Source organism: Botryllus schlosseri, chromosome 15 (genome assembly GCF_051294905.1).
Source record: "Botryllus schlosseri isolate E-star chromosome 15, Bs_hap1, whole genome shotgun sequence".
In the NCBI taxonomy this organism is placed as follows: domain Eukaryota; kingdom Metazoa; phylum Chordata; class Ascidiacea; order Stolidobranchia; family Styelidae; genus Botryllus; species Botryllus schlosseri.
In genome coordinates, this window is record NC_137250.1 from 19,337,595 (window position 1) to 19,408,263 (window position 70,669).

At 40.2% G+C, this 70,669-nt stretch overlaps 2 protein-coding genes across 4 annotated transcripts; one reads left to right on the forward strand and one right to left on the reverse strand.

The window, feature by feature from the left end:
• Positions 1-7,838: 7,838 nt before the first annotated feature.
• Positions 7,839-33,934, reverse strand: LOC145457180 (uncharacterized). The gene is made up of 7 exons (XM_080335353.1): positions 33,697-33,934; positions 32,116-32,156; positions 31,790-31,967; positions 31,335-31,394; positions 30,156-30,269; positions 8,793-8,961; positions 7,839-8,140 (listed from the first exon to the last, which is right to left on the reverse strand). Exons 1-7 carry the CDS (start codon positions 33,761-33,763, stop codon positions 7,885-7,887), a joined length of 885 nt encoding a protein of 294 aa, XP_080191479.1. The 5' UTR covers positions 33,764-33,934; the 3' UTR covers positions 7,839-7,884.
• LOC145457179 (uncharacterized) lies at positions 23,600-60,500 on the forward strand. 3 transcript variants are annotated; one of them, XR_013920800.1, is made up of 9 exons: positions 23,600-23,609; positions 40,764-40,860; positions 43,506-43,534; positions 44,574-44,790; positions 50,800-50,859; positions 53,860-53,976; positions 55,778-55,928; positions 55,987-56,307; positions 60,089-60,227. XR_013920800.1 is itself a non-coding variant. In XM_080335351.1 (8 exons), the coding sequence occupies exons 2-8, from the start codon at positions 40,794-40,796 to the stop codon at positions 60,345-60,347; spliced, it is 900 nt and encodes a 299-aa protein (XP_080191477.1). In that variant the 5' UTR covers positions 23,600-23,609; positions 40,764-40,793; the 3' UTR covers positions 60,348-60,500. The 3 variants fall into 3 exon arrangements, 2 of the variants coding, with proteins under 2 accessions (XP_080191477.1, XP_080191478.1); XM_080335351.1 differs by lacking the exon at positions 55,987-56,307 and having other exon boundaries at positions 60,089-60,500; XM_080335352.1 differs by lacking the exons at positions 53,860-53,976; positions 55,987-56,307 and having other exon boundaries at positions 60,089-60,500.
• Positions 60,501-70,669: the final 10,169 nt, after the last annotated feature.

Genomic DNA, 70,669 nt, shown 5'->3' on the forward strand with positions numbered 1-70,669 from the left:
ATAGGGCCATAACTATCTTGTAATGTTACAACACGATAACACCATCGAGTAAATCAGTGATCGGTGCCGAAATATCGATGTAATAGCGCGGACTCAGAGTCATTGCAATGCGGCTTATTGGTATGACATTGTTATCGGGTGTGCTTGATGACATTAGATCTACATCAAAACTACCGGCTATAATAATGTCTGTGGATCGAAGGCTTACTCCCCGATGTTTGTATACCAACACATTGCATGCAATGTCACACACCTCCATTTACGCGTATACTGTTGTGGGTAAACAAGCGCGACGTATGTCTGGATGGTATTTTTTCGTGGAAACACAGGATGTAACATGTTTACTTTGAATATTGTTCATTGGTTTATCGATTCAGAATTGATATCCGGATCCGGTTACATACTTTATCAGGGTTTCCGATTTCAAACTGAATGTCGAGACATACATTGACCAATAAAGACACAATATAGTAAACATGCGGAGGAAAACTCGACCTGGAGTTGTTATCGCGATGGGAGACATAAATCCAACCGTTTTCCGAATACCGTTATCCACATACCAACCATCGTCGAGGAGGTGTTTTATTCAGACATTTTGACTCTGGAAAATCCAAAGCGTGAACCTGGACATCACAGAACTATCGAAGTCTATTGTCCAATTTTCCGAAACATGCATTTCTGTGTACAAGAGGATATTGTATGTGGTTAACCGATGATATTGATGTGATACGACTGATGGAGGTATACTCTGAAACCGGTAGTCCGTGTATATTTCCGTCACTGCTCGTTGTAATCTATTTCAAACTATCGTCAATACAACAAATACCAAATTGTCAGGTGTGTTTGTCAGATTTCAAAATGAAAATGGTTGTTGTTACTCTAGGAAAAGTTAGATGACCAAGAGAAAATGTATTGTTACACTGGTAAACGCCGGATCTCCAAAGGAAAATGATATTTTTACTAAGGTCAACGACGACCCACCAAGTGAAAATGGTTTGTTGCTCAGGGAAAAAATATATTCCCAAGTGAAAAAGGTTTGTTACCCAGAGAAAAAATATATTCCCAAGTGAAAAAGGTTTGTTACTCAGAGAAAAAATATATTTCCAAGTGAAAAAGGTTTATTACCAAGAGAAAAAATATATTTCCAAGTGAAAAAGGTTTGTTACTCAGAGAAAAAATATATTTCCAAGTGAAAAAGGTTTGTTACTCAGAGAAAAAATATATTTCCAAGTGAAAAAGGTTTGTTACCCAAAGAAAAAATATATTTCCAAGTGAAAAAGGTTTGTTACTCAGAGAAAAAATATATTTCCAAGTGAAAAAGGTTTATTACCAAGAGAAAAAATATATTTCCAAGTGAAAAAGGTTTGTTACCCAAAGAAAAAATATATTTCCAAGTGAAAAAGGTTTATTACCAAGAGAAAAAATATATTTCCAAGTGAAAAAGGTTTGTTACCCAGAGAAAAAATATATTTCCAAGTGAAAAAGGTTTGTTACCAAGAGAAAAAATATATTTCCAAGTGAAAAAGGTTTGTTATCCAGGGCAAAAATAGATTTCCAAGTGAAAAAGGTTTGTTATCCAGGGCAAAAATAGATTTCCAAGTGAAAAGGGGTTTGTTATTCAGGCCAAAAATATATTTCCAAGTGAAAAGGGGATTGTTACACTGGGTAAACGATAAATCCCCAAAGGACAATGGTATTTTAGTTAGGTAACGGTGGACCTCAAAGTCAAAATGATAATTTCACACAGGTAAACGTCAGTTGTCCAAACCAGAATGATATTTTTACTTGGGTAGGTGTCTTGTGTTCAACGCTGGTAGTGTGATTGGTCTTGTTAAACGTAGTTACCTAGTTGTACAATTATGAAGGGGTGGAAAATGAAATTGCTATTATGATCGTCAGAAGATTGTTGTATGTAGATTTGACAGTAACCCTATCATTCGCATATGACAAACACAATCATGGCCATTAACTAACTTGCTCGGTCTAGATCAATGCAAAAGAGATGATTCGTTTTTTGAAACCGCAGCGAAGACCACATGTAAATCTATGCGATAGACTTCTATCTCCTTACAGTCAGTCGTGTCGTGTCCATTTTAATACGGGCCCACATGTATGACATGCACACCCTAACACCGTAAACAGAAGTCGATGATTTTGATTATTAAAAATATTTCTTGACTACACCAGAATGTCTATGTTGTAGAAAGTAAATACTATTATGGTGTTGTATGTTTAATGAAAGCGATTGGTTACAAGTATGTTTTGGGAAATTAAATTTATTTTTCTGTATGTGACAGTTTGCGAGGAAATGAAAATAGATTCGTGGTTTTAATTTGATTGTGACTGTTTAATGTACGTTTCAACAGGTAGACTTGACACTGAACAGCAATTCAACCCACAAAACATATTCGTTGTATGATTTGTTACTGGTGTGTAAAGGGTTAGGAATATTTTGAATGATAATATCTACTAGCTGTTTTGTTGTGAGAGCGATCATGTGATGACTCAGCACTTTTCATTAGCAAAGTAGATTGATCTATGTGAAAGATGTAAGGACAGTGACTAGAAAACATATGTACTTTACTGTTGGGGAACTGCTATGGTCTTGACATAACCCTCTAGGAGTGAGTATGCTTTTCTTTCACGAAAGTTTACGTGACTCCGTTGTAATAAATTTGTGTTAACTAAACTCGGATGGATACCGCAATTGTGCTGGACTTACACATGGTATTCGCATACTGTGCACATATACAAACTTTTGTGTAAACAACTCTCTGATGTTTCTGTTATTACTAGTTCTGTGTTGACTATTTGATTATTAAGATACATGAACAGCCATTCAGACAATAAAGGTCTTGTGATATCGAAACAGTTTGTAGAGTCTAACCAACCATTCTTTAGTTTTGTAATGCGAGAATATCGAGTAAAGTTAATTACTTAGTGCGATGTTAATATCCTTCGTACTTTTGTAAGAGTTGTGGGGTAACATACAAAGTAACTAATTGACACAAACAAAATGGTGATATTGTGAAGATGATACCGCAACAACACAACAAGTAATATTTTGTATCGGGTGTTTGTACTTTAGGAATAGCGGAGTGTGCGATATTTTGGATATGTGTGCACGGTTGTTAACTACGGTTGTTCTTGGGTCTTACGTTGAGTAAATCATAAATATGTCTAGAATTCAAACACATCCAAGTAAGTTCTTTAGCGACTATGATTACATCTACTTTGACGAGAGGAAATGGAAAAATTCAAATGGATACTACTAACGAACAAAAAGTGCAAAATGGTTTTATCAGATTTAGGTGTAGGATATCTTTTCGATTTCTTTACCAGAGTGTGTTTTACAAATATTTCTAGTACACCAAAGTATAGGGTACATTCATCAAACGTCGTACAAATTGTTTATGCGACGGCAACGACTTTGGGTTACTTGGTTTCGATCCTTTTGTAAAAGATTGTCGGACAATGGCGTTATAATCTTCTGTAATGATCGAGGTACGTGATCAAGTTTCCAATCAATTAATAATCGGACATACGACTTTGGTTTAACGAATCATAATATTTCTAAAATGCTTGCTGGTATCATAAGACACAAATCGAAATTCATATCAATCAAGACCTTTGCATGCTCTGAGTTTTGTGATGGCGTTTATTTCACCTGATAGAAATGAACTTGTATCAATAGTAGCACGAAACGCATTTATCATTTTCGGTGTTATTGTTCACCCACTTCGACTGGTACTCGATGCCAAAAGTGATATTTTCTAATAACCTTTACCACAACATCGGGTCTAATTATCGTGAATAATTTAATAATCAAGTCGTGGTCGAGCATTACAAAATCTCATATATCAAATCAATGTGTCAATCCTTATGTTTACAGTATGATACCTTTCAATGTAAAACCGGCGTTTGATTGTAAGAAATGAATTCTCAACTACGTTGGTCAGGCATTCAAATCTGGTATACTCAAATGTAATATGTTAATCTCAAACCACACACACCGAGTAGTATTTACTTTGGTTTATAAAATATATCAAGTAGTAATTACTTTGTCTTGCAAAATAGTAACGACTTTTACAGTTGAAAAACAAAAGACGCGTCGTAGGGATATGAATACAACCGAGCTTGTTACGGATTTTGGATTGTAGTGATTACTGGCGTAGTCTTGTCTACTTTTCATGCGGATACTTTTTGTTTTGGTTGGGTGAGTTAGAAACGGATTGACTTGACAAGGTTTTTTGTATTTTACTCTTTTGTGTATGGGGAGATGGTAAAATGTTGAGACGTAATACTATTTCCGTTCACTCGATTACAACAAAAAATAACCTGATAGTTTGTTCAAGGTTTCGACAAATAGATTGAAATATTCCGATTTACGATTTAACTCATCGCGTCACAAGTCGATCGCGGTATGCACAAGTGGTTGTCAAGTTAGAAATATTTACAACAAGTGCTATTTCATTGATTGATTCTATTGTGTGTAGTAACACATTAAAATATCGCGATAGTATTTACTGAAACTCTATTTGATAAACGGAAAACTCAGTCGTGAATAGAGTTGTAAGTTTCAAGGATTGTTTCAAAGTATGATCTTGAAATGTGACTGGATCAAAGTTGGGTAGTCATGTTTGTCAAAGTCCAAATATTTCATTTTGGATTATCTGGATTTACCTTTAGTACATCCCGCGAATGGATTCCGATGCGGTACTATAACATTTTTGATAATAATGACTTAAGGATTTTCAATCAACAATACTGGAATTTTTTGGTAATGCCAGAGTTGCCAAATGATTAGTTGCGTGTTTTTGTTAAGTGTTTGATTTCAAGTTAATAAAGACAATAACTGTGTAATGCACATACTTGTGATTCTTGATTCTTGTAGAGTTATAGTTGGTATTGATTCTATAAGTGCGAAAACAGTGGCGCGGAATGTACGAATAATTCGATGCGGCTGAAAGTCGGCGTCAGTAATATTCGGGTTACGTTCGATTCAACAAAAACGCGTTAAGGGATTTGTCAAAGGATTAGAGTTGTACCGATTTAAAACATTCAGATACGAATCGACTTGATTTGTGTAGTGAGTTTCATTTCAAGTTGATAAACTAACACATTGATTGAATATTTTCATGGATCTTATCACGCAACTAAAGTCAGCCACTATTCTGGAGGTGTGAAACATATAGCGATCGCAGGCGAGTGACAAATTGTCGGTTTTCCAATCACCGCCTGCGACGGTTCTGTGACAAACTAATTACCGAAATATTACCTTGTGGGCGGGTATGAGGAATTGCTATGTCTGAAGTATTATCCGGTGAGTGGTCGTTGGATTTTAAAATTATATCACACCCTTTTGAATAAGCGTTCACTTCACAAAGGATTAGGGTTAGAGCGGAAATAAGTGACAATTTGTCGCTATTCAAGTTACCGCGGTCTGTTATTCGTTACTTGTTAAATCTTACCAGCGATATCAAGTTCTGTGACAAACTGATTACTAAAATTTCACCGCGTGAGCGATCGGTATGGTTATGACACCAAGTCGTGAAAGATGGTTATGACCGAGACATTATCTTGTCAGCGATCGCGGGGTTTTGCAAACTATTTCGCAGCTATTTGAAGTGTTAATTCGTGAGCGTTGTTATTGTTGATATTCGAATCGCCGTCCACCGCGGTTGGCCGTGAAACAATTCAGCGCGCAGGTCATTCGAAATATAGGTCGCACTGCTTAATCCTCACAACAAGCCACGTTTCCGTTTGCGCGGTTATTGTTGGTGACTCGTACATATTCAACACCGCGCGAGAGATGCCTATACTCGAAAGTACGAATCACGACCGCATCCATAATAAACAACGACACATCACCAGAGATCCCATAAGAACCAATGGCGAGTCACCACAGATCCCGTAAGAAACAATGCCGCATCACGAGCGATAGGGGGTCTGAAAGGGTGTGGTCACCAACACGAGTTTCGCGGCAAGTCACGAGCGAGCCCTATATCGAAAAGGGTTACCGGTCGAGAGGGACCATAAGACACAATAGCCGCTCGCCACCCCCGCCATAAGAAATAAGAGCCGCATGCCACCCCCGGTTTCCCAGCCGCATGCCACCCCCGGTTTTCCAGCCGCTCACGACCCCCGCCATAATACATAAGAGCCGCTTGTCACCCCCGCCATAAGACACAATAGCCGCATTCCACCCCGGGTTTCTCAGCCGCTTGCGACCCCACCCATAATACATAAGAGCCGCATGCCACCCCCGCCATAAGACGAAAACGTTAGTATGCCACCCCCGCCATAAGACGAAAACGTTAGCTCGCCACCCCCGCCATAAGACGAAAACGTTAGTTCGCCACCGCAGCCATAAGACGAAAACGTTAGTTCGCCACCCCCGCCATAAGACGAAAACGTTAGTTCGCCACCCCCGCCATAAGACGAAAACGTTAGTTCGCCACCCCCGCCATAAGACGAAAACGTTAGTTCGCCACCCCCGCCATAAGACGAAAACGTTAGTTCGCCACCCCCGGTTTCTCGTTAGCTCGCCACCCCGCCCATAAGAACCCCAGGCACACCCAGAGCGATCGTATATACTACTAACCACTTTTATTGAAATTGAGTTCGAATATAGTTTATATAGTCCTCAACCATTGGCGCAGGCTCGAATTGTATCATATCAATTTGTAAATGGGTAATGTATTGCATTTTATCAATTCGTTTCTCTATTGTCTATTTGGCCGGTAACTGTAAACTGATGCCATGCAACAACTTACGTAGCTTAGTAGTTCTACGTATATGTGAGCGATACAACGGCTTCTCGCGTGGATATTTAACTCCATTTGATTTTCAGTTCGGAAGCATAACCACTCAAGCAATCACGCGGCATACTTCGCGAAGGTCACTTGAATTGAATTGAATTGTGACCTCTACACCATTGTACCAGTCATTGAATATGCGTTTTTAACCGAGAGACAGCTTTAATCTAGTAGTCTAATAGAGAATATACACTAACAATATTTAGGTTTGGTGTAAAAGGCCATAGTTGCTAAGCACCATAATCAGCGTCACCTCCAAAAATCGAGTTACTTGACTCGAGTCACCTACGAAAATCGAATGACTTGACTTGACCCGAGTCAAAATGTGCCATGACTCGAAATGACTTGTGACCCGAAGGTAGTGACTTCATCCCAATACTGGGACGCACATAGAAACATTTTGAGAAAATGGCATACTGGCAACGTAGAAAAACAAATCCAATTTCTGAAAATTCTGGACATTTAAGAATATTTTAGCATTCCACCTCGTCCTCGGACGCAGTTTTACCACCAAAATTCCGTACATATCCGGGAAAATCCGAATGTAGGCCAATCCTGCACTGGGGACTGACAAAAGTGCTGTTTCGTACCTGTATATGGGTATAGTCATGTGACTTACAAGTCAATTTTGGTGCAGACAACAAGGTCGCGATAATTTGTGCGAGTTACCAGATGTCGATCTGTAATGTGGAAAATATGAATTTACCTTGCATTTAGGCAAGGGTCGCCTACCCTAAGCATATCCAGGCATCTCAGCCTTGTCAAAAATCGAATTTGTTGGGTCCTAAGTCGTATGACTCGGGACTGATAAAATAGACTCAAATACTTGACTTCTACTTGAGTATTACCGATGACTGCATTTATCCCCCAGTTGAGAAGCTTTAAAGTAACACCTCACCCACACACTCACCTTACTGATATGTGGAAACAGACCAAACCTATATTTGAATAAACCTTGGCTGTATTACTAAGTAGAGAAGAACGGCCTGGATGACGATTTGGAACGCTACGACAAAACACGAAGATGCCGCACTATTTATTTATATCATCAGGCGTGTGACACCGATTAAGCTGCCGGTCTTTCGCAGAGGACGTTTTTTGTCGTTGTGCAACTGACGTCTACAAGGCTGAATGGCTGGTTGGTTTCTTCCATTGCGTGACATGAATCAGTGGCACTGTCTGGTTCAGAGCTACTAAAGAATGTCGGGGTCGCAGTAACACCATCCTCCCACACGTAGGTGCCAGTTGTTGCATCTGTGACACCAACCCACGGTCCCGTCGTCTGCGGCCCAACATAATTGTAGAAGGTTTGAAGAACGTCACTGTAAGACAATTCACATGATTTAAGTGCTTAGGCCTTGGCCAAGGTGGGTGTCTGATTCCATAGACTACTCCTAGTCGCTTCGACATCTTCCTGTCTTTTCATTGTATCGCATTTTTGTGGTGTATTGAACTGATAAAATTGCTAATAAACCAATGATGATGATGATGAGGATGATTTCAACCAGAGTTCACAATGGCTGATACTTGTAAAGCAATGCTGCAATGCAATAGCAATACTTGGATTAGCAATGCAGGGTTTCAGTTCAGATTTCTAAATCCCTCGCAACAGTGGTACAAAATACTCCTAAAAGTAAAACTGTTTTCCAGAACTTTACTTTCTACTTCCACTTGAAGTAGGTTTGATATGTCTTGGGAATTGCTAAATTTACTTGTAATTGATTAGAAATTTTAGCGCTACTTAGAGCGTGTAGGCTACGTCAGTATCAACGGCGACTAGAGTGTTGGCATAAATATCGAATGCATAGCGATCACTGAGCAGTCACCATAGATGTCGAAGCGCCATGAATACTAAACAAGAACTAGTAACTCTTAATTTGGGACACCGTCGACCTTTGAAAGAGCAATGGAAGGTGGTGAATAAAAGACACCTTTGATACATCATATAGAGAGCAACTAAATGTGACAACTTACTTTCTCACTGCATCATCGCGGAGACCTTTGGATGCAATCTCGGCATTTGAATTGAGGTTGGTGCAAGCAGTTTTGGCATCGTCGTAAGTCAGGTCGCCATCAAGTATGTAATGGTAGTCGTAGCAATTGCTAGCGCGATACCAGAGGCCGTCGGGCAGGAAAAAGCCAGCTGAGATAAAACATATAGCATAGGGGTGGTGCCAACCCGAACAAGGTTCATTTGAACGCGAATTTCTATAAAAGGTTCGCTGTGCTTCGCCCTTTGTGCATGCGTCCCTCTGCGTGGGTTAGATGTTACCGGAGTGTTAGTCAATAATCAGAGCACCATTGGTGTCATTCAAAAGATGGCACTCATGCCAATGTGAGCAGAGTGAAATGCTCAAATTCTTGTATAAATTCTTATAGATTGAAGGACTCTGTTACAGCGCGGACATATCAGCTCATGATTTTATCCAGTCCGTTAACGAGCTTCTGGCGGTGACGAGGTGAAAGATTAAATTATTCGTAACCCGCATGGCGTGAGGTTTTCAAGTAAAAAAGCAAATCTAGGTTTATCTCAGTTTTGAGTTTATCTTCCTCTCTTGTTGTCCGCAAGGAAAATAGTAGGAAGTTGCAATTCATGAAATTTGATTGATGATGTTAAGAGCATAAGACTATTGTGAACTTCAGCTGTTTCCCAAGAAATGGTCACGGTTTATAGCAGGGGCAGTCAGCTTCTGCCGTCGGCTGGCCGGATATGAGAAGATGACCAGATTCCTGAATCGATACATTATTCACGGATTTATCCACATATAAAAGGAGTAAATCGTATTCAACGTAAACTTTGAGTTTAAAGCATAGAGACCAAAATCGGTATTCAATGAATTTATGAACGCAATGCAGTTTAATACCAGTTGAAGTCAAAGACATCTGTGGTCTGTGTTTTCAACAATTTCTTTGAACTCCGGCTGCATATCGCGCGTAGAAACCCTTAGTAAGACTGCACGTGAGTAGTAGTTATGATCGCTCGTGAGGTGGGTGGGGTTCTTATGGGTGCGGCGGCGATTCGCCTGGAAACTCGTGGTGGCGATTCGCCTTTTTAGACCCCCCTCTCGGCCGCGATTCGCCATGTGTTCTTATGGGTGCGGTCGTGATTCGCCTTTTCAGGTATAGGCCGCGGTCGTGATTCGCCGTGAAAACTCGTGGTCGTGACTCGCCTTTTTTGCTATAGGCGGTGGTGGTGATTCGCCTGTCATGTATCCTTACGGGATCTGTGGTGATTCGCCATGTGTTCTTATGGGTGCGGTCGTGATTCGCCCTTTCGGGTACAGGTATCTCTCGCGCGGTGTTGAATAGGTATCAGGAATAGTAAATAGTCACGTGATTGATTCTTAGTTAATATGTATGTCGCAAATTATTATATACGACCGATTCGAAGTAATCCCAACGTTTACGGCGAGTGCGACAATGATATATCGTTATTCTTATGGACGCCGCGGCGATTCGTACTTTCGGGTATAGACCCCGGGCGGAATGTCGTACTTTCAACAAAAAAAGGCGTGAAAATAGTTTGCAAAATCTAGGAATTACTCGCATGGTAATGTTTGGGTAATTAGTTTACCACAGAGCCGGCGTAGACGGCGGTTCGAATATCAACAATAACAACGGTCACAAATTAACACTTCAAATAGGTGTGAAATAGTTTGCAAAACCCCGCGATCGCTGACAAGATAATATCCCGGACATAGCCATCTTTCGCGACATGGGGTTACAGGCATATCGATCGCTCACGCGGTGAAATTTTCGTAAGCAGTTTGGTACAGAACTTGATTTCACTCGTAAGATTTAATAAGTAACGAATGACAGAACCACCAGTGTCGGTAACTTGAATGGCGACAAATTGTCACTTATTTCTGCTATAACCCTAATCCTTTGTGAAGTGAACGCTTATTCAAAAAGGTGTGAAATAATTCTAAAATCCTACGACCGCTCACAGGGTAATGCTTCAGACATAGCGATCGCTCATGATTTGGTGTTACAGGCATACCGATCGCTCACTAGGTAATATTTCCGCAATAAGTTTGTCACAGAGACGGTGATTCGTAAACCAACAATTTGACACTTTCTTGTGGTCGCTATATGTTTTGACACTTCAGAACAGGGGTTGACTTTAGTTGCATGATAAGAATCATGAGAATATTCAAGCAATGTGTCAATTTGTCAACTTGAAATGAAACTCACTACACAAACCAAGTTGATTCGTATTTGAATGTGTTGATCCGGTACAACTCTAATCCTTTGAGAAATCCATTTACCGCGATCTGTTGATTCGAACGTAACCCAAATATTACTGACACCGACTTTCAGCCACATTGAATTATTCGCACATACCGCGCCGCTGTTTTCACACCTATAGAATCAATACCAACTATAACTCTACAAGAATCAAGAACCACAAGTATGTGCATTATACAGTTATTGTCTTTGTCAACTTGAAATCAAACTCTTAACACAAACACGCATCTTATCACTTGTCAACTCTATCATGAAAATCCTCGAACCTGTATTATTAAGAATGTTATAGTACGGCGTCGGAATCCACTCGCGAGATGTACTAAAGGTAAATCCAGATAATCCAAAATGAAATATTTGGACTTTGACATAGTCTGAATTGAAATAGATTGACAAATATAACTACCAACTTTCCACGTACCATTTCGATATTATACGCACATTGATTTGAAACAAGTAATGAAACATTACAACTCTATTCACGATTCGGCTTTCCGTTTGTCAATGACACATTATAACATCTTACCACACTCACAAGAATTATTCATAACATTAACCGGTGTTAAAAATATAGTTTTCACTTACTTGATTATATCACTACAAATCGCAAACTTGAATTAATTCGTCCTGGTTGTATTCATACGACCGATAATTTTTATCCAAATATAAAGGTCGGCCAGATCTACTAAAGGTAAATTGAGATCAACCAAAATGAAATAGTTTGACTTTGGTGTAGTGCGAATTGAAATAGATTGACAAACATGACTAGCAACTTTCAATCCATACATATTTTGAGATTATGCACACATTGATTTGAAAACAAGTAATGAAACATTACAACTCTATTCGCGACCTGTCTTTACGTTTGTCAAAGAGAGTTTCAGAAATATTATCACCATGACATCTCAACATTTTAACATCTTACCATACGCAAAAGAGTAAAATAGAAAAACCTTGTCAAGTCAATCCGTTTGTAACTTACCCAACCAACTCAACAGTATCCTTACGAAAAGTAGACAAGACTACGCGAGTAATCACTACAATCCAAAATCCATAGCAAGTTCGGTTGTATTCATAGTCCGCCAACTCGTATTTTTTATTAAACTGTAAAAGTCGTCACTATTCTGTAACCTAAAGTAATTACTACTCGGTGCGCGCAACTTGAGATTAACATATGTTTTGAGTATATGATATTTGAATGCCTGACCAACGTAGATGAGAATTCATTTCTTACAATCGAACACAGGTGTTGTATTGAAAATTATCATGATGTAAACATAAGGATTGACACATTGATTTGACATATGGGATTTTGTAATAGTTGATCACGACTTGATTATTAAATTATTCGCATTAATTAGCCCCGCGTTGTGTTGAAAGTTATGACAGCAACAAACTTTTCGGAAACATTGTTATTAACATATTGATTTGTAAAACTATACTTGTCTGAAATGTTCTTGATTTGGAAGATATTCCGTGTTGGTACAAATCACTCTGCGTATTGCGGATATCAGAAAATATTTTACAAATGTAATTGTTTCCAGTACCCAAGACTAAAGATGAAACAACAATTTAGTTTGCTGATAAACAACCGGTACAATACTTTATCATCATAATCCGCGGTGAGAATTGAAACACTTTCGCGCATTACCCGGTGTCAAGATATCACACTAGGTGAATTGGCATACCGCCACTTGAATAATACCTAATCCGTTCGCACCATTTCACATACTTTGATCATTACAAAAGTAAATTGTGATATGTTTGTTAGATGCATCCAATTCAGTTAGAAATGTCTGGTGCACAACAATCGTAATATCAAAAAAGTACTTGCTACACTGTTATTTGCTAAACGTGTTTTGCATTGTTGTTCATTTGTAGTATTGATTGAAATTGTTCTTGAACCCTCAAATAATAATTCCTGACATGAAACCAAGCCGCTGAAAGTCGTTACCATCGCGAAGATACAATGTGTACGATGTTTGTCAAATGAGTCCTACCTGGCCAACAGAAAACAATTTTCACTCACCCGAAATGAAACCAATGTGATGGTCTCCATTCGATATTTTGTTTGTGTCAAATACTTTGCAATGAACACATTTGCATGGTTGAGCTTTACATCATCAAGCTGTTATTTGTAAATCAAGATTTCGGTAAACTTGTAAATGTATCGTTTAACTAACCGACATTTAGTGATTGGGGAACATACCAGACGATACACATCCATCTCCGAAATACTGCATTGATCTTAATTTCCATCATCGTGATAATCGAAGTATATTTCTTTCGAATTCGTAACAACCGACTATGACATGATAAATTTTTGACAAGTTATGCTTAGAAGACTGGTTGCATATCGCGAAAAAAATAATATACCACTCATATTGATACTGTTACTCCATTGATCGATATTTTCAAACGAGTAAAATTTATTACTTGAGTGTCCCCGCTTAATGCAAATGAAAACTCAGCCGTCTTTTAACATCACAAAGACATTGATAAAAAGTAGGCAATCAAACACAACAATTTGTACGACACTAATTATTGTTCCACACATCTCATTTCATACTAAATGTATACGAAAGATATTCATGACACATGAAAATATTCCCATGCTACAAACCTGTACAATGATTGGTGGTGCTTTCAAACTGTTTCGATATCACAAGAACTTTATTGTCTGAATGGGTGTTCATGTATCTTAATAATCAAATAGTTCAACACAGAACTAGTACGAACAGAAACATCAGAGTTGTTTACACAAAAGTTTGTATGTGCACAGTATGCGAATACCATGTGTAAGTCCAGCACAATTGCGGTATCCATCCGAGTTTAGTTAACACAAATTTATTACAACGAGCCACGTAAACTTTCGTGAAAGAAAAGCATACTCACTTCCAGAGGGTTATGTCAACGCCATAGCAGTAAATCAGCTACTCCAACAAGAAAGTACATATGTTTTCTAGTCACGGTCCTTACATCTTTCACATGGATCAATCTACTTTGCTAACGAAAAGTGCTGAGTCATCACATGATTGCCCTCACAACAAAACAGCTAGAAGATATTATCATACAAAAATATTCCTAACCCTTTGCGCACCAGTGACAAATCATACAACAAACATTTTTCGTGAGTCGAATTGTTGTTCAGTGTCAAGTCTACCTGTTGAAACGTACATTAAAACAACACAGTCACAATTCAATTAAAACCACGAATCTATTTTCATTTCGTCACATATAGAAAAATAAATTTTCTTTCCCCAACACATACTTGTAACCAATCGCTTTCATTAAACACACAACTCCATAAAAGTATTTACTTTCTACAACATAGACATTCCGATGTAGTCAAGAAATATTTTTATTAATCAAAATCATCGATTTCTGTTCACGGCGTTAGTGTGTGCATGTCATACCTGTGGGTCCCGTATTAAAATGGACACGACACGACTGAATGTAAGGGGGTAGAAGTCTATCGCATCGATTTACATGTGGTCTTCGGTACGGTTTCAAAAAACGAATCATCTATTTTGCATTGGTCGAGACCGAGCGAACCAGTTACATGTATTCGCGGTAATGATTTTGCTTGTCATATGCGGATGATAGGGTTGCTGCCAAATCAACATACAACAATCTTCTGACGATCATAATAGCAATTTCATTTTCCGCCCCCTTCGTAACTGTATACGCACGAAAAGTATATTGTACAACTCGGCAACTACGTTTAACAAGACCAATCACACTAAACATACGATACCTACCCGAGTAAAATTACCATTTTCACCTAGAGGTCAGCCGTTACCTGAGTAAAAAATACCATTGTCCTTTGGAGATTTATCGTTTACCCAGTGTATCAATACATTTTCTCTTGGGGGTCTATCGTTTCCTAGAGTAACAAACCCCTTTTCCTTTGGAAATCTATTTTTTTCCCTGGGTAACAAACCTTTTTCACTTGGAAATATATTTTTTCTCTGGGTAACAAACAATTTTCACTTGGAAATATATTTTTTCTCCGGGTAACAAACCTTTTTCGCTTGGAAAGATATTTCTCCCTGAGCAACAAACCATTTTCACTCGGTGGTCCGTCGTTTACCTGAGTAAAAATATCATTTTCCTTTGGAGATCCGGCGTTTACCCAGTGTAACAATACATTTTCACTTGGAAAAATACTTTTACCTAGAGTAACTAATCATTTTCTCCTGGGTAACAAACCCTTTTCGTCTGCAAACTATCATTTACCTGAGTACCAATACCGTTTTTCACTTGGAAATCTATCTTTCCCTGAGTAACAATATCATTTTCGTTTTGAAAACTGACAACCACACCAGACAATTTGATATTTTTGTATATTGTTACAACGGACAGTGACAAAATATACACCAACAACGACTCCGATACATTTGTCTAATCAAATATTCACTTGCTCTGATGCATCCCATCAAAATCATTGGTTACTCACATACAATAACAATGAGCTGTTGTACATCGACAAGTATGTTTTCGGAATTGGCGAATAAAGGGGTTTCCGATATGTCCGTGATGTCCGGGTTCGTGCTTTGGATTTTCCAGAGTCAAAATGTCTGAATAAAACACCTCCTCGACTTTGGTAACTGGTTGATCGGAAAACGGATGAATTTATGTTCCCCATCGCGCTAACAACGCCGGGTTACTTGCGAGTTTCCTCAGGTCTGTTTACTATATTGTGTCTTTACTGATCAATACATGTCGCTCCAGTCAGCTGAAACCGGATCACTAATATGAGAAAGTGTGTGGGGGCCTGATCCGGATATTCACTCATGAACCAACGACCAATATTCAAGTAAACATGTTACAGACCGTGTTTTGTCTCCATGAAAAATACCAATGCATACACCATCACATACAAGTAACGTCACGATTGTTCACAAGTATTCGCGTAAACGAGGTGTACATACAATGTGTCGGTGTACAAACATCATGGAAAACAAATTCATGTTCTCAAGTCTTATCATGCGATGACTCTGTACATTCAATGTGGGTATAGATGACTTGGAGACAGGTAAGCAGCCATATTTGGACGTAACATGGTCTTAGTATGAACCGACCTCCACCCAACTTGTGAAAAATCAATCTCACACGAGTACAACCCTTTCACGGGTTCACACCTTGATTTTGTAAGATTGTTCGGATTCTCAGGTAGACTTGTATCATGATCCAGACTTCGATATAATCGGGTTGTGTAACTCGCTCAATCCCTCCGTGTATTGTTCGTCCTAATCTGCGAACTTTTTTGCTGAGACCGCAGTGTTTCACCTGGCATAATGTATTTGGCGATCACCCTCGTTATCAGTCTTTCACGCGATGAATATGTCAGATGTCGCTACTCCCACAAAACGACTACAGATAAACATCGTGAGCAGTGACTCCGGATTGAAATCGTAAACAGGGACTCTCTGTGTGTGTGTGTGTGAATCTCGAGTTCGATTACGTTAGATAATGTAATCCAAGGTGTGTCTCTGCGAGTTGAAGGCTTATTTCGTGTTAATCACACCGCAAGAGGGTGCTATCTCGTAATTCTACAGGTCGTTATAAAACGAAGTTGGAAACTTTTGGTCTAGTTGATCCAGCTACCTATTGAAACGGTGCACCCGCGCAGACCATTGAGAAAACGTTGTCGTAACCTGGCCATATCCACGAGTAAATATGAGACTACGCGTAACTGTCCATAGATTCCTTTGGCCCCACACCGTGGTTTTACGACACAGACAAGATGCGACAGTGGAAATATTGAAAATGAAAAACGATACCTTGGTTACATTTGATTTGGATTTTACACCTGATGAGCCATACACTCGATTGATACATTGGGACGACAACTCTATCATCGAGGTCGAGGGAAAAGAAATGTACAGATTTGTTGGTGTTGTGGATATTCAGCGAAAATCAGGGTATATGGTTGTGTATGGTTCACATATTTGACTGAGAATATATTGGTATGCATAGTGCGCTGTCCATTGTATCATGCCGTGTGTCATCTATACCCACATTGAATGTACAGAGTCATCGCATGATAAGACTTGAGAACATGAATTTGTTTTCCATGATGTTTGTACACCGACACATTGTATGTACACCTCGTTTACGCGAATACTTGTGAACAATCGTGACGTTACTTGTATGTGATGGTGTATGCATTGGTATTTTTCATGGAGACAAAACACGGTCTGTAACATGTTTACTTGAATATTGGTCGTTGGTTCATGAGTGAATATCCGGATCAGGCCCCCACACACTTTCTCATATTAGTGATCCGGTTTCAGCTGACTGGAGCGACATGTATTGATCAGTAAAGACACAATATAGTAAACAGACCTGAGGAAACTCGCAAGTAACCCGGCGTTGTTAGCGCGATGGGGAACATAAATTCATCCGTTTTCCGATCAACCAGTTACCAAAGTCGAGGAGGTGTTTTATTCAGACATTTTGACTCTGGAAAATCCAAAGCACGAACCCGGACATCACGGACATATCGGAAACCCCTTTATTCGCCAATTCCGAAAACATACTTGTCGATGTACAACAGCTCATTGTTATTGTATGTGAGTAACCAATGATTTTGATGGGATGCATCAGAGCAAGTGAATATTTGATTAGACAAATGTATCGGAGTCGTTGTTGGTGTATATTTTGTCACTGTCCGTTGTAACAATATACAAAAATATCAAATTGTCTGGTGTGGTTGTCAGTTTTCAAAACGAAAATGATATTGTTACTCAGGGAAAGATAGATTTCCAAGTGAAAAACGGTATTGGTACTCAGGTAAATGATAGTTTGCAGACGAAAAGGGTTTGTTACCCAGGAGAAAATGATTAGTTACTCTAGGTAAAAGTATTTTTCCAAGTGAAAATGTATTGTTACACTAGGTAAACGCCGGATCTCCAAAGGAAAATGATATTTTTACTCAGGTAAACGACGGACCACCGAGTGAAAATGGTTTGTTGCTCAGGGAGAAATATCTTTCCAAGCGAAAAAGGTTTGTTACCCGGAGAAAAAATATATTTCCAAGTGAAAATTGTTTGTTACCCAGAGAAAAAATATATTTCCAAGTGAAAAAGGTTTGTTACCCAGGGAAAAAATAGATTTCCAAAGGAAAAGGGGTTTGTTACTCTAGGAAACGATAGACCCCCAAGAGAAAATGTATTGATACACTGGGTAAACGATAAATCTCCAAAGGACAATGGTATTTTTTACTCAGGTAACGGCTGACCTCTAGGTGAAAATGGTAATTTTACTCGGGTAGGTATCGTATGTTTAGTGTGATTGGTCTTGTTAAACGTAGTTGCCGAGTTGTACAATATACTTTTCGTGCGTATACAGTTACGAAGGGGGCGGAAAATGAAATTGCTATTATGATCGTCAGAAGATTGTTGTATGTTGATTTGGCAGCAACCCTATCATCCGCATATGACAAGCAAAATCATTACCGCGAATACATGTAACTGGTTCGCTCGGTCTCGACCAATGCAAAATAGATGATTCGTTTTTTGAAACCGTACCGAAGACCACATGTAAATCGATGCGATAGACTTCTACCCCCTTACATTCAGTCGTGTCGTGTCCATTTTAATACGGGACCCACAGGTATGACATGCACACACTAACGCCGTGAACAGAAATCGATGATTTTGATTAATAAAAATATTTCTTGACTACATCGGAATGTCTATGTTGTAGAAAGTAAATACTTTTATGGAGTTGTGTGTTTAATGAAAGCGATTGGTTACAAGTATGTGTTGGGGAAAGAAAATTTATTTTTCTATATGTGACGAAATGAAAATAGATTCGTGGTTTTAATTGAATTGTGACTGTGTTGTTTTAATGTACGTTTCAACAGGTAGACTTGACACTGAACAACAATTCGACTCACGAAAAATGTTTGTTGTATGATTTGTCACTGGTGCGCAAAGGGTTAGGAATATTTTTGTATGATAATATCTTCTAGCTGTTTTGTTGTGAGGGCAATCATGTGATGACTCAGCACTTTTCGTTAGCAAAGTAGATTGATCCATGTGAAAGATGTAAGGACCGTGACTAGAAAACATATGTACTTTCTTGTTGGAGTAGCTGATTTACTGCTATGGCGTTGACATAACCCTCTGGAAGTGAGTATGCTTTTCTTTCACGAAAGTTTACGTGGCTCGTTGTAATAAATTTGTGTTAACTAAACTCGGATGGATACCGCAATTGTGCTGGACTTACACATGGTATTCGCATACTGTGCACATACAAACTTTTGTGTAAACAACTCTGATGTTTCTGTTCGTACTAGTTCTGTGTTGAACTATTTGATTATTAAGATACATGAACACCCATTCAGACAATAAAGTTCTTGTGATATCGAAACAGTTTGAAAGCACCACCAATCATTGTACAGGTTTGTAGAATGGGAATATTTTCATGTGTCATGAATATCTTTCGTATACATTTAGTATGAAATGAGATGTGTGGAACAATAATTAGTGTCGTACAAATTGTTGTGTTTGATTGCCTACTTTTTATCAATGTCTTTGTGATGTTAAAAGACGGCTGAGTTTTCATTTGCATTAAGCGGGGACACTCAAGTAATAAATTTTACTCGTTTGAAAATATCGATCAATGGAGTAACAGTATCAATATGAGTGGTATATTATTTTTTTCGCGATATGCAACCAGTCTTCTAAGCATAACTTGTCAAAAATTTATCATGTCATAGTCGGTTGTTACGAATTCGAAAGAAATGTACTTCGATTATCACGATGATGGAAATTAAGATCAATGCAGTATTTCGGAGATGGATGTGTATCGTCTGGTATGTTCCCCAATCACTAAATGTCGGTTAGTTAAACGATACATTTACAAGTTTACCGAAATCTTGATTTACAAATAACAGCTTGATGATGTAAAGCTCAACCACGCAAATGTGTTCATTGCAAAGTATTTGACACAAACAAAATATCGAATGGAGACCATCACATTGGTTTCATTTCGGGTGAGTGAAAATTGTTTTCTGTTGGCCAGGTAGGACTCATTTGACAAACATCGTACACATTGTATCTTCGCGATGGTAACGACTTTCAGCGGCTTGGTTTCATGTCAGGAATTATTATTTGAGGGTTCAAGAACAATTTCAATCAATACTACAAATGAACAACAATGCAAAACACGTTTAGCAAATAACAGTGTAGCAAGTACTTTTTTGATATTACGATTGTTGTGCACCAGACATTTCTAACTGAATTGGATGCATCTAACAAACATATCACAATTTACTTTTGTAATGATCAAAGTATGTGAAATGGTGCGAACGGATTAGGTATTATTCAAGTGGCGGTATGCCAATTCACCTAGTGTGATATCTTGACACCGGGTAATGCGCGAAAGTGTTTCAATTCTCACCGCGGATTATGATGATAAAGTATTGTACCGGTTGTTTATCAGCAAACTAAATTGTTGTTTCATCTTTAGTCTTGGGTACTGGAAACAATTACATTTGTAAAATATTTTCTGATATCCGCAATACGCAGAGTGATTTGTACCAACACGGAATATCTTCCAAATCAAGAACATTTCAGACAAGTATAGTTTTACAAATCAATATGTTAATAACAATGTTTCCGAAAAGTTTGTTGCTGTCATAACTTTCAACACAACGCGGGGCTAATTAATGCGAATAATTTAATAATCAAGTCGTGATCAACTATTACAAAATCCCATATGTCAAATCAATGTGTCAATCCTTATGTTTACATCATGATAATTTTCAATACAACACCTGTGTTCGATTGTAAGAAATGAATTCTCATCTACGTTGGTCAGGCATTCAAATATCATATACTCAAAACATATGTTAATCTCAAGTTGCGCGCACCGAGTAGTAATTACTTTAGGTTACAGAATAGTAACGACTTTTACAGTTTAATAAAAAATACGAGTTGGCGGACTATGAATACAACCGAACTTGCTATGGATTTTGGATTGTAGTGATTACTCGCGTAGTCTTGTCTACTTTTCGTAAGGATACTGTTGAGTTGGTTGGGTAAGTTACAAACGGATTGACTTGACAAGGTTTTTCTATTTTACTCTTTTGCGTATGGTAAGATGTTAAAATGTTGAGATGTCATGGTGATAATATTTCTGAAACTCTCTTTGACAAACGTAAAGACAGGTCGCGAATAGAGTTGTAATGTTTCATTACTTGTTTTCAAATCAATGTGTGCATAATCTCAAAATATGTATGGATTGAAAGTTGCTAGTCATGTTTGTCAATCTATTTCAATTCGCACTACACCAAAGTCAAACTATTTCATTTTGGTTGATCTCAATTTACCTTTAGTAGATCTGGCCGACCTTTATATTTGGATAAAAATTATCGGTCGTATGAATACAACCAGGACGAATTAATTCAAGTTTGCGATTTGTAGTGATATAATCAAGTAAGTGAAAACTATATTTTTAACACCGGTTAATGTTATGAATAATTCTTGTGAGTGTGGTAAGATGTTATAATGTGTCATTGACAAACGGAAAGCCGAATCGTGAATAGAGTTGTAATGTTTCATTACTTGTTTCAAATCAATGTGCGTATAATATCGAAATGGTACGTGGAAAGTTGGTAGTTATATTTGTCAATCTATTTCAATTCAGACTATGTCAAAGTCCAAATATTTCATTTTGGATTATCTGGATTTACCTTTAGTACATCTCGCGAGTGGATTCCGACGCCGTACTATAACATTCTTAATAATACAGGTTCGAGGATTTTCATGATAGAGTTGACAAGTGATAAGATGCGTGTTTGTGTTAAGAGTTTGATTTCAAGTTGACAAAGACAATAACTGTATAATGCACATACTTGTGGTTCTTGATTCTTGTAGAGTTATAGTTGGTATTGATTCTATAGGTGTGAAAACAGCGGCGCGGTATGTGCGAATAATTCAATGTGGCTGAAAGTCGGTGTCAGTAATATTTGGGTTACGTTCGAATCAACAGATCGCGGTAAATGGATTTCTCAAAGGATTAGAGTTGTACCGGATCAACACATTCAAATACGAATCAACTTGGTTTGTGTAGTGAGTTTCATTTCAAGTTGACAAATTGACACATTGCTTGAATATTCTCATGATTCTTATCATGCAACTAAAGTCAACCCCTGTTCTGAAGTGTCAAAACATATAGCGACCACAAGAAAGTGTCAAATTGTTGGTTTACGAATCACCGTCTCTGTGACAAACTTATTGCGGAAATATTACCTAGTGAGCGATCGGTATGCCTGTAACACCAAATCATGAGCGATCGCTATGTCTGAAGCATTACCCTGTGAGCGGTCGTAGGATTTTAGAATTATTTCACACCTTTTTGAATAAGCGTTCACTTCACAAAGGATTAGGGTTATAGCAGAAATAAGTGACAATTTGTCGCCATTCAAGTTACCGACACTGGTGGTTCTGTCATTCGTTACTTATTAAATCTTACGAGTGAAATCAAGTTCTGTACCAAACTGCTTACGAAAATTTCACCGCGTGAGCGATCGATATGCCTGTAACCCCATGTCGCGAAAGATGGCTATGTCCGGGATATTATCTTGTCAGCGATCGCGGGGTTTTGCAAACTATTTCACACCTATTTGAAGTGTTAATTTGTGACCGTTGTTATTGTTGATATTCGAACCGCCGTCTACGCCGGCTCTGTGGTAAACTAATTACCCAAACATTACCATGCGAGTAATTCCTAGATTTTGCAAACTATTTTCACGCCTTTTTTTGTTGAAAGTACGACATTCCGCCCGGGGTCTATACCCGAAAGTACGAATCGCCGCGGCGTCCATAAGAATAACGATATATAATTGTCGCACTCGCCGTAAACGTTGGGATTACTTCGAATCGGTCGTATATAATAATTTGCGACATACATATTAACTAAGAATCAATCACGTGACTATTTACTATTCCTGATACCTATTCAACACCGCGCGAGAGATACCTGTACCCGAAAGGGCGAATCACGACCGCACCCATAAGAACACATGGCGAATCACCACAGATCCCGTAAGGATACATGACAGGCGAATCACCACCACCGCCTATAGCAAAAAAGGCGAGTCACGACCACGAGTTTTCACGGCGAATCACGACCGCGGCCTATACCTGAAAAGGCGAATCACGACCGCACCCATAAGAACACATGGCGAATCGCGGCCGAGAGGGGGGTCTAAAAAGGCGAATCGCCACCACGAGTTTCCAGGCGAATCGCCGCCGCACCCATAAGAACCCCACCCACCTCACGAGCGATCATAACTACTACTCACGTGAACATCAGTTAGATTGTAACACAGCTTTGTTTTGTTAATGTGCATGACCGAAAATGTTTGCTCGCAAATGTATGTAGACCCGTGGTCCATCTTATCGCAAAGTGTGACCGAATAATGTCTGCGGGCCGCTCGAAATCCGATCGCGGGCCATATGTGCCTGATTTGCCATATTTGCCTGATCATGTATTTAAAAAACGTTATCGGAAATATATATAAGAGGAGTATTGATTATATGCCGATGTTGCAATTAATGTCTTGTATTGTGAAGTACCGTGAAATCTGCACCGTGGATTCAGTCCTGCACTGCAGTCCCAAAAATCTTTGATATAGCTCGATGTACCCTTGTTGAATTTTTTCACTGCATTTTAGTAGTTTTGTATATTTATTTTTATTGTTATGCGCCATTGATTGGAATGTGTAGCCTTTACTCCTCCATGTGGCGACTGTGTACTAAGGCCTTGCGGCCCCTCGTCGTCAGCCTGGTCCGAACAGGATTTTCGCTGGTGCGACATATACATGATTGATTCTGATTCTGTTCCCCAGCCCTGGTTTATAGCCGTCGAAAGTTCGTAAGCAAACACGAATCTCTGTATAATATCGCAATACAATACAATACAATACAATACCGCAATAACATGGACAAAACATTCGCACCAACATCTTTGTCGCACCTTAGGCCTACCAATGATGCTCTGCTCCGTATTTGTTCGTCATCCAGCCACCGTGTTATTATTATTATTAAATTCTTTATTCACAGTAAGAAACTGGTCAATACACACATAATCCGGGGAGCAACCTGCACCCAAAGGAAAATGGCGAGATTGGAGTAAATATTTTAAAATTTCAGTAATGCAGTCAAATTGTTATTCCTATGCAATACATGGAGTCTAAGTCAGATTACAGAATTGCAGTAGATGAAGAATTGGCAAGGGTTACAGAGCAGAGGTAAAGATGATTGAAAATGAAGAATCGAAATTACAGAAATGATGCTGTGATTCACTAGTATAATTTTAGTTCAGTGGTGCATTCAACGCCTTCCGAAAAATATGCACAGTGCCCAATAACGTGATCTTTTGGATCATGTCGAATCGAACGTTACCCGGAATCTGTCGGATATGTCTCATGAGTTTTTTGCTTACGACCCCTGTAGCGCCAATGACTATCGGCACAATGTTTATTTTGCATCGCCACATTTTCTCACATTCCATTTTGAGCTCTGCGTATTTGGACTGCTTTTCTGATTCTTTTTGTTGTATATTGTGATCAGCTGGGACAGCCAGTTCAATGAACAAGCATTCTCTTTTCTTTTTTAGTTTGATGATCATATCCGGGCGGTTGCTTCTGATTTCGCGGTCAGTTATAACTGGTATATCCCACAGAATTTTTACCTGGTCGTTTTCTGTCACTGGTGCTGGGCTGTAATCGTACCAATTTTTTGTCGAATTGGTGATGTTAAAATGTTTGCATAATTCAAGATGAATGTAGTGACCAATCCTATTGTGTCTCCATGAGTATTCGGTAGCTGCAAGTATTATTATTATATTCTTTATTCACAGTAAGAAACTGGTCAATACACACATAATCCGGGGAGCAACCTGCACCCAAAGGAAAATGGCGAGATTGGAGTAAATTTTTTAAAATTTCAGTAATGCAGTCAAATTGTTATTCCTATGCAGTGGCGGCTCGTCCTATAGGGCAACTGGGGCATTGCCCCACCTAAAATTGTTATTGAACAGAATTGCCCCACCTAAAATTCTGTTCAATAACAATTTAACCATTTATAGACGCACAGCAATCAGTATATACCGAGATCACGGCGAAACCCGCATTATTCTTGTGCTTTCGCTAACAAATGCCCATACATAGCGAAGTATCTGCGAAAATCGAATTCTCTTCTGTGTTTTCGCTTTGTGAATGCCTAGCCGGGGCTTGCCCCGGTAGCGCTCATAACAAGCTTTCACTATCTATTCTCTCAAAGCCGCGCACAAAAAAGAAACGGTGATTTACTCTCTCCTATTCGTAAAATGGCCGAGCAAGTGGGGCAACTATGCCTGTCGCCCTTAAGGTGTGATGTAACAATCGTATCTATATCTGAACTCGGTTACCGTGATATGCGTTGACTCGACCTTTGCTGGTATATGTCGATTTTGACGGTGTTTCGCACCATGATAATTCTTGAAACTTGGTACGATATGTCGTGAAGGTAGTATTTAGCACTGCTCCAAGTTTCAGGCTTGCTACTCAAAGATAAGGGTGGTAATTTCGTTTCCGAAGTTCAGTGTGTGCTGATCTATCATGTACATTGTACAGCAAACAGATTTTACTCAAAAGCCGGTATTGGTCTCCATTGATTTTGACGATGTTCCATACCGAGATCGGTCATGATATTTGGCACAGTAAGTCTTAATGTTAGTATCGACCGCTGTAATAAGTTTTAAGTTTGTCACTGAACTATGTGGGTGGTAATTTCGTTTCCAAAGTCGAGTGAGAGCTGACTCTTCATTTATCGCTAACAGATTTACGCAAAAGCCGTTATTGGTCTCTATTGATTTTAACGATGTTCCATACCTAGATCTGTCATGAGCTTTTGCACGGTATGTCTTGATTTTAGTATCGAACGCGGTGCCAAGTCTTAAAGTTGACGCTCAATGATTGAGGCAGTTATTTCGTTTTCGAGGTCGAGTATGGTAGAGATGCGCGCTGATCTGATACTTAGCCTACCTACATCATTGCGGATCTCACGGAAAAGCCGGTGTCTGTCTGTGCTAATCTAGTCGGCGTTCCATAACGAGATCGGTGATGATATTTCCAATGGTATATCTCGATGATCGCATGAAACAGCTAACTAAGATTCTCGGTTTGCATTCAAATATTCACATAATTTTATGTTCGCCAATGTGCATTTCACTGTGAAATTGTGGCCTTCAAACCATTTGCTTACAATCCCCTGTCAAATGCGATAGCTATTTCATTTTCGATGTCGGCTAACAGCTGATCATTCGATCAGCCTATTCCTCGATCTATTTTACTCAAAGTTCGGTGTTCGTCTGTTTGTATTGATTTTGACAGTGTACCATGCCGGAATGGGTTATGAGATTGCGAATGCTACTTCTCGATGATTTCATGTAACAGTATGCTAAGTTTACGGCTTTCATTCATGTATTTATTGATTAATATATTTTCCAACGGCGATTTGGCAGCAGACAGTAAGCCGTATGTGTTGCGTCACAATCTCCAGTTTCAAGGCCAAAATGTACTATGTTGTTCCGAGACCGAAGTTCCGAGGCTGCTGTCCTTAGTTCTTCAAAGACCATTCAAATTGATGTTCTGGATTCAATATGACAGGCCCAATCTATGAGATAACAATTGCGTATGTGTCCGAAGTTGTTGACCTTTGCAGTTAGGCTTACGCAATCTCTCGAGTTCTAGTCATTGGAATTAGTCTGGTCAAGTCAAGTGCGAACATGAATCGTATTGAATCTTTGCTCCGTACGTAGGGTAGTTTACGCAGTTGCCTTTAGAGCGAAAATTAAAGGTCTAGAAGACTACTCCTTGTCGCTTCGACATATTCCTGTCTTTTCATTGTATCGCATTTTTGTGGTGTATTGAACTGATAAAATTGCTAATAAACCAATGATGATGATGATAGCAATTGTCCAGTCCATTGATCCAATCGTACGCCGGGTACCTCCGCTTTGGTTGCCTATCACCTGGTCGTAACTCGTAACCACCAGCTCAGTGGTCGTAACACACCAGGATCGTGTACGAAACACTTTCGGACGGCCTATCGATTTGCGTAATCTCTAACTCTACCATGAAATCATAACGCATGCTACTAAGGATGACCTGATAATTGATTCGTGGCATAGGGACGATTCTTAGTTCACGTACATTATGTAAAATAATCCTTTGATTAAAAAAAATGAATAAAACATTTGTTACCACACTTCAAGTCACGGCTCACCGGCAAACCTCTCGCGGCACCTACGTTAAAATCACTGTTGTCGGGAAATTCATGTGACCATCATATTAAAGTTACTTTTTTACGTCGGAAAACGCCATTGTGACGTCATCTTGATAAAAGTCGCTCGCAGCCCTTGCCCCACCACCCGATATTGTCACGAGCCGCCACTGTTCCTATGCAATACATGGAGAAGTCAGATTACAGAATTGCAGTAGATGAAGAATTGGCAAGGGTTACAGAGCAGAGGTAGAGATGATTGAAAATGAAGAATCGAAATTACAGAAATGATGCTGTGATTCACTAGTATAATTTTAGTCCAGTGGTGCATGCAACGCCGTCCGAAGAATATGCACAGTGCCCAATAACGTGATCTTTTGGATCATGTCGAATCGAACGTTACCCAGAATCTGTCGGATATGTCTCATGAGTTTTTTGCTTACGACCCCTGTAGCGACAATGACTATCGGTACAATGTTTATTTTGCATCGCCACATTTTCTCACATTCCATTCTGAGGTCTGCGTATTTGGACTGCTTTTCTGATTCTTTTTGTTGTATATTGTGATCAGCTGGGACAGCCAGTTCAATGAACAAGCATTCTCTTTTCTTTTTTAGTTTGATGATCATATCCGGGCGGTTGCTTCTGATTTCGCGGTCAGTTATAACTGGTATATCCCACAGAATTTTTACCTGGTCGTTTTCTGTCACTGGTGCTGGGCTGTAATCGTACCAATTTTTTGTCGAAGTGGTGATGTTAAAATGTTTGCATAATTCAAGATGAATGTAGTGACCAATCCTATTGTGTCTCCATGTGTATTCGGTAGCTGCAAGTGCACCACAGCCGGACATGAGATGTGCCACAGTTTCATTTTGGTTGTGGCACATTCTGCATTTGCCGTCCGTGTTTTGCTTCAGAATTCTTTTGCGATAGTATTTTGTAGGAAGCGATTGGTCTTGTGCTGCGAAAATGAATCCTTCGCTTGCCGGTTTCAGACCAGAGCTGGATAGCCAGGTCCATGAAAGCTCGTCTACATGGGGCTGTGAAGTTAACTTCTTGTGCTGTCCATGAAGAGGCATTGACTCCCATATCGTTTCTCTCATTTTGAGCGTTGCATTTTTGTATCGAACTCGTGCTGCTTTTGCTATTGTTGTTGGTTTGGCAACAGTGTTTTCAGCAGTGTACAGGTTAGCTGTTTCTATGTTGACTTCTCTGACGTACTTGTCGTGACGATAGCTCAGAGATTTTGTTTTGCGCTGTTTGTCTTCCTGTGCAATGAGTTTGCAGTAAATGTTATCGCTGTTGTTGATGTACTGTGACAAGCCAATGATTTCTGTTTTGAAAGTTTGTTCAATTTCTTGTAGTCCTCGACCACCTTTTTTCTGGGGATATACAGTCTTTGTGTATCAGATTTTGGGTGATGCATGTGGTGCATTGTCATCAGTTCTCTCGTCTTTGTGTCCAATTTTTTAATTTCATCTTTGCGCCAGTTCACCACACCAAAGCTATATCTCAAGACAGGCACTGCAAGACTGTTTATGGCATTGATTTTGTTTTTGGAATTGAGTTCAGTTTTGAGAATTGATTTGAGCCTGCTAATGTATTCTTTTTTTAGACTTGATTTCATTGCAGCATGTTTATTAATGTTGTCGCTTTCACAGATCCCTAGATATTTATAGTGATCTTCAGCATTCAATTCTGTTATGGTTTCGTCCATTTTGAAGTTCATGTCGCCAGTGCTGGTGGCTCTTCCACGTCGTATGGTTTTGAGCATTTATCCAAGCCAAATTTCATTTTTATATCTTCCGAAAACTCATGAACAATTTTCATTTGGTTATTCAGGTCCGTATCGGATTTCGCATACAGTTTCAGATCATCCATCATCATTATTATTATTAATATGGTTAAAAGTTGTAGTGGCGCTTATCTCCCTCAAGGGTCTGGTGCACCACGGTCTGAGGTTACCTCCTGGTATAAGTACCCTGCAATGTATTTCAACCTCGTCTATATACGAATCAAATCTTAAAGGATTCTACGACATGATAGCACGAATTCAGCCACAGGGGTTAATAGCTCGGCCTGGACCGTGTAACATGTGTTCAAGCTAAAGCTAGGAGAATTCCAGTCACAGAAGTCAATTCGGAAGGAAAAACAATAAACAAAACCAAATCGATTCGAATCACTCTAGCTACAGAGTAAAATACCAATATTAGCCCACTTATAATGGAAGCGTGATAGAATAGTTCATATAAAACCAATTTACGATACGTCATATGTGAGTTTCGGATCAGGTTCAAATCATAGTTTTGACCAGATGAGAATGTTGGAGAACTAGAAACAATTGGAGGCAAACGGCAGCTGGCAACCTTGAAAAACCCGGGCTAAATTATAATTTCCTAAAATTTCCGATAGCATTTTGAACAAAAAATTCCGGACATGCCCGAGGAAACCCGGACGTATAGCAACCCTAACTTACATCTCATCGACAGTAGTACAGCAATTGAAACATGGCAGAATTTGACCATGGAAATTTCTAAGAATAAGTCAAGAACCATTTGCCGCTGAGAAACAATGTAATCCTAAAATGATTGGAATTGCGACTGGTATAGGGTTTTGTGGAAGGGCCAAGTCAAGGAGGCCATATAGTAGCGAGTAGCGATAGATCGTCTGGCGGGCCTTGGTCGCCTTTGAAATAGATTATTGCAATTCATTGTGTTTCGCTGAAATCCTACAGTAACCGTAGGCTACCACGTGCGTATGGAGGAATGGCGTTCAGTTCCACATATTCTACTCTATCTCAACTCACTTTCCGTGTTACATAAAACTTCTTCACTTTCCAATAGACCTCCACAGGTTCTGGTTCTGGTCCTCATTCCCCGACATGGTAAAGAGCATAACGTCGTGTAGGTCCACGTGCAGCCTAAACCACATCAATTAATCAATTAATGCATTGTCGTTTCTGTTCGATTCAGACGACTCTTTTACTGCCTTGCAAAATAACGATGGGGTGTAATTAGCGCATTCCATCCTTTAGCTAGTTCCGATTTCGCCACAAGTAATGATATTCTGAACTAACGACATAAAAAATAAAATTCATATCCTATGTGAACCTTATTCGAAAGCCCCACTGCTCAAGTTCAAGTATAGAAGTAACGCTGACTATATCTACTCAATTACAAGTCGAAGTATCTAATTCCATGACATGTCGAAACTACATCAAGTGGAAGTTTAAAATGAAAGGTGTGAAGTGCTCCCAAATAAGCAGTATGAAACGGTAGATTTCGTTGAGAGATCTGTGATAGTAGTAAATATGAGGTATACCTTCGCGAATGAAACAAAATTGATAATAACACTCCAACTAGGCAGAATATTCGCGAATATTTTCAGTTGCAGGGGTGTAGCGGATAGTTCAATATATTTATACTCAACGAACTCGGTGCCGTCCGGCAACTAGCAATACTCATTGCCTGGTCGCGTGATGTCATTAGGGTGCTTCTATAAAAGGTATGGCGTCACTATATACTAATCGGTGAAGGGAGCGGCTTAATTTGTTTATTTGCTCAATTTAAACATAATACCATTATTGGAAGTAGGCAGGGGTAATCGGTACCGAAGTTCTTCTACTCTTTCAGCGTATGGGCTATATAGGCCTACTCAATTAGGTGTTGAGTACTACTACTAGTACTTGAAAGTAACTGTAGCACTGAATAAACGCCTGCCAAAAATTCCGTGATGCATTAACAAGTGGTAACACGAAATGTCAAGTTCACAGCGATCGATAGTGTGAGATGGACTTAAATGGTATTTTCCTGTTTCAGTTCAAATACGGTGGAATTGTGATTGAATGGTTGCTGTCAAAATGTTTTTCACATTGTCAAACTTAATTTGTGGCCTCTTCATATTTAGAGAGCAGTATACCTCTTTAAACTGGCGAATTACTATCTCTAGAAGATTGTACGCAATGGGACGTCGTATGTCGACTTACTTCCAGGGTTTGCAGTGGTTATGGGTGGCGTTGTTGTTGCAGTGTTCCTGTTCATCAGAGCTGGTCAAAGAATAAAATCAGCGCCGTCATGGCGTATCGCCCCAGGATTCATATCGACGATTATTACGGTTTCTAGCAAATATTTAGTTCAGTCGGCTACTGTCTGCCTTTATATACCACCTATCAGCCAAAGTTAAGACGTCGATATGTTTGAAATCTCTTCACTCGAAATAAGATACTACCTATATCGCAGTAATAGGTACAAGACTTGTATGCGGGCATTGGTGGTGACAAAGTAGAGTTTATTTCTTAACCGAGGCAGGATTTCGATTTCAAACTCATGAATGAGGTGATATCGTAATCAATGACGGGGGTGATGTCGACAAACTTGGTGTCAGTGACGAAATTAACCATCAATATACATAATTATTGCATCATCTAGAATTTGCATATACCCATCAAGGCATAAGCCAGTAGAAGCCAGCTATCGTCATTTTCCGATGTGCTGGGCGGCGATAGAAACTGCGGTCCATACAAGACAATTGGCGACTGCACAACAATCGGTTGTGGCTGAGGCTCAAAGTATTGACTTTGGATTGGCGCATAGACTGATTGTTGGTAATATCCGACTTGCTGAAATGAGATAACGCTTGATAGGAAAAGGTGCGTGGCATGGACAGAGCCATTTCTAAACAGTCCAGTTTCATAGAGATTACTTAACTTAGCGAATTGATTTGAAATATCGTGGAAATGTTGTCAGACTTTCATGAGCACGCCTTACCTTTATTGCCGGGCTTCCGTCGTTTACGTCAGCTGTCGACGCTGCAAACAAGTGAAGAATTTTAGAAGCAAATACGCAGAGGTGGTCAAAGTAGTCAAGAAAGCTACTCAAGTAGAAGTAGAAGTAGCAACGAAAAAATCTACTCAAGTACGAGTAGAAGTACTTCTTCCACGAGCCACCTAAAACTACTTGAAGTAGAAATAGAATTTATTGACTTTTAATCTACCCGAGTAAGTAAGTAGTTTCGGAAACAGTCCTAATTCGTTCGCATGGACTGTCAAAAGCTGCAAATTGAGCTATGCGGAAAGTTCAGAGAGCTTAAATTTGTATTGATGCATCCCTGTAGGTATCAATTTTCGACATAATAAGCATTCTTTCGCATCGTGGGATGCAAATTATAATATTGGTATTAAAATACGATACTAACACTTTGTTTACTAGAAGACCCCTTTTCAAAGAATATAATGGCATGACCCAAGTTTTGGCAAAGAGCAATACGGATAGAAGTTGTATCGGATACGGTTTCAACACTTTGCGCGATTAGTATACGTTAATAACAAATGTTGTGGATCGCAAAAGTTATATTTAGTGTAGCTTTATTTTCGGAAAATAGAGGCATTACTATACGCTCGTTTTTATGCTTCAACATGTATGTTCTGCAGACAAAAGAAATGAAAGTAATTAGAACTCAAAGTATGATACTCGGATTTGAAAGTGCTATACCAATACCACTTCTACAAAGCGGAAAATATACTTCATGTCTTTTGTCGATAAAGCTTTAAAAGTGATCTGCTAAAACAGGTGTAACGTTAGAAAAGAACAGAACACGTCATGGGCTGCTAGATTACGAAATGATAGGTAGACTAATTGCTAGATGGCGAAACGGTAGTTTCAAACGTTATGGTAGGCCTTATTTACTGTGATGTAATATTTGATATGGCCGTCAATGCGGTGTGAGCGGAACCAAGCAATACGGAACCTAAATTATGTTCACTGATACTTTCGCGAAAAACATATTTGTCATTCCACAACTACTGTGCGCGAAGTGCAACAAAATTGCTGGGCTTTACTCGAATTTTATGAATATCAAATCTCGGTACTACGTGAAAACAGGCTTTCTTTCTTATGGGGGGATTAAACTACTTCGACTTGACAAACTGAAAATAGCGAAAAGTAAGTAAGTAGATCACAAAATATTACGATGTAGAAGTAGAAGTAGAGATGATCAGATCTTCTTGAGTAAGTAGCAGAAGTAGAGGAAAACTACTTGAGTAATTCAAAAAAGTAGAAGTATTTCGTTATTGAACACCTCTGCAAATCCGTTCGACTCGGCCTCTTCTTTAGTTTATACCTATATATTTCTTGAATCGGCTTTCTGAATAAATCGGTATTTGAGGAAGAGACAGTTACAGTTCAGCATGGCTTGGTTTTCTGCCATGTGTTCACGCAAATCAAAATTCATTCAGGCTGCAGAAAGCGGCAACCCACAAGTGTCAATTCCATTGGATAAATATTCACAGTTCCTTCCCGAGCCTTAATCGTTCATTACAATCTGAATTCGCGCTAAGCGATGCTACTCACCTGGGCTATATTGCATCCAGAGCATGAAGATCCCACCCATCATAAAGCAAAGACGTCTATTAGGCATTTCGAATTGAATTAATTCCTATGAACTAGGCGACACCGCAGATAAAACACATGCGAATGTGTGTAAGCATCCGAAGACACGCATTTATCGTGAATCTGCCTGAGAACATATTCTAGAGTAGGGCTCGCCAACTCAAAACGGCTCGCGGGCCACTTTTTCTAATGTCGCATAGCGACCGCGGGCCGCATGGATTCAATATCGAGATAAAAATAGGCCACACAGTTTAACACCACGCTTTTAAAACTTTACGTCGGTAAAACCCTGTGCTTTCTGTCATGATCGACGGCCATAGTCACCACAAAAGAAACAATATTTTATTACATGAAATGCAAATACAAAAATATGATCTTCATGTTAATCACTTTCATTCTATTTCGAACTATGGACTGCGCGCGACACCTGACAACACTTTTCAGCGACTTGAGAATCGACATTGGGGTTAGGTAGACAACTAGACATGGTATATTTGCTGGCAAACTATCTCCCCGTAAGGGTTGGTTTTGTGAGGTAGTCCCAAGTCGCTTTCTAAGCGCCCCCGTCTTAACAGAGTCTTCTTGGCCTTTGCACGTCAAGGTAATAGGCCCATTTATATCACCTAATTCGTCCATCGCGGAATTCTATTACCATCGCTGAGACGTATCATCTGCGTATCACATGCGGCCACTGCGCGGACATCATAATATAGAATCTGAACATGCAAACTCTCCAATATGCTAATTTTATCGTATCAAATCCTGTGATTTCAAGACGTGGTAGTGCTGCGCTGCGAAACCCACACTGGCAGAGATTTATGAACGCCGCACGCATATTAAACCCTGTTATATTATACTGGATTCGTCGCTAATGTCCCGAGGCAGAGATAGCAAATTACCAGTATCCATATCGCTGCACTTAATGGCTAAAAAGGCGATAAGTTGCACCGTTGTGTCAACTAGACCTATATTATTAATAATTCTTTATTTCATATGCTAGGCAACACAAAATTTCTTATCCATGATTTATAGGCTGGAAAAGATAGTGCATGGAAGCGACAGGGCGCGTTAAAATGGGTCACTCCGCTTAAATATGTTGTGGTCTCAAATTATAGTCGAAAGTGTATGTTTTTGGCAGCAGTCACTTCTCCCAGAACACCACCATATACGAACCGCAGTTGAAAGGCTTCCATGAGTATAGTCCTATTGTATTTCATCAATTTCTGTGGCACGAGTAATCGCTGCTTATTTTTCACAGTTGTGCATGATGGGCGCGACCAAGTAGTCACCCATATAACGTTTTTATCCAATCCGATATTATCCAGAAATTTCGAGTACGGTGACTTTATGAGGAAAATGGTTGCTACAAAATATCCTTTCATACTTTCATCTTCAATTTTAGACTACGCGGAGGCCCACTCCGACGACAGTAAAAAATGTAGTTGAGAGCCGTAATTTTCCCAGCAACACGAATAACTAATTAGAGCAAAATCCAATGTCTGGCTCGTAAGGCGGTACTCGATAGGGCGTTTCTGGTGCCCCAGATAGTAATCATTCACGGTATATGATAAACCTATATGATGCCCCTTAAAGGTATTTCTTTCGGCCACATTTGATACGAGACATTAGTACCGTTTACGGGGTCAATTATGTTAGGAAATTATCTTGCTGAAATATTATTTCATAACATAATTTATGTGCCCAGCCTTTTCAAAAGCATCGCTCACAGATCTACGAAATCACACAATCGTCCTCGACGCATCCCGATGCGACCCCAGGCGGTGTGTACGTAAGTCACTTGATCAGTACGCGGTGTGGAGTGGTAGTCACGAATGGTAGTTGTAAAAGTTTTTTGACGCTTGACACATCCCTCCGGAATCATATGATCCTATTGATCGCGCACTGCTTCGTCCTCAGGCTATGGAGTAAATGGAGGCGACATGATAAGTACCCGATGTTAAGCGATGTACACAAGAATCCTAATTCCAAAATCCAGAATCATCTTCCGTGGTGATAAAGCATGAGGACGTTAGTGGCACTGGCAGTGTTCTACGATCCAGTCATATAGTAAGGTGTAAGTCTAAAAGTCAGCTTCATGTTTTTTTTCGACTCGCAGCATGAATACGCGGTTGACACAGATATCAATTCGCATCTGGGTGTCTATTAATTGCATTGGGTCGCGGATTAATCACCTCAATAAATGAATTGACACTATACGTAAGTTTCAAATTTCGATAATCCAAATCACGTATAGTTTCATGCAGTGATGCAGCAAGACAGAGCCTGGATCACCCGAATTTCAAAATTGTCAGACTTTGAGATGCAGTGTCGTAGAGGACTCAACGTTATATATATATTATAATATTGTCTCCGAAATATTAGATATCCCACCAACAGAGCAACGGCGTGAAGCGATACTAGTAATTTATAGAGATTTTTTCTAAATCAGTTTGAATACAGCGAGACAGCATTCTGTACGTAATGAGAATTTTTTTCTTTTCTTTTTTGAAAGAGGGTACCCAAATCAAAGAAAGAAATCTAATAGCACTATATCACGCTAAGAATAAATTTGCCGCAAAGCATTGGTAATTTACAAGATTACCAACTTGCATGGTCACTTTTCCCTCCTGGCTATCCCAATCCGTGTAACTAACCTTTATGGGACCCAGAGGCAATCTTATTATTCATCTAATAAGATTGCCTCTTTCAACAGTCATGGTTCAAATCTTATCTGCAGCTAGATTGGTAGTAGGATGCGGGACACTGATTCGCTACGTGTCGTCATAGTCTTTGGACGGGTGTGTGCGTTGACATGGGACTTTGGTAGCCTAAGTGTGCTGGACAATACATTGTCGATAATGCCATAAAGCATATTTACATATGGATAAGTTTAAAATATATACTCTGCTGTTGCTATATTTATGTTGTAATTGACGCAAGTGGATTAACAATGGTTTAAAGCAGGGGTTTCAAACTCAACTCAGGTCGCGGGCCGGATTCAAAAGTTTGGATCGCTCGCGGGCCGGACCAGTCAAATGATCCAAAATGTTACCTCCCAATCCATATACCTTTGTTTTTCACTGAATGCTTTATCATCAACCGCCTTGCAAAATGGTATTACATATTATACCAAGGATAATATGGGCTCTATTCTAGCAACACCGTTGTTCGCAAAGAATGGATTTGACAAAATAGCCTATTGAATACACTTATGAACTACTAAAAAAGCAGTGGCTCTAACGGCGATATAAGTTGGAATAAGTCAATGATCTCCTTGCTTTAATCGTGTTGCGTCGTTGGCCCTACGTCTTCGTGGTGAGGAATAAAAAAGATTGTAAACGTGGGCGCTGGAATTTTGTTCATCATTTTCATATCACCTATTCACCATTCGATTTCTCTGGAGACCGCGGCTGGAGCGTTTTGGGTCAGAGTAATATAAGCCGCAGTGCGACCAGAGACATTTGAATTCTATTGTTCATGTAGCTGCTTATTCTCCATGTATTTTGCATGTAACGCTTTTGGATTGTCGTTTCCGCGTTTGTGAATAACTGTTATTCGGACCATATTCCCAGAAAACTCTGAAAAGAATGTGCTATTTTTTGCCTTCCCATAATGTAGTGTCAATGTCACCACCTTGTTTCTGATGGTTACGTGAGATGAGAACTCAACACGGTCGACAGATGGTTATAATCAATGTTCCCTATAATTTTTCACGATTCTGCGCGCACTCACGAACCCACTGCGCGATCTCTTGGACAACAGTGCGTAACGACTAAAAAAAGGTCATCTTTTCGGATTTTTGTGCGCAACTTCGATATTTTTGCGCAGAGACCGTTTCAGCAATGCGCAATTGCGCACGTTCGCAGCTTCGAGAAAACATTGTTTATAATGTATCCGATGAACATGTTCGACATTCGCTACTACTAAAAATGTACTGTATAATGCAATAAATTTTCAATTTTCCCAGAATGACCTCGCGGGCCGGACACGGCCCGCGGGCCGTATGTTTGACACCCCTGGTTTAAAGAGTGAATGTACTAGCTGAGAAATTGCACGGATCCTATATATGGCAATTTTCATCTTATTGAAAAATCTATTTCACGAATGGAATCAGTTCTGCGTCATATTTTTGCCAATGTATTAGCTAGAAGTAAAATAAAAAGATCCCATTATCCAATTTCCACGAATCGATTGTCGAATACGTTAACAGGTTCTACCGGCAAAATACCAACCGCCAAGGTGAGGAAAATGTGTGCGCAAAGTTCATTTATTCCCGTGCCCTTCAATCGGGTGTACCATAATTTTTGACGGGTGTACTACTTTGGTAGGGTGTACTGGGGTGTACTACATGCCTCAATAAAATCAGCTGGCAAAGGAGAATATTTTATCTCTAACGGCCATAATGATGATGTTTGTTTGTATGTTTATTTAACATATACAGTAGTGGTGTTTATCGCCTATTAAGGTCATGTACACCACGACAATGATATTAGTAATGTTTCGTATTATTTCCGGATGAATTCCACACTCGCGCGCTCCCAACTTCAGTCCCTCTCCCTTTCATGCATCGGGACTTGTTCTTTACTGCCGACTTCTTACTGGCGCGGCTCACCATCATACTGTACTTTTTGAGACGTCAACAATATGTCATTATAACATCTTTGGTTAAAATTCTTTGCATTTCAAATTCGGGCCACTCTATGCATGGCGCTGGCAGCATGAAATAATCAACACTAAACGAGCATGCAATTGCCAATCCTAAATAATTTACTTGCTTTGTTACAAAAGTTCGCTCGAAATATTCAACTTTCCGTTTATGGATATTTCGTGACTATCTGCAGTGAGCTTGACCCACAATAACACAACATCAAGAACGAAATACACTACAATACGGCGAATGATGCTTATTCAAACAATCAGTGAAATTGATAAAAAGAATACACCGTTTTCTATTGTAAAAAATCTTGATATGTTAATTGTATCAAAAAAAAAACCAAATCCGTGCGTTGGCTACTGTATAACTTGTTTATGGGGTAATATCGGTGGCAAGTATAGAATACAGTTTTACACTCTGCTCAATACCAATGTAGCAATATAGTCAGAGGCCGAATACATTGTCCGGTCTTGCCTACACCGTTAAGGCGTAAGCTCATGTTCCCTTGTAAGTCCTCGTCGAAATTGTTGGCATTTGATTGCTCCAGTTGATACATTTGGTGACGTTTAAACTTTCAGCAAGTAGTTGATTAAGCATTGTGGCTTACGCGGCCTGAAATGTAGGGTTGCAGTTGGCAATATGACGTCACGTGACGTCATATTTGTTTAATTGGTGATGCCACTTAGCTAACTGATCTATAGGAAATTTTCCTGGTTCGTATTCGTACCACTTTGTGTGCAGTCTACTACAAACTTTGTAATATTGCGAACTGTACCGACTTAACTTGAGCACCCCTGCAATTATTCAAGAAGGTGTAAGTGTTGGCTTTGACAACCACAAGGCCACAAGGATACAGCACGTTGTTCTTGTATGGTATGCAGATTTGTGTATTGCATAGATAAGAAGTGAATGAAGCCTAAGCCTATCCATAAATAAACCGTCATCAATTACTCGGATTGTGTGGGTTTGTATAGCAATGCATTCCTGTTTTTAACCCCCCCTCCCCGTACCATCCAATCGCCTGACATACCTTAGTACGGTGAAGCATCATCGAATGTTGTCAGAAAATGAGCCGAAGGTGCTAGTCGCAACATTGATGTAGTTTTACCCATTTGTGCGTTCTAAATGCGAACACGCTCACATCGCAATGACGTAGCATGTCGATTTATTGAAAAAGTGATATTGTTGCGAGTAAATATTGTTCTTGGGTTCGCCCTTTAGGCTTCGAAGGAAAACAATGCACGAAAACCCTGGAAAAGGCAACGAACACCTTGAGACTAACGGAAGTGCGATATCTGTGATTTTTCTACTGCATGATTTTAGTACTTGATTAATCAATTACACGATGCGCTGAGTGTAAAATAATGAAGCCCTGTAGGGCCTACGTCCAAAAAGCTCTTCGAATGCAAAAGTAATAAGTTTCGTCATTTTCATTTTGTGTAATATAGTCCGGCAGGCAGGTGCGGATGAAATTAAAAAAAAAAGTGCGAATGGCGATCAAACAAATTGAAAAACACTGTTCTTGAATATGAAGAAGTGTTTAGTTACTGATTCAGATTAGAGTTCATATCTGATATTAGCACTATTTGCAATTCGGGACATGGTTGAGGCGATATAATATTTCAAATCTTAATTCATGCATCAAATATAGGAACATATAAAATCAACAACATCCTTCAGAAGCACACGATGCTTTCGGCTACCGTTTTGGCCCCAGGCTGTATGCTCAAAGGTCTCCCGATCTGTACGCGCTGTGAAGCGCTAGGCACGTCACCATCAGCTTCAAAACATTGTCGAAGCTACAGACATCTCCCCGGAAACACATGATCCTTTTGATATCACACTGTTTCGGCTTAAGGCTGTGAAGTGGATGGAGTTGTCATGATAAGTACGCGACGTGAAGCGATAAACACGAAGGCAAATTTAAATAATTATCACTATTAGCACGCTTAGACGTATGAAGTTTCGGGCATATACGATTCCGTGACGTGCGTCCATATCCTCCATTTCGGCTCTATTCTGATTACACAGAACGAGAGCGGGAAAAAGCCGACGTCCCGCAAAACCGGTGCAACTTAAAAATCTGTACGAGGTTTCAAATATTTAATCGCAAGAGTTGCAAACGTGGCTAAATTGAGGCTAGCGCTGTGCGAGCTCACTTAGTTACAGAGCATTTCTTTTACTTTTGAGTTGTCGGGATCAACTCACGCAAATTATCGAAGGGATTCGAATCCAGACAAGTCATTTCAGATTTTCAGATTTCGAGTCGTTTTCAAGTCACCAAATGTTTTCAGTTTGGTTCGATAGATTACCAGTGCACCCAACCCCTATCTAATCGGACTAAGCTATCTAACGGTCTTGTCACTTTCAACAGAGTAGTATCGGCAGCTAGATTGGTGACAGGATGGGCACTAATTCACCTAGCGCCATCTTAGTCATTGGGCTGGCGTGTGCGTTGGCATGTGCGTTAGGTAAGTTCGCTCAGCTATTCTAAGTATACATTATCACAAATAATATGCATATGTAAAAGATCCTGATTGCAGGATACCTGTCGTATTGATCTTAATTCATTTACTCGTTTCTTCGCCCCACAGCGCTGCTGTTCAGGGTTACTCCGTACTCACCAAACTTACTGTCAATGGATGCAGTCAGGCCTGGCGAATGCTGTGAATTAACAAGTTTTATTTTACTCTACGTCACTATCATTATGGATATCAGGCTGTAAAATAGCTAACGGGTGGCATACGCGGTACTAGATTCTTAAACTGGTACGGGTTTATACGGTCATTATCGTACAAAGACTAGAAGTATAGGCTATTATAAGAATTTTCTTTTAATATTGCCTGCTGTTTCAATCAGCAGCTACTTTCACTATTATGAAATGATCATGTAACTGAACTAAAGAGGCCATTTAAACTTTGGTTTCAATGTTAGGTGGCGCAAGTATTTATGCCTGTTTCTTAGGTACATAGTGTGAACGTTTGTGTTCTCTGTGTGAACCTCAGCAATTTGAAGGTTCGCGATTTCAAACGAACCTAGGTAGATTCCGCACCGTGAACCATTTTCATTTGCGATAACTTTTCACGTCATTATAACATATTTGGTTGAAATTCGTTGCATTTAAACTTCGGACGACTATCTGCATGGTGCTGACAGCAGTAAAAAAATCGGCACTACGAGCATGTAGCCTGCCATTTTCATATGGCACCAAAATTGAGAAACAGATTTTAATGAACATGTCATTAAACGTCCAGCAGCTTAGTCATTTCTATCTAGCAGCTCATCTTGAAGTTATTCTGGTATAGCGGTTGGGTATATCACAGGAGAAAATGGATTTTTGCAAACAAATATTTCCAAAACCTCGTAAAAACATCTCAATATATTTAGGGTATTGGCAATCTGAAAATTAAAATGAGTTTGTACACATTAGAGTGTTTCATCTCAGATTGTCAGTTGGCCATCAATTTGCTTGGTTCCGGTAGTTTTAGTAGTTATGGAGCTATGCTGCGTGGTGATTTCTATAAATATAACATACAAATTATTTTTGCAAATCCCCGGTTAAGAAACACCGTTATAGACTTATAGGCTTAAGCTGATATTCCGTTGTAAATCCTCGTCGAAATTGTTGGCGAAGCGACAGAAAAAAATTATTTTATGGAATAATTATTGCATCTGATTGTCCCAATTGATGCAGTTGTCAGAAGTGGGGCATAATGTGGCCTGAGTCGTCGCTAAGTGTCGTGAACATTGTTAATGTATTACTTTACAGATATGTAGGTTGAAATTAGTTAAATAACGTCACGTGACGTCATAGGTTCGTGTTCACGTTCGCGTTCACATATAAAACCTTACTAAAAAGTACGCGTTTACGCGAACCAAAACGTTTCAGAGGTTCACATCGTCGCTAGACTGTTTTCGCCGAAACGAGTAACAGTCAGTGACATGCGGTGTGGTTCAAGGTTGGCGATGCTGTAACTAACCCCATTAGAGTCACATTTACAAATACAGAAACTCATAATGTTCGATGATTCCGCTGGCAATTTGTTTCTTATCACATAGTATTACGTAGGAAGCTACTACACATATCCACAGTTGAAAGATAGCTGTGGATCGAAAATATATAACAGCTGCATCAGCAATGGCATGTATGTGCGCTGCACTAGATGTTGGCCGTGACAACTACACGATTCATTCTACACTGTCGGTTTGCGAAGTCGATAGCGAATTTTATAACTACGCTACGATCGTCAGTCAACAATGAGTGAGGCAAATTCATCTGTGCCCCGTGCTGGTTATTGTTATTATGCGCAACAGAGCCGAATTTCACATTCCTTGGCATATTTTTTTGAGGGGCGACAATAGCATTCGATTAATACCACTTATTATAAATTATGAACTTCTTATGATGAACTGCCATATCACAAGGCAGGCTTGGCGCCTTTGTGTCTCACCTCTCCTTTCGTGACCTATCTTCGAACAATAAATATGCAAATCCCGTGATTCACTGGTTAAATTGTTTAAAATTTAGCCATTCCTGCACATCGGCAGAATATATCCATATTGGTGCTACCATAAAGGTTTTTATACCGACCCTAGCGACAGGTGAGGCACTGCCTCGCTTGCCTCCCATGACCGCACGTCAATATGATAACATCACACTCATCTAACATAGCAAAGTCAGTGACAAATTCTTTTCGTCACGAAAGATGATAGGCTTACAATGCTAAAACGGAAATTTAAAAAACAATGTTACCACGAGCACCGACGTTGAAGAAGGGAGTGACTTGTTGACCAATAGATCGATGCTAGGCGCAACCAAACACGTGACCGAACTCCTGGAAATAGCTGCTATTGTTAATATCACAAAAATATTTCTTGGATACTTGCATTCGGTGTTTTGCACTCCAGTGAAACGACATAACCCAATTTGTATGCTTTTTTAAATTTGGTAGTGACCAATGACCATGACTCAAAACACACGGAAAGACAATCAAACATGTTTTAAGCAAGGTCGGGTTTTAAACGTATAAACTAATAAAAGTACTGTCAGCACGCAGTAGAACACGATCCCTTTATGCACTTAATATATCTAAACCGATGTATCTACACTCTACAGGTTCCACAGACAAAGACCCGTCGACGAAGGTGAGTACAAGAAGCGTTGCTCTACAACACTTGCGCTAACCTGCGCATCCCGTCAAGGCGTGGGTATCAGTATGAATCATATTAATGAGTTTAGTGTTCGCCTTGACATCGACGGAGCATCTGAGACTGACTCATGCAACTCATATAGTGTTCCGTGGAACCCTGGTTAACAACCATCGTTCTACAGTGGACGAAGTCGCTTCATTCGAGTGGCAAGTCCTTTTGAGTCGCTGAAAATTTGATTTGAGTCAAGTTATTTTAAAAATATTGAAGTCAAGTATCACATATTTTCGAAGTAACTCGCCTTAAGATGGAATAGATAACATCTAAAATTAGCCGAATTCGGGTCGCTTTCCAGTCACAAAATTTTAGTTAATGTGCGGATGCAGATCATATGCATATTGACATGAGATAAGCCGCGTCAACTTGAAAAGCTATGGTGTCATGTTATTTCAAAACTACAGAGAAGATATGAGTCTCTGGTTATTCCTGTAACTTGATGAGAATACTGCTGCTCAGAGGGTATATTCCATACAGTGAAATACCTTGTGAGTACCATTCAATGGAAGAGAATGAAATACTGCATAAAGCAGTGGTTCTCAACCTTTTTGTGATCGCGGACCCCTTTTGTACCTCCACGGACCATCGCGGACCCCTCAAATTTTTGTTCAAAACTAACTCAACTATCGTGCAACCGTCATCTGTCCCGTGCAAATATCGACTGTAGGCTAGAGATAAACAGCCACAAAATGACTTTTCTTGAAAATAATATCATTTGCACAACCATTCCCGTAACTCTGCTACGGAGAATAGCAATTTGAAAGTGTATAGTCAGTGTGTATATTTAATTCGTTCATGTGTTTATATTACAGCAAGTGGTGGCTGATATACAACCATACAACCCAGGATACAATCCGCAATATTACCAATCGCAATATTACGAACCGCAATCTTACCAATCGCAATATTACGAACCGCAATCTTACCAGCCTCGTGTAGTCAGCGCATACTTAATTAGTCTCATGTGTTTATATTACAGCAAATGGTGGTTGATCTACAACCATACAACCAAGGATACAATCCACAATATTACCAATCGCAATATTACGAACCGCAATATTACGAACCGCAATATTACCGATCTCGTGTGGTCCCGCCGGTAACCTATGTTCGCGATACGAGATTTGTTCCAGTATCTATCTGGCGAAGAACTGGCAGCAATACCAACACCGCCGCTTTGCTGTATGTCTTATTGGGTGAGAAAACACCGGCAGCATTTATCCTCCAAAGTCAATTGCTCGGAGAACCATAACATAGCCTATGCATACAACTATGCACACGCGCGCGGGCCGAGCATCTTTTTTCATGTAAAATTGTAACCCTGTTTACACTAGTGACGACTGTTCCCCGACTTTCCTATACTTCCAGTTGTAGCTGAACAGTTCTTTCCTGCAAATGTGGTCCTTGATAACCATCCAATCGCTTTTATTGAACAGATGCTAAACTTAATGACATGCAGAATAGATAGTGCGAACATGTGGTTCTCAGTGGCGGTCGGTATGCAAACCTATTTGACATTCAGATCTTCAGACGCTCAGACGTTCGCAAAAGTATATGGCTGGATTATAAACTGAGAACAGTAAAGATAGAAACTGATGACTCAGGTTATCCAAACACTGCTCGCACCATCTCTGTCGTACCGTCTCAATACCTTGACGTCGACTTACTTATAAATTTCAGATTCGAGTGTTGATCGTCGTCGCGAGAGGACGCATTATCGTAGTACCTGTATCGGTAACGTCGATTCAGCCGTATTCGCGAAGACAAGTCAAAGTTTAGGGAAGTGTTTGCAGTTTATCGTCATATCGGTTTCTAGACACTATAGATTCAACAATAACCGCAGCTATACTAGGTAAAACCGTGAAATGCCAGGAAGTGGCGGAGCGCATAAGCGTTCCGCAAATTCGGAGTTGAAAGGGCCCGCGTCGAAGGAAATGGCTTCAGATTCAAATAGAGTTAATGGTGATCTTTCGGTAATCATCAAAGGAGTTAAGAAAACTATGCGGCAATGCAATCCATTAACTATTAATAAGGCTCTGTTCAAAGTGCTTGGTGGCAACTACAGTGATATCAGAATACTGCCTTCGGGGGACATTCTAGTCAAATGCGCGAACAGTGATCAGGTCAAGAAATTACTCGCTTGCGATAATTTAGGTACCACGTCGACACCAATCGAGGTTAAAACCGAACGCCATATAGTCAGACCTTCTGAGGTTAAAGGAGTGATAACGAATGTGCCGCTTGAAATGTCGGACGACGAGATTAGAGAAGCGCTAACAGAACAACACGTCACATTCGTGCGGCGATTCTCTTACAAATCCGATGACGAGGTTAAATATAACAAATCGGTCTTACTGTGTTTCGCGTCTACAATTCTGCCCACAGTAGTGAGGATTGGATACATGCAATTTCGAACACGGGTTTACAATCCGCCACCCGTGAGATGTTTTAATTGTAACAGATTTGGTCACAAGTCGAAGCATTGCCGCAGTGCTCAACGTTGTGCGAAATGTGGGAGTCGACATGACGCTGATAAATGCGATAATAATCCATGGTGTGTGAATTGTGGAGAGTCTCATTCGGCTCGTTACACGGGCTGCCCGAGATACCGCCAGGAAGCTAGAATCCAAGTAATCATGGCTAAAACGGGGGTCAATTATTGGAGCGCCAGACAGACACAGCAACAGAATACTGAAAGTCTTCAGCCCTTCTCGCCTACCGAATTTCCGCCCTTGCCTAAGTCACTCCATGTCAGTAGTGCAGGCAGCGCCGAACAAAGTAATTCCGATAACGCTAGTGCTGGTGTCGCACCTACCAATGAAAATAGTTCGCTCAGTCCTCGTCCAAGTTCCGATGGCAATCTGGTAACCATCCCTCTGGCATCATTATTCAATTTTATAGCGGAAGTCATCAAAAACACAATAGTCAGTTTTGGAGCAGGTCAAGAGGTACGCATAGACGAAATTATTGCAAAATCGGCCGGTGAAAAGCTAGGAATATCGGTGCCAAAAAATTGTTTTGGTGATCAGGCGACTCAAAACTATGAAATGTCGAGGGTATCATCGAACTGTGAAAACCCGATGGATCTATCGGCTGGTAAAGAGAGAACCAACAACCAATCCGCACATGATCATGATCATGGTGACAACATTGTCCTCGAGCATACACCGACATCTTCAATATAGTGCAATGGAACTGTCGAGGCTTGTATCGTAAACTCAACGAATTGAAACATTTTCTCGAAAATTGTATGTTGGAAGCGCCCGAGATCATAGCCTTACAGGAAACACACTTGATTAGCCGATATGTTCCGAAAATTCCTGGGTTTAATTTAATACGCAAAGACCGCAACATCCACGGCGGGGGAGTTTGTTTGTTCGTGAAAGAAAATATACGCCACCACGAAATCGAAGTTCCCAATATTTCCCCGATAGAGGCGCAACTCATAAAGTTGGATGAAATCGCCATCATGAATATCTACATACCACCCAATAAAGCAGTCTCTCTGCAGCTTATGAAAACGTGTTTCTCTTTCTGTGACTCTAAATTCGTGGCGGTGGGCGACTTCAATGCACATCACTCCTTGTGGGGTGCTAAGGATGGTAATCGGTATGGAAAACATCTGTATGAGGTATTAGACGACAAAGATTTGGTAGTCATAAACACCAATATAGGAACAAGACTAAACATATCGTATGACGCTGGCGCAACATCACTGCTTGATTTAACAATTGCTTCCAAAGACATAGGACACAAGATTGAGACAGTGGTCACGGATCATCTTCTAGGAAGTGACCATTTTTTGATCTTCAATCATATTTCGATCTCAGCAAATGTGACGGCGCAACATTGTAAATCTTGGGCTATACACAAAGCAAAGTGGTCCGAATTTCGATGGTCAGCTAATCGGAATCTCTCTCTGCTGTGCAATAAAGAGCACGTGACAATACAAGACATCACAGAAGCAATAATCGCAGCAGCTCGAATCAGTATTCCAGTCACGAAACCACATAGAAAATGTAGCATTCCCTGGTGGAATGAAGCGTGTGCCCGAGCTATCCGTCTGAAACGGGCTGCTTATTTGAAAATGAAGACCTCGTTTCACATTGACCTTGTTATAGCGTTCAAAAAGCAGAGAGCGGAAACTAGAAGAGTGATACAATCCGCTAAAAAGTCCAGCTGGGAATCATTTTGCTTATCTCTGAACAATACAACAAAGTTATCCAAGGTCTGGAGAGCCGTCCGATCGATGTCCGGATCCAGATCATGGAATACGATTAGTAGTCTTACATCTGGAAATCGCATACTTACAAGCAATAAGGACAAAGCAAATGCATTAGCGTGTAGATTCGCCTCATTCAGTAGCGATGATAACGTCGATTCTGAATCTGTGGCCAGACGGAAAGCATTCGAAAGAGAAACGCTTCAACCGATATTGGTACAAACCGATCAAGCTTCAGACATGAATAATCCCTTCACAATGAGGGAATTGAAGAAAGCGCTGAAAGCGAAAAAAAGTGCATCTCCGGGACCAGACGGCGTATGTTATCAGATGATCAACAATCTGGACGAACTCTGTCTCGACCGTATGCTTTCATCGTTCAATGCTACGTGGAGTAATGGAAACTGTCCTGCCAGCTGGCGTCACTCAACAGTCATACCGTTACTAAAAGGAAACAAAAAACCTAGTGATCCGGACTCTTATCGCCCAATATCCCTAACAAGTAATATGTGTAAAATAATGGAAAGGATGATATCTAATAGACTACGTTGGTGGTTAGAGAGTACAAAACAGATTTCGCCAGTTCAATGCGGCTATAGGACTAAACGCTCTACCACAGATTGTATTTTAGCCCTGCATGACGATATCTACAAAGGCATTTGGAACAAACGATCTACAGTTGGAGCTTTTCTAGACTTGGAAAAAGCTTACGACACCGTTTGGAGAGAAGGCGTCATCTTCAAGCTCCACAAACTGGGCATCTCTGGTAACATGCTGAGATGGATTTATTCATTCATCTGTAACCGTACTTTCCAAGTTCGGGTAGGTGACAGCTTATCCGATTCGTTTTCCTTAGATAATGGGATTCCACAAGGCAGTGTTCTCAGTCCGATAATTTTTACGGTTATGATGAATGACCTCCCCGATGTCATCGATACTAGTATCAATCTATTTGCGGATGACGCTTGCCTATGGGAAACTGGCTTAGATGTAATGACAATCTCGTCAAAATTGCAGAACTCGTTAATCAACCTTTATCAATGGTGTAAAAAATGGGGTTTGCGGGTCAATGTCAAGAAGTCTGCTGCAATAATATTCACTAAACGTAGAAAACTACCACCTGTTCAATTTTCAATAGGTATGACAGAACTACCAATAAAGAAAAGTTGTAAATACTTGGGAATTATTTTCGATTCTAAACTGACTTATCGTTTGCACAAAGATGCTGTTGTCGAAAAATGCCTAAAAAGAATGAACTTACTACGTATGCTCAGCGGCACAACATGGGGTGCCTCCACGCCTTGCCTGCTAGCGGTCTACAGATCTATGATCCGATCGGTAATCGAGTACGGATTCGAAGCGTATTTGTTTTCACCCTTATATGTTATGAATTCGATCCAAAAAATTCAGAATACCGCTCTACGGATATGCAACGGGGCAATGAAGAGTACTCCAGCCTTCGCTCTTCAACATTACTGCGCTGAACCACCCATACCAATAAGGCATCTGCAAGCATGCTACAATTATCGAACTGTTATAGCGTCATTGCCGAACCACCCGTGCGCAACAGTAATTGATGATTCTTGGCACGAAATTTTCCCGGACTCGACGCTATTTATGACCTTTAATATGAAAACTAGAAATGCGAATCTCATGCAAATTAATCTACAGAACCAAGTAGTAGTTCCTCTCCCGCCATGGCAGGAAATATGTTGTCGAATAGATTTGCACCTAAAATCAAGAAATGTAAAGTCTGACCTACCCACAATTGCCATGTCAAAGTGTAATCGTTACATCACAGAAATGTACTCGAACCATGTCAAAATATATACCGATGGGTCAAAAACTATTCATCAATGTGGTGCAGCCTTCGTAGTCGAAGAAATTCAGTTTTCTCACAGCGAATCTCTTAGTAAATATTCATCAGTATTCTCATCCGAATTAGTTGCAATTCTGCGTGGCTTAACCTGGGCAAAAGAAAATCTAGGTTCTCGAAAACTCGCCATCCTATCGGACAGTCAAAGTGCCCTTACAGCCATTAACGCCGGCTCTACTAATAACAAACTAATATATGATATTATTCAGTTGTGCGCAGATCTCGACAGAAAAGGAGTGGAGACAAATTTGATATGGATCCCTGGCCACATGGGAGTTGGGCAAAATGAAACGGCTGACGAACTAGCAAGAGCGGCTGCATCCACGGATCACGCAGATGACATTGGAGAATCGGTCGAACTGTCTGTTCCAGAAGTGAAAACGCTCATAGCATCCATATGCCGCGAGAAATGGATTGAATACTTCAACTCGTCACATGACGGGTCAGCATATTACAGAATACACGCACCCATCACAGAAATTCCTGCGCCGCTGAATTTTTCACGAAGGCACTCCTCGATAATCCTGAGGTTGAAATCGGGTCATTGTCGGCTGAATTCGCATCTTTATCGTATAAAGTGCCACGAAGATGGCCTGTGTCGCACGTGCATGGCCGAAGAGACCGTCGAACACTTTCTGATTGAGTGCCCAGTATATGCTTCTCAGAGACAATATTTGAAGAGTGCGGCAAGACGGAACCATGTCGACATGACAGTACGGGCCCTATTATCCAGTCCATATACAATTCAGACTGTTATTGAATTCGTATTAGCCACCCGATTAATCTAATTTTTGCGGATATAATATTTTCGACGTGGTCTGGTGCACAAGACCTTAGTAGTTAAGCACCATAAACCCCACATACAACAACAACAACTTATAAATTTGAAACCACATCATCCAAACTGTTTGAGGGACTTACTTCTTTACAATCGCTTGATTCGCTACCTCAAAGTAAGTAATGAAGTTCACATACGAAGTTGACACGAACGTATTCATTCGATAGGCAGTCACATCCGGGCACACGTATTGTAGGCTATATTAGAACGCTGGCATCGGAGAATCTGGATTTTTACGAGTCACGATTTCAAAGTTGCTCTTCTTTCAGGCATGAGGGACAACGGCGGAGACGACACAACCGCGAGCCCGATCACCGTAGACCCAGGAAGTAAGTACCTCAGCCATCGATTCCCTTCATGCACATTCTACAGAAGTATAGCCATTCCCAAAACAAGCGATTACTAGATTGGCTGTTTCCAGCGTGGGTTTAAAGCAATGTTCCCTCTAAGCTGCGCACGTGCGCAAATGCGCAGTGCTGAAACGGTCTCTGCGCACAGAAAATCTACGCTGCGCACAAAAAATCAGAAATGATGTTTTTTTTGTAGTTGTTGCGCACTGTTGTCCAATGGACCACGCAGGCGCGCAGATTCGTGAAAATTAAGATGGAACATTGCCAGGTCCAAATAGTGTTATCACTGAAGTCTGAAACCGAGGTACAAGTGCGCCCCGCAAAGGTAACCATTGTGCTCCGTGAAGAAATGAGAGTTCTCAATCACCTGCGCCTCGCGGAAGATTTTTTTTTAGTAGGCTATGGCCTTGTACACGTGAGCGATACTGATATCATTTCAATAGCGCATTATTTTCTGGGAATGGCGAAATAACATGGTTCAACAAAGTTATAAATTAAAATGTGCTAGCTCGAAGTTAATCTGCGAGAAACTAGCGAATGATAGTCTTCTCCGCGTGGCATGAACATTGCGTAAGATTTACTCAGGACAGTAACTTCCGCACCCCAAACCCCCCAATCGGAGGGCCGAGCTCGAAGGGGGTCCCAAATTATTTCGAGAATTAACATAAATCATGGTGTATTTTTTGAAATTTGTCAGGATTTTTTTTCGCGCTACGCGCGTTTTATTATTGTAAGATATCTGAATATTGGGTACCCTTTCCAAACAAAAATTAGGCATGATTTCTAGAAATGGGCAGTTGGGCGTCGGCCATTACCGCACCATGACGCGCCAAGACATATGAAGTTAAAGGCTATGTAACATGCGAATCCAAGAAGTGCGCCAGAACGATCAGCAGCGAGAAAACCTTGGGCGAAAAAGACTGACCCGGTGCTGACCGAAAACTTCGATATATACAAATATATGTGTAATTGTCCATGTCCATGGGCGCCTAAATGGCTTGCGCCGAATGTTCTTGTCCTGGCGATCCCAGTCCCACAACAAGACAAATGCCATATCGAGGGAACCTTATTTTCCAGTTAAGAAATACCAATTTGAAATCGTGTACGTCTTTTACTTTAGTACGTTTTGGCGATTTCAATATCTTTTGACATAGCAGATAGGATGTCACGAAATAGCATCTTGTAACGAAGTCATTCTATCAACGGGTACGCCCGAAGATGTTTTATTATTATTTAGAGGGCCTATCTATTCCAACACACCGCCCCGGATCATCTCTACCGATAAATTTGATTATGCGAGCAGAGAGAGGATAAAAATTGATAGCAATATACATGCAATTCCCGATCATATTGGCCGATGCAATCACGAATTATATAATTTTTTTCGCGCTTCGTGCGTTTAAGGGCGCTACTACTAAATGGGCACCCAACGTACATGATAAGTACCGAAAGAAGCCTATAGCCGTAAGGGGGTCTGGGGGGCGAAGCCCCCAGTAGTTAATATTATCACCCTATTGGAGGGTAGTTGCGCACTGTTGTCCGATGGCCTGCGCAGTGAGTTGGCGTGTTTGCGCAGACTCTTGAAAAATTAGAGGGAACATTGGTTTAAAGTTTTCAGCACTGCTTTTCAAGTAAAGCCGGCGTATTGCCAGTAACAAGTAGAAGTATATACCGACTTCGGGGACATGCCAAATTTACTCCCGATAGAATGGGAGAATTGTAGGTTTGAAAATACTCAATTTACGAGCTTCCAAAAGCAGATTTGATCTAGCCGCTGCATTCTTTGGTGTTTAGGCGAGGGGAAGGGAGGGGTAAGCTACTTTCTAAATTGACAAATCCGTCTTCGCGACCGTCGCAAAATGATTTATGATCAAAAGTGTTCAACCTGGTTAGCGTTGCTACTAAAAAAAATCGATGTTTACCAAAAGCCGCGATAAAGGGTTGTTTTCATCGGTCGTCATGATAATTTCACGGATAACAGTGATACCAACATATTCCGACAATAATTTATATTTATAAATCCAAAGCGTAAAAAGTAAGTAGTTCTGCCTACACAATTGTTGAATAGAAGTGGAAGTACTCTACATACATAATCACGCGAGTACGTACTGTACAAGTAGAAACAGAAAGCAGAAACAACGTGAGTATACTGTTACTGACAATGTGCTATTAAAACACTAGGAAAGTATAACGTGTCAATGCCACAATGGTAAGGAGACGCGGGTTTCAAGCCGTATGTTACCTGGAAAAGATTTTGAGTGAGGTGATCTGCGTTTTGAGTGCATTTCCCGCAGTTCTGCCGAACTTTCCAAGAGACAATGCAGTTGGGCTGTTCAAAAATAATTGTGTTCCGGATTCCGGGAATTAACTGATTGAATTGTTAGGTTGGGTAAAAAAACGCTGCACAACAAATTTTGCTCAATTCCAACTAGTAGGAGCCACCGCAGACCAAATTGAATTTTTTGAATATATTATAAAAATTTAAAAAAATAAAATTTTAAATTTTACTGTCAAGCCAATGAAATTGCCGAGCTGTCTACAAAAACGACGCAAACGAAATTTGACCCAATTCCAACCCGTAGAAGTGAAGTCATTTGAATTTATCATCAATTTTAGCTGGGATTACTCACAGCAATGCTATCATTGCACAATGCACACTCACAAGTTTCAACTGCAATAACTTCATTTCTACTGGTTGGAAGGGAGTAGAAATTTTTATGCATCGTTCTTTTAGGCAACTTAACAATTTCATGGGTTGACAGTAAAATTTGAAATTTTAGTTTTCTAATTATCAGTAATTTTTAGTAATTTTTTATTTTTAGTAATTTGCCCTACCCTGAGACAGAGAAACTAATCGAATCACCACAGCAAGTGCAAAATACAAAAGTATAGGTGAACTTTCTGTGAAAGGTGCATAATATATAGGTTGTTAGAGACTTGGCATATCTATTTCATTCGTAATACGTTTCACTCCTCCAGCGTGTATCTGGGGAGCGTGGGGAACTTGCTCGAAATCATGCGGTGGGATCAGAATACGCAATAGAAGGTGCGCCGGTGTTCTCTACGATCAGCAGGAAGACTGTAACCCGCCAGAGGGTATGATACCAGTTAATTGTTTGATTGAGATATAATAACGTGCTCGCAGTGTAGGCCACTTATCGCCTTTTCGATTGATCTAATACCAGACCTTGCTTGATCCAGTAACCTGCAGGTATTCATAACTCAAACCAGGCCTGCGTCCTACAGATTCGAAATCGAACCGGAAGTTGATAATATAGCTCAGTTTGGGTCCAAACATCATATGATCGACCGAAAAGATCATCGCTTTTTCAAATATGCCGGGCGGACGTGTGGACCATTCGACAGTCGACGAGCATGTCCACATTCAAGTCTAAATACAAGCAATTTCTACAAAATGAATAGGCCTACTAGTCCACCCACGACCTGACCTATCGATCTCGCCTTCTGTGACATGCCACCCCATTTTTTGTCACTTGCTTTAACAATACTCCCTTCTTTTACTTTTCATTCAGTATGCATGCCTCCTCATTACATCGCCTCGGGCCCTTAGCCAAGGTCAGTGTCTGATTCCAAAGACTGCTCCAAGTCGTTTCGACACCTTCCTTTCCTTTCATTGGATCGCAATTTTTGTGGTGTGTTGAACTGATAATAACTGCTGCTGATAAACCGAACCGAACCGAATCGAACCCATAACATACGTATTTCATCTGAGCCATCGCTGTGGCAATGACGAGACGTGTTCCGTACATAATACCTGTGCAAGTGCCAGATCTGTAACCTATTGGCCTTGATCATTTCAACACAACTAGATTGATATAGTAGTCGGTAGTTCGGCTCGTAGTTATAATACTGGCTCAGAACTGAATTTCGAACATAGGGGAAGCAATTCTGAAATGTAGAAAATCATCATGGACAATTCATACGAACGAAGTATAATTCTACGAATATTATAACGGGACTATCTGCAGATGTGCTTCTAGTCCGTAACTACCAATCATTACAAATGTAGCCAGTTGTTGTAGTCCACTCACCTGAATAAATTATATCACGACAAATTGTATCATTCAATACATAGCGGATTCCACTATGGAGATTATGATTTGTGAAAACGGGCATGCCAAGGTCACGTTTGAATCCAAAATAACGAGTCCTGCCGCTGTGTTGTAATATAGTCCACCACGCGTTGTCGACTCTGCATCTCAAACCGAATATGAGTTGCAATAAGACTTTAATGATGCAAATTTGTGCTTTTTCGAGGCCGGTCTGCGAAAAAAAAATCATTTTTGGTACTGTTACGCGGAGTAAAAAAGGTTGCCGACCGCGGGCCGCGTGTTTGAGACCTCTGATTTAGAGCTATATCTGCCGTTATCGCCATACTACGAATAAAAACCGCCTCGTGCGTATGGCGATGCGACTGTTTATATACCATGTTTTATTCAAGTATCTACTAGTTGTTGAGGATTATCACTGACGAGTGTCAGCCGATAATTTACAGGTCTATTGAAATATGAATATGAATATAATACTCAATTTTATACTGCAGCTCTGTTAGAGTTTCTTCAAAAACTACCTTACTGGTCGTGTAGGTCTTACATAGTGGTCATACAGTAATAAAAACAATCCATTCAAATTAAAGTGCGGAGAATTGAGACTTTGAAAAAGCATGTAGCACAAACTTTATGTCGTATGTTAGCCGACTTGAAATATACCCCAATTGAAGCAAGCCGGGGAATACTTATCGACTAACGAGCCCGAATCCAGCCCGAATCCGAAACTCCGGCTTGATTTGCAGCACTGATTGATATTGCTGCATTCTGTGAGGCTCGGTTTACGGTGCGATATGTTCGTATAATCCCGGATATCTGCTCAATTTCAGTCGGATTCGAAGGGAACTGGTATCGCGCCAGCAACTGCCTCGAGTACAATCTACTTACGGACAATACCAATTACGACGCAGCAGTGACAGCGTGCAGCGGAATTAACGCGAGAGTCGCTTCGACTGGGATACGAGACTTAGCGGTCAGAACGTGCGTATACGATAGGCTTACCATATTTTGGAAATGCAAAAAGAGGACACTTTTTCAGAAATTTCAGACATGCAAAACTGGAGAAGAATTCTCAAAATCCGGTGAATTTTTACCCACTCCGTGATCGGTTGACTAAAAAAAAAAAAGGTCATCACTTCAAAATAACGTTTTTCTCTCTACATTGCCAGGTGGATGACTAAAAAAAAAAAAGGTCTTCTTTTCGCTCAGGGCCTAAATCACCACTTTTTCCTCCGAAATACCCGCCGGAGCTTCACTTCTGCGCTAATTTACGGCATATCACTCGCGATTTCCTCTAAATCTGACCTAAATTATCCAAAAAGAGGACAAAATCTCAAAAAAGAGGACAAAAGGGCGTATGGTAAGCTTAGTATACGAGCGACATTAATTTCTTCTCATCGTCTGCCCTCTCCTGGGTGCCGAATTCCTATCTTTAGAGTAGATATTATCGTCACGTGCAGAGACTTAATTCGCGTAGGATACGATTTAGAACAGAGGTCTCAAACTCAAATATGCTGGCGGGCCAATTTCCTGGCTTTTGATAGCTCCGCGGGTCGCAGCACCAATAACAGGGGCATTCAATGTATTCCCAAGTAGGCCTTATTTTACGGGACCTTGCTGACTGGCATTCCACAAGCATCGTAAAAATGTGATTTACTATTGTGAGTTCAAGCCTGGCACCAAAAAAGTCACATTTTGAATATTTGAATGAAATTTTTGTTGTACTTGGCATATTTAGTCAAAATAATTAGTAATATACAACATGCTAGCATACAAATAGGCCGACATCATGACGTGGATGCATAGAAGTTAAATTTACCTTCGAATATAGGAATTGATCAACAGCAACTTGAAAATAATGATTAACGTGTCATAGTAATAAAACAGTCCCAGCCGAGCAATTCATGACTGTTACAGCGGTGGAGCGCACCACTACCTCACTGGGTACCTTGGCAATAGTAACCTGGATAAACAGATCCAAGGTGACTAACAATAAATCAAGGGGGCAACAGAATGCCAATGGCTGCCATTGTCATTCGGACCATCCTAGATATCTAATTACGCTACGCTACGCAACGTAAGCTACGACTATTTGATGTATTATTATTCCCTATCACAGTCTGATAATAGTCCGTGGTTGTACTAATTCACGGCGTTCGGAGTCATAAGTCATTCTCTGATAATAGAGTTCGACCAGACCAAAGTCCAAATCTCAATTTTGAGTCACGAATCATCAACGGATCATGTTTTACCATCATAAACAGGTAAATTGACGTAATAGCTGATCTTCCCCCACAGGGTAATTGTTGAAAGTGATGTGGTTGTGAAATTTGATGAGTGGTTTCAGGTTTTTGAAGTAGTGTTAAAGTCAGAGACAATGGTCTGGGATTCAAAGAGTTAATATTGTCGAATTCTTCAAAATCAAAATTGACGACGCGGGCCAAGTGCGGGTCGCGTGTTTGAGACTTCTGATTTAAAACTATATCTGCCGTTATGGCTAAACTACGAATAAAAACCGCCTCGTGCGTAAGGCGATACGGCTGTTTATATACCATATTCTCTTCAAGTCTCTACTAGTTGTTGAGGATTATCACTGACGAGTGTCAGGTCTATTGCAATATGAATATGAATATGTTACTCAATTTTACACTGCAGCTCCGTAAGAGTTTCGTCAAAATCCACCTTGCTGGTCGCGTAGGTCCTACACGCCCAGCAGGTCGCTACCAGGGCTTTGGATTATGTTAAAGTCACCGTAAGTGAGTTTTCTTGTAATGCCGTGGGCCAAGTTTACAAAGCTAGCAGGTTTGGGGTGTGTTATTTGACTTGTTTTAGAGCAGGGGTCACCAACACGCGGCCCGCGAGGTCATATTTTGCGGCCCGCGACTTGATTTGAGATTTTGTAAGAAAGCTAATAAAACATTTTGAAATGCTAAAATTGACGAGTAATGGCCCAAACACTGCCAAGACCAAGATGATTAGAAAACAGCTTAGGGCAGTGGTTCTGAAACTGGCGGTGCGTTCCGTTATGGGGGCCTGAAAGCATCTGATGGGGGCGCGGAGCTGTGGTCAACTGAAGATTTTTTCGCGCTGCGCGCGATTTACCTCGATTTCATATTCATACTTATTGCTCTGTGTATAGCCCGGAATTCATATTATACAATCCTACCATCAACATTCATAACCTTCCATGTCATCATACTATCCGTTGGGATTGCTAGCATAATCGATGCATTTGTGATATAACGATAAGGGGGCGCGAAATGTTTCATCATCATTAAGGGGGCATCTCTGAAAAGGTTTAAGAACCACTGGCTTGGGGTTTCCCCACAAGATCAAGCTTTACGTGGAGATGGTCTTTCAGCTCGTAACGTATCTAACACCCAAATGCGTTTCCAGGTATCGTTCATAGCTCACAGAGTTCACGATAAAATGAAATTGATGACAATGATCTTTTGTTGTATTGTTATTTCTTTAATAAAATATTACTTCTTTTGTGGTCACTATGCCCATCGCCTATGTTAGGTAGCATAGCGTTGTACTGACGTAGCGTTTTAAAACGAGGTTGCCTGCTTTATATCAATATTGAATTCTTGCGGCCTGCGGCAGCCACGAAATTTGAAAAGTGGCCCGCGACCGGTTTTGAGTTGGTGACCCCTGTTTTAGAGGAAGGGGGTTACAGCTATATGCTGTTTGGATTTTGGGGTGAAATAATTCCAGCTTTGCGTAATCTTCTTGTTATGTGCCGGAGAAAATGTAATTTTGGGCGGTTCGCCAGACCGTGCGGCAAATGGCAATAAAGTAACAAATTTGGCAGCTCTGCAGGAACTAGGTTATGCAACGGAACCTTTCGAGTATGTCATACCCTAATAATTCAACAAAAATTACAAATGCAGATTTTTACTGCGACGTTTGTTAAAATTAAATGCAACTTTCTCGCGATTTTAGTGCAACAAAAACTTGCCCTACTGATTCCTGATTGTTTGCACACCGGTATTTAATGGAACCGAAGTTGGAGCCAGAACATTGGTATCAATGGGCTCCGGAGCTGGAGCTGTAGCAATCACACATTTACGCCTGCTCTGAACTCCTGATCGCTACGATGCAGAATGCTCAATTGCTCGTGTTACTAGTTCACTTTTTGCGTCATGGATATGTTGGGTTGAGACTAACTAAAATATTTTAGAAGTTTCACAAAATCAATTCAACCATCGCCAATCGGGAGGCTGCAGGAATGGTCCAGTTGGCGGCCAATTTATTTTGTGCAATATCCCTAATCACATAAAAATATTAGTCGCTGTGGAAGTTTAAGATTTCGAATGCCCGCGTTTGGGTGTAAAAAGTGCAATATAAACTTTAGCGCATCCCGGTCACGGAATATCATTGCGCAATGCATTCCCTGCATTTGTGGCGCATTATATGTTCTTCGCTAGTTGAATAGATATACCTCTTGAATGTTTGAAATCTGTAACTGGCGATGGACTACAACGCCACATTACAATCAATAGTCTTCGAATTACTTGATCGAGTAATATTGCTGGGAGCTTGCGATTTCTGCTTCTAATTCAAGCAGCTTAGGCATGTCGGGAAAATCGAAACTGCTATATCCGAGTACCATAAATGAAAACGTTGGCCATCTCTGCCTTTTATGCAAGTAGTGTCACTCGATTAATTCCCATAAGAGTGGCGGGATAGGGTAGTGCATAATTCTCTGCTGCATCATCTATGGGCTGCGGGTTCGATTCCGACCAAAGTCGACTTCAGAATTCTTACCTAGTGTTGGAGGTTTATCTAGACTCCTCCTCGCCATCTCATCCGCGTAAGTGGTGTCTTATAAAGGCCTAGAAGATGGCCGTGCTACAAGCAGGCAGCTACCGAATTATATACCGATAAAGCACATCGACAGATGGTGTAAATGACCACAGAATTCGACAAGCACCATGAATACCACAAACAAACAATTCCCCAAGATTAAACACTCGGACTCTTTCATATGCTGACCGTGGATCTCTCTATAGTCACAATAAATGATCGAACACATTCACGGCGACGAACATGTGCCATCTGCAAATGTGCAATGTGCATGCTCTATTTATATTCCAAGACCACAGCTTACATCTAACATGTCCGAAGTGATTTTACAGGGAAGTGATGTCTGCATTCGTAACCGAACTCGGCGTTGACGAGATTAACGATCCATGGGTCGGGGTTACTGACACTGACAGGCCTGGTTATTTCATGTGGACCGACGGATATTTCGGACCCCCCACAGGCTGGCACATCAGCGAACCTGGCAACGAGGACGACACTTGTCACAGAATTAGGGTGGACACGTTCGCGCTTAGCGACAATTCCTGCACAGGTTTCAAACACGCCCTCTGCGAACGGGTTGTGCAGGAGTGACCTAAACATGTGACTGCCTATGCGATCAATTTGTCGCCGCTGTCTCTCTCACGACAGCGACGTATTGATGTTGAATTCTGTGATCCGTATTGACGATTGCCTGAGGATGTTTATGTAAACGATGGGGCATTTCAAGAAATAGCCTGCTTTGAATTGACGTCTTTGGGTAATCACGTTCCTGGTCTATTCAGGGATCCGGGGACAAGAACATGCAAAAACAGCACGTCTTAAAATTTCTTGCGAGATTCTTACACTATGTTTTGATCTTGTATGTATAAGGAGTTTTATGATTCTCGACTACTACGGTCTTGTTCACCAGGCCAGAAGGAGCTATAGTTTTCAGGCTTACAATATTTTGAGAATCTGAAAAGAGGACAATTTTTCAAAATTTTCAGACTTGCAATGCTGGAGTAAAAGCCGGAAAATGTTTCTGGAGTCTGTTGTTGGTTGACTTAAAAAAGGACAACTTTCCGGCTCAACTCCCGAGATATTAACTTTCTATGAGATTTTCCGTTTGATGACTAGTGAAAAAGGATCAATTTTCTTGCTCATGTCCCGAAAAACCCGCTGGACCGTTACTTGAGCGCTCATTTCAAAATAGAGTACAAATTCTCAAAAAAGAGGACATTCAGGCGTCCTCTGAGGACACTTTAAAAAAAAGAGGACAAATCCTCTTAAAAGAGGACGAATGGTCACCCAACTTTAAATCAGATAAGTTTACACAATGAAACAAGTTCTACGACCGGAATAACCATGTGCGGATCAGTTGACAGACTTATCAAGTTAAAGCTCACACTGATACGTTCGGCTACGTTTGTAGATATTGTCTCTGGTGATCGTATCAAGGACACTTCAGTATAAAATGTTCGAAAGTTTCTGGTACGCTGCACGTTTCGCGGAGGCCCCTATCATGACAACTCATGCGATGGAGGTGCGAGTTCAATTTACAGTGTCTACTTTGTAGTCGCAATATAATTGATCACGCTTACGCTCGGAATCGCTTACGCGTATCAGACAAAACCACAATGCCAAATTTACATTCCGACATGGAACTCATTATTTCCTCTATGGGTCTCATTTGAGAAGTATGGCTTAAGCTGCAGGCGCTGGACCATTTGCGCCGGCCATTTCGGGGCCTGGACATTGGTGTAACGGACGGGCTTGTAATATCCTTGATTTCTGTGAGTTACAGAACTCAGGAGCAACATGTAACACGCGGTTGTGTCGTACTGGAGCTAGGTAACTGAACTGCGACTTACTGTTGTAACTGGCGGTTGTGTCGTGCTGGAACTATGAGGTAGCTGAACTGCGACTTGCTGCCTTGCTGCCGCCTTGCTGCCTTCACTCACGATTCACTCGGTCGGATGTATTGTAGAGAACGTCAAGCGCTGAGGTGAATCTCAGATCTCAAGGGCGGTAACAGAGAAAACGTGGGTTTTTATACCCGGAAATGCGCAACAATGCATGTGATTGTAAGCTTTTGCCAATGAGAACGGGTTGGTAAAGTCCTAGCGACAGGAAAATGGCAGCACTCTAGCTAGGACTATGTTTGGCATAACAATGCTTACAAAGCTTGCGCAACACTAAAAGAGATAGTAGAGTTCTAATAGTTGTCATGATACTGTAAAATACTAGTACGAGCACGGTATATTTCCTTCATAACAGATACCTGGCGTTACCTAGGGACATTGAATTAAAAGGACCAACGGTCTGCTACATTGGACATATCAATGTCGAACATCTTTGACAACATGTGGTGGTTATTTTATTTCAAAGTTTTATCGCGGCGAATCATTTTGGCAGCGCACACAGCGCACTGAGTCGCATGTTGCCCGAAACGTGTTTCTCCTAACGTGAAAATGCCCAGCGCCAAAATGCTGGTCCATAGAAAATAGTCGAGCTCCCACAGGATATACAGTGCACACTCCTAGAATAAAGCATCCTAACGGTTTTCTAAGATATTGGGTTGTCGTATATGTATTTTTGTTGGTGTCCTGAAATTAGGTCACGGTAAAGAACGCGAAGCGGGAAAATGCTGAAGATGACTAAAATCTTTTAGTTTTGTGTCGATTTACAAAATAATTTTAATCGTCCACGAGCTTTTTCCATTCTGAAAACTAATGGTACATTACTATTATATTCTTTACTATTAGTAAAACTGGTAAATACACACATTATCCGGGGAGCAGCCTGCCCCCAAAGGAAAATGTCGAGGTTGGAGTAAATTTCTAACATTTCAGTAATACAGTCAAATTGTTATATGCAATACATGTAGAAGTCAGATTACAGACTTGTGGTAGATGAAGAATTAGCAAGGATTGCAGAGCAGAGGTAGAGATTATTGAAAATGAAGAATCGAAATTACAGAAATTCTGCTGTGATTCATGCGCACAAGTAGCCTATAATTTCAGTTATTATAATATATTCTTTATTCCCAGTAAAACTGGTAAATACACACAAAACCCAGGGAGCAACCTGCTCTTAAAGGAAAATGGCGAGATTGAAGTGATTTTTCAAAATTTTAGTAATACAATTAAATTGTTATTCCTATATTCCAGAGAGATATACTTGAAAAACTTCGATATATACATTAGGGCTCTTCAAAAATGACTTTTTTCTCAAATCGCACTGGCTACTTGATAAAATTGTTAGGTTACCTAATTTAGGCCTACACCAGTGGTTCCCAACCTTTTTCCACCCACGTACCACTTCGAGGTTTTATGCAGTGCTCGCGTACCACCTACATAATTTACACACGCCGTAGGCGGTCAAAATGTTTTCACCGTTAATGACGTCATACTCACGTATTTGTGCTATGTGAGGTGTGATAACGAGGGCGATTTTTTTACCTAAAAATCGGAGGATTTTGACCTAAAAAAACTTGATTTTGACCAAATTTTGACTTCACGTACGCAAATTAGGTGTTTTCGCGCATAATGTTAAAATTGTACTATTTATATTCATTTCTGGTAGGGACTGTCTGTCCTTACGAAAGAGCGTTTTTGACCTAAAAGCTGACAAATTTTGACATGAAAAAACTTTATTTTAACGATATCTGGCCCAGTAGTTACACCACGTATTATGGTAGAGTTAATTAAAATTTGTTGTAGTACAACGAAATAAACTTTCTTACATTCTCGGGTAGGAAGTGTTTGTCCTTACTAAGTAGCTTACCAAGAATGGCGAAATACCGTTTAACAGCAGTAGTTGTTGACTGGCAACACTAAAGCTGTGCGTACACTGCTGGCGACACAACATGTTGCTTCATACTGTCAATGTTGTCACGCTTCACGTTTCATCATGCGCTTCTTGATTAAATAACCATGCAATGTCAAGCACTCTTGCTCAGTTAGGATATTGCGGTACGTTGAGCATAACACCATATCAATTGTCAACCTATTTGTTTCGTGTAGCAGTTTATGATCCACGATGAGCAGACAATGGGCCGCCTACAACGGTAGGCCTGTAAAGTGGGCTACAAGCTGGAAAATATCAAATCTACGATACAAACGAAATGGAGGGGTCCAAAAAATTTTGACTTCGTAAACAATTTTGACAATTTTATGACTTAACGCTCAATTTTATAAAGTTAAATCGCCCTAGTAATAACAGATTCTATAAAACTAGGCATTATCAGCCCGGGTTGATGAGATGCATGGAATTGTTTTTTCACCACTAGTCAAAAAAATTCAAAATCTACCCAATTGAACTAATACCTTTCTTCGGTCGAAAAAACGACAGAATGTACTCGCGTACCACCTGGAAGACCCTCGCGTACCACTAGTGGTACGCGTACCACAGGTTGGGAACCACTGGCCTACACGCTAAATTTGGTTCAATTTCAACCAGTAGCCGCATTGCTACAGGAGAAGAAAGTTTCTATTTATTACATAAAATTAAAATACAAATATTTGAAAATTTTCTGTTCACCCCATGAAAGTGTCAGGTTGTCTATTGAAACGAAGTTCGCCAAATTTAGTTTAATTCCAACCAATACCAATTTTCAATCGTATTCTCCTCATCACGAATGAATTTTTTTCTGGTAGGCCTGCGTTTGCACGAATCCAATATATTTCCACTACACCGACAATTCTGATGGGGGGTCAAGAAATAACTGCATGCAACAAAGGGGACTTAGTAAGACCTGGCCCACCCAAAGATGCAGCACAGCATTATAATAATTTCCCTAAATTTTCCAGGACACCCGCTGCATCAACTATACCGGTGAATCTGATCACATTGGCCGAGAAAGGATAAATGTTTGATAGTAATATGTGAAACTATACTAATATTTAATGACAAAATTCACGCATGAACATAGAAAAAATTTTCGCGCTTCGCGAGACAACAAAACGAATCCCGGTGCCTCTTCATAACATGACCATGACCACTCACGATTTCGGTCGCATAATAAGTCGATATGATTAAATAGATTAGTATGGAGTGTACCGGCAATGGCCATGGACAGTTTAATGTGGGTATTGGGCCCCAGTTAGTTCATTACGACTATGCACCAGAATGCGGCCGCAGGCTACATTAGTATTCGAAATGTGGCCGTGTACAGCAAAAGGATTGCCCACCCCTGTTTTAGTTGGTACAGACTGTTGTCAGGTATCGTGCGCAGCTCATAGTTCACAATATAATGAAATTGATGATCATGTTATTTTTGTTGTATTTGTGTTTCTTCAATAAAATATTTTTCTTTTGTGGTGACTATGCCCGTCGCCAATGTTAGAGAGCACAGGATTGTAGGACGTAGAGTTATCAAACGGGGTCGTAAAACTGCGTTGCCTATTTTAATCTCGATATTGAAGTAATGCGGCCCGAGGCCTCTAGGAATTTTGAAAAGTGGCCCGCGACCCATTTTGAGTTGGCGACCCCTGATTTACGGTGACCAATTCTTTAATTATTTATTAAAGTTGTGCCCGCCGTAAATACTATTTTATTGAAATCCAAATTTTTCGACGGCAATAACTCCGCTTGTACTGGTTGGAATGCAACCAAATTTGGCGAACATCGTTTCTATAGACAACCCTGCACTTCCATGGCGTGAACAGGAAATATTCACATTTTTTTTAATTTAATTTTATATAATAAATAGAAACCTTCTTCTCCTGTAGCAATGCGGCTACTGGTTGGAATTGAACCAAATTTGGTGTGTCGGCTTAAATTACGTATCCTAACAATTTTATCAAGTAGCCATTCATTGCATTCTGAAAAAAAGTCATTTTTGAAGAGCCCTAATATAAATGTGTTTTTAATTGTCCGTGTGCGCCTAAATAGTTAGTGCCGAATGTTCTGGTCCTGACAATCTGAACCCTACATACAAGACATATGCCATCTCACAGAAAAAAATATTTGCCAGTGACGAAATACCAATTTGAAATCGTCTGCGTCTTTAGTTAGGTACGTTTTGGTGATTTCAATATTAACTTTTGGGATTGCAGACATGAGGTAAGATAAAATAATCGTCAGATCATATTATTATCTAAACAAGACACACACAATGTACAATGCGATAAGACACAATGCGATGTAATGAACAGATAGGAGGATGTCAAACGACCAGATGCAGGTTGCAGTTGCTGTATTTTAAACTGGCATCCACCTCGGCCTAGTGCCCGATGTCGCAGTTCTTTCTTCGATGTTTGTCTTTATACCGCGGCTCTTTGTTGCTCTTTCCATTCCTTGTAAGTGCGCGCTTTCATTGGGTGTTTTTCTGTTGTTGTTTTTTGTTTCCGTGTTTTTCTGTTTTTTTTTTTTGTTTCCGTAAGAACAGCGACGCGGAGGAAGAGGAGCCCAGGATCAGGAAGACAATGCGTATTTGAAAACTGCGTTGTTATATGGACTTCGTCATGTCTGCATTCTTATTGATCAATCAACGTATCGTGCAATCCAAGACTTCGAGTCGGGTACACCGAATACGCAAGTGAAATTGGTCAACGGCGCGACAGCAACTGGAATCCAAGGATTCTAAAAGGAGGGGTCTGAGCGCCTAAACCTGAATACGGCATTGTCTTTACCTCTCGACGACATGTTTATACGGTCACGAGAATAAATGTTTTGGCCGTGATGAAAATTTACTGATAAGTTGCTGCAATATTGATCAATTCCGTACCAAAATAAATATTTGGCAAAGAGTCATATCTTATGACCAAAAGAGCCATATATGGCTCGCGAGCCATAGGTTCCCGACCACTGTTCTATGCAATCACAAGATATAAGAGTCGTCCAAACGTACCGCAATAAACTAAAAGTAAAAGTTCTTCATGAGGCACATTATTTTCCTCTGCGGGTGCCCGGGTTGCATTTGTACTATGGGGCTCAAATTGCAAGCACAAAGTTATTCCGCTCCGGCCATCTAGGTGCCGAAATGCCTTTTTTCATTAAATGTATTTTTTTCTTGTGGCAAGCTGGGTACCATGATCAAAACAAGACAACTAAATGCATTAGGTCGCGCGAATTTTGATATTGTATCAATCTCCTCCAAAATACTCTATATATAATGGATGCTTATTTGCGAAGTAATTTTGGGTCTCCTTCGAGCTCGACAATTCATCCCCATCCCCCGTGACCCAATTTCCTGGCCTATGGGTCATTGAATAATTCGTTGAATATCCTTTTTTACGTCTATTCAGGTACCCGGCGTGGAAGGCGGAGGAAAACAACGGGGAAGGTGCGGCCCTTCAAGTCAAAAGTATTAGGGTCTGGGTAAATTAATGCATTGCATAGAACGGTGGTTCTCAACCTTTTTGTCTTCGCGGACCCCTTTTGGCCGTCGGGGACCCCCTCAAGTTTTCGTTCAAATTTAGTTCAATTATCGTGCAATCGTGATATGTCTTCTGCAGGATTTAACTGTAAGATAGTGATAATCAGCAACAAAATGACTTATCTCATAAATAATATCATACGTTATGTAGAAATTGCATCGATTTTAATTATTTCAAAGCAACATTTTCAGGTTAATTTATTGATATAAATGGCCGTGTCTTGAAAACTAGCGCTTTTGATTTGATATGAACGAGTGCTGAATATCCATTTCCACAAATATAGGTGGTGGCTAATGTAATATTAACTCTTGAACGCTTCCGTTGACACCTTAACGTCCTCAAGGCACCTAAATTGAGAAACATATTTCCAATGAACGTTCAGCCTAGTCATTTCCATTTAGCAGCTCATCTTGAAATTATTCTTGAATAGTAACGATGTATATTACAGAAGAAATTGGATCATAAATGTCCATTTTTATAGCGACTGCTCACTAATTTGCCGAGACTAACAACTTGTAAACATTTCGAAGTCACCCTGATTGGCCTTACGACTCGAACTTTTCCTTGTCACAAACCGCAACAAAGCATCTTCAAATAGCAACATATGTTTGTATCATTAGGCTGCTGTCAATTTATCAATTAGAATTAGTTTGCACAGTAGGATTTTCATTCCGACTGCCATTTTTGTAATACGAGTCTTGACGTTTTACCAGTTATGAAGCGATTCTGTCTCGTGATTTACCTAATTGAGAAAATACAAATTAGGCTATAAAACATTTGGAAAATTTTGAGGTCTCGCGGACCCCCGGTTGAGAACTACTGCCATAGAACATTCCCTTTATATCTTGCCAAATATACACGAAAGGAGCGAGAATGATGTCAGTTCATTGGACAGAAATAGGTAGTATGTAGAATTAGATATAGAACTCGAGGGCGTTGAGGTCATCTTGTCTGGTCCGTGATGGATGCTAAGCGGAAGGCAGATTACTAATAATGTCCTGAGCGTGTTTGATTTGTAAGCCCTGTGTAGTTGGCATAATCTCTGCACTGTCAAACATGCCTCGTAAGAAGAAACAAGCTATACCGTGCTTAATATAGTTATTAGTTGCCATAGGTGGCACATCTGCTTTTAAGCTCGGAGATAAATGTATTGGCGTCCGCGCGTAACTATAAATTTTATAGGCGTCCGCGTGTGACTATAACTGCTGACATGCATTTGTCGCTTCCCTTCGTATTTCGAACATCCGTGTTACCGGTGAGGCAACGCGGTTGACTAAATATGCCTCCAAATGTAACTGCACCTTGTAAGGTAGTCACTGTCAGTACGAACTTCATAAGGCTTTTACGAAGTGAATTTACACATTCATTTTCGAGTTATAGAACGATATGATCCGTTTCGTACCATGAAATCCGGAAGATATGACTGCGCGATGGTAATATTCCAGTATATTCTCTAGACGAAAACGTAATGGAGCGCAATATGTTCCCATTTAGGTGTGTGTTTACTGCTACATGTCTGGCACGCCTGAACCCAGCCTTTCTCTCGATTCAATGAAAGCCTACTGACAATATACCCCGATTGATTAATGATTGATAACTGCAGTAAACATGCATGACTGTATGCACAGTACATTCGTGGAAGAGGCAACAACGTATCTTCCAAACTTTGCTTCTGGTTCAAAAGGTCACTTGCTTGCTCGCACCCGCCCGCGAAAGGTTGCTTGGAATTCATAACATCAAACCTGTTTTTTAAATGTTGATCCGTGGACAAAAACCATAGGCTGTATCGACTATTAAACAGGAAATTCGTTTCCTTTGAATCCTGTCCATTAATATGCCACGATTACGCTGCCGCAGCACATGCTGAATCCAGAATCGAAATATAAAGGCAATGTGGCAAAGTATGAGTAACAATTAAATCACAAGAAATCACTGTTTCCGTATGGTTTAGGTCAAACCTTCTTTGTTGCCATTGTCACATTACGCATTAGTCACAAGTCAATCCGGGCTTGCGATTACTATATATGAGGAGGGTTGGTGCGATGACATGCAAAATAAGGTCAAAAACATGCAAAATAAGGTCAGTCGCGACATGCAAAATAAGGTCAGTCACATGCAAAATAAGGTCAGTCGCGACATGCAAAATAAGGTCAGTCACATGCAAAATAAGGTCAGTCGCATGCAAAATAAGGTCAGTCGCGACATGCAAAATAAGGTCAGTCACATGCAAAATAAGGTCAGTCGCATGCAAAATAAGGTCAGTCGCGACATGCAAAATAAGGTCAGTCACATGCAAAATAAGGTCAGTCGCATGCAAAATAAGGTCAGTCGCGACATGCAAAATAAGGTCAGTCACATGCAAAATAAGGTCAGTCGCATGCAAAATAAGGTCAGTCGCGACATGCAAAATAAGGTCAGTCACATGCAAAATAAGGTCAGTCGCATGCAAAATAAGGTCAGTCACGACATGCAAAATAAGGTCAGTCACATGCAAAATAAGGTCAGTCGCATGCAAAATAAGGTCAGTCACGACATGCAAAATAAGGTCAGTCACATGCAAAATAAGGTCAGTCGCATGCAAAATACGGTCAGTCGCCACATGCAGATTGCAGACTATAGGGTCAGTGGCACAAGATATAAAAGTTGGATTTGAAGTAAATATTTGGATCTATACACGGACTGTTAATATTCTAGATGCGACTAATCATCTCGTGATCTTAATAATCGTCTGATTATATTTTGTTGAAACATCTTCAGCTTTAGGATATAGATGAGGAATCTCAATCATGAAATTACTATATAGGAAAGATATTTTAAATTCATTTTTCATAAGAGAAAGAGTTGGATTTGTAAATGAAATATGGATTTGGATTTATGCGCGGACTGATAATAATATTCTACATGCGACTGACTTCGTAATCAAGATTATCTTTTGATTGAAACATCTTAAGATTTAGGATATAGATAAGGAATTTTACTGTTGAAAGTAGGCTACTATACCGGAAAGATATTTTGAATTTCGTTTTCATAAGAAAGAGAGTTGGATTTGGAATTGAAGTATGGATTTGGATTTATGCGCGGATTGACCTTATTTTGCATGTCGCGACTGACCTTATTTTGCATGTGACTGACCTTATTTTGCATGTCGCGACTGACCTTATTTTGCATGTTTTTGACCTTATTTTGCATGTCATCGCACCAACCCTGTAGCTATATATAGCCGAACTCATCATACCTATCACCCATACAGGGTTGCCATACCGTCCTTATTTCTAAGATTTGTCCTTATTTTGAAAATCTACGTCTTAGAAAGCTCAATTGTCCTTATTTCTAAGAAATGTCCTTATTTTCGACTTACGTCCTTATTTTGTCTTATTTTCAACCACTACTGTACTTCGATCGTTTTCCTCTGGTATCCGTGTTGCATAATATTCTAAAATTATGCTTTTGCGTAGAGATTTTATGACATCTGAAAGGAACTCTCGTGACGTCCACACCACAAGATTTGACTTCTAAGTGGTGAGATAGATAGGGCAGTGAGTGGTGGTATAG

Bases quoted from the DNA above. Each gene is read 5' to 3' on its own strand.
- LOC145457180 (XM_080335353.1), bottom strand. From the start codon at position 33,763: ATGCCTAATAGACGTCTTTGCTTTATGATGGGTGGGATCTTCATGCTC. The intron at 31,968-32,115 runs GTAAGGCGTGCT...ATCTCATTTCAG, and splicing joins ACGGAAGCCCGGCAATAAAG to CAAGTCGGATATTACCAACA. The intron at 31,395-31,789 runs GTATATGCAAAT...TTCTTTGACCAG, and splicing joins ACTGGCTTATGCCTTGATGG to CTCTGATGAACAGGAACACT.
- LOC145457179 (XM_080335351.1), top strand. From the start codon at position 40,794: ATGGGCACTAATTCACCTAGCGCCATCTTAGTCATTGGGCTGGCGTGT. The intron at 40,861-43,505 runs GTAAGTTCGCTC...TACACTCTACAG, and splicing joins TGCGTTGGCATGTGCGTTAG to GTTCCACAGACAAAGACCCG. The intron at 43,535-44,573 runs GTGAGTACAAGA...TTTATATTACAG, and splicing joins ACAAAGACCCGTCGACGAAG to CAAATGGTGGTTGATCTACA.